Source organism: Ranitomeya imitator, chromosome 6 (genome assembly GCF_032444005.1).
Source record: "Ranitomeya imitator isolate aRanImi1 chromosome 6, aRanImi1.pri, whole genome shotgun sequence".
Classification (NCBI taxonomy): domain Eukaryota; kingdom Metazoa; phylum Chordata; class Amphibia; order Anura; family Dendrobatidae; genus Ranitomeya; species Ranitomeya imitator.
The window spans coordinates 28,688,031-28,750,728 of NC_091287.1; the positions used below are offsets into that span (position 1 = coordinate 28,688,031).

At 44.5% G+C, this 62,698-nt stretch overlaps 1 protein-coding gene across 2 annotated transcripts; it reads left to right on the forward strand.

Moving 5' to 3' along the window:
- The first annotated feature begins 10,162 nt into the window (after positions 1-10,162).
- LOC138643547 (protachykinin-1-like) lies at positions 10,163-44,008 on the forward strand. 2 transcript variants are annotated; one of them, XM_069732438.1, is made up of 6 exons: positions 10,163-10,709; positions 12,200-12,354; positions 26,024-26,123; positions 26,615-26,638; positions 31,365-31,418; positions 43,871-44,008. In XM_069732438.1, the coding sequence occupies exons 2-6, from the start codon at positions 12,244-12,246 to the stop codon at positions 43,918-43,920; spliced, it is 339 nt and encodes a 112-aa protein (XP_069588539.1). In that variant the 5' UTR covers positions 10,163-10,709; positions 12,200-12,243; the 3' UTR covers positions 43,921-44,008. The 2 variants fall into 2 exon arrangements, with proteins under 2 accessions (XP_069588539.1, XP_069588537.1); XM_069732436.1 differs by lacking the exons at positions 10,163-10,709; positions 12,200-12,354 and adding an exon at positions 19,585-19,743.
- Positions 44,009-62,698: the final 18,690 nt, after the last annotated feature.

Genomic DNA, 62,698 nt, shown 5'->3' on the forward strand with positions numbered 1-62,698 from the left:
CTAGGAGATTTGCCAACTCTTGCTACGGTCCAGGAAGTCTCTTTTTTTAAGGACCCTTCTGCACATTTTAAGTGTCCATTTATTACCCCTTGACTTGCTTATTTTTCTCCTGAAGCTGCATGTTATTGGAGCGCCACCGTGGGCCGTGGGGTACTCGGTACCGGGTCCTTCGGTTCTCAAATGGGATGTCACGGTGGCTGACCCGGTCTGTGGCCCTCGGGACGTCCGCTGTAAATGGGGGAAAGGTCTTTAAAGAGATAATGTTCGTGACGCCACCTGTGGTATTCGGTCGGGGTGACCGACGCTGCTTAGTGGTCCGCTGGGGTGATGTTATGGCAGCTAGATGGTATACCTTCTCACAGGTGAAATATGTCCCCAGGGTTTCCCAGTGTGTAGATGGTGGATGGTGAGAGGCGCAGTGAAGAACGAGGACACAAGGGTGCAGTCTCTTTACCTTTTTACTGAAGGCTTCAGCGTCCACAGTCCAGAGCACCGGATCACAGGGCAGGCAGAGTCCGGCCGGTCTGAAGGCAAATCCAGAGTCCCCTTATCCAGGTGGAAATCAGTAGCCTTCCTCTAGTGCTCGAATGCTGTAGTACCTTACTGCTGAGCCTCTCATAAGGTACTCACAACTATTGGTGGTGTTCTAGATGTTATGTCTTTCTCTCTGTCCCCCAGATGGATAGGAACAACCCCTATGACTGATGGCCTGAGGCTTTTTACAGGAACTCTAGCACGCCCCAGCACCTGTTGTGAATTCCGCTCTTGAGCTTAGGGACTGCAGTCAGTACAGGTACCACCTCCTTCAGAGCTCGTCCCATGTTGCTCCTAAACCACCAGTTCATAACAAGCCCCCACAAGTTGTCACCGTGCCTCTTGGGTATAGGTCAGGCAGGTAACATGGAATTCTTGGGTTGTTGCCTCCGATGTCCATGCCGCCAATTTAGTTCGTGCTTTTCACTTGGCTCGTCCTGATCGGCCTGGGGGCTCTGGTGAGGGTTCGGTGACCCCTCCTCAAGGGGGGGGTACTGTTGTGAATTCCGCTCTTGGGCTCCCTCCGGTGGTTGTAAGTGGCACTTTTGTGAGTTCTGCTCTTGGGCTCCCTCCGGTGGTTTTAAGTGGAATGGCTGCTCCTTGGATTTAGCAGTCTGCAGCTGCTTCCACTGATTGTCTTTCTGCTCGGCTATTTATACCTGGCTCTTCCTTCAGCTAGTGCCACTTTTCAATGGTTCCTGGTTGGATTCACATCTCTCTTGGATTTCCCTGATATCCTGACCAGTTCAGCAAAGATAAGTCCTTTCTTTGCTCTATTCTGTCCACATGTTGTGGACTTATTCGTTCTGTGCATTCTATGTTTTGTCCAGCTTGGATTAATTCAGTTAAGCTGGAAGCTCTGGGAAGCAGATTTACCCTTCACACCTTTAGTCAGGTGTGGAGATTTTTGTAAACTCTGTTTGGATTTTTGTAGTTTTTAATACTGACCGCACAGTATTCCGTCCTGCCCTATCTATCTATCTAGACTGGCCTCCTGTGCTTCATCCTGGTTTCATTCTACGTATGTCTTTTCCCTCTCCACTCACAGTCATTACTTGTGGGGGGCTATCTATCCTTTGGGGATTTTCTCTGAGGCAAGATAGTTTTCCTGTTTCTATCTTTAGGGGTAGTTAGTTCTCAGGCTGTGACGAGGTGCCTAGGGAGTGACAGGAGCATCCCACGGCTACTTCTAGTGTTGTGTTGAGCTTAGGGACTGCGGTCCGTACAGGTACCACCTCCTTCAGAGCTCGTCCCATGTTGCTCCTAAACCACCAGTTCATAACAGTACAAGCGGCCAAAAATGAATTAAATGCATCTCAAAAGAAGGAAAAAAAAATTCTGAGCCATTTTTTTTTCTGTGCTCTGTTTTGTCTTTTTTTTTCCTCTTGATCTCTGGGTGGTTCAGGATTTATGCTCTGGCATGGATGTTCAGGGTTTGTTTTCTCGTGTGGATCAACTTGCTGCAAGAGTACAGAGTATCCAAGATTATGTTGTCCAGACTCCGGCTTTGGAGCCTAAAATTCCTACTCCTGATTTGTTTTTTGGGGACAGATCCAAGTTTTTGAACTTTAAAAATAACTGCAAATTGTTTTTTGCTTTGAAACCCCGTTCTTCTGGTGATCCCATTCAGCAAGTTAAAATCATCATATCCTTGCTGCATGGTGACCCTCAGGACTGGGCATTCTCCCTTGAATCAGGGGATCCAGCATTGCTGAGTGTAGACGCATTTTTTCAAGCGCTCAGATTATTGTATGAAGTATACATACATATACAGTATATTGGACTTAGTATTATTGTCATCAATGTATATATATATACATATATATACATTGATGCTACACCATTGGCCAAGGATAAACCTCAGTACTGGATGCAGATGACCATGTACATGGCTCCAGCACATCAGGGAAGATTGCCGTTTTCTGGTGTTGCATAACCTGCATGATGTTGTTGTACTGGGTTTTCCATGGTTACGGGAACATAATCCGGTGCTGGATTGAAAAAATATGTCTGTGACTAGTTGGGGTTGTCAAGGGGTACATAGTGACGTTCCTTTGATGTCAATTTCCTCTTCCCCCTCTTCTGAGGTCCCTGAGTTTTTGTCGGATTTCCAGGATGTATTTGATGAGCCCAAGTCCAGTTCCCTTTCTCCACATAGGGACTGTGATTGTGCTATTAACTTGATTCCAGGTTGTAAGTTCCCTAAGGGCTGACTTTTCAATCTGTCTGTGCCAGAGCATGCCGCCATGCGGAGTTATGTTAAGGAATCTTTGGAGAAGGGGCATATTCGGCCATCTTCGTCACCATTGGGAGCGGGTTTCTTTTTTGTTGCTAAAAAGGATGGCTCCTTGAGACCCTGTATAGATTATCATCTTCTTAATAAGATCACGGTCAAATTCCAATACCCCTTGCCTTTGCTTTCTGATTTGTTTGCTCAGATTAAGGGGGCTAGTTGGTTTACTAAGATTGACCTTCGAGGGGCATATAATCTTGTTCGTATTAAACAGGGTGACAAATGGAAAACTGCATTTAATACGCCCGAAGGCCATTTTGAATACCTCGTGATGCCATTCGGGCTCTCTAATGCTCCATCTGTGTTCCAATCTTTCATGCATGATATTTTCCGCAATTATCTTGATAAGTTCTTGGTTGTATATTTGGATGATATTTTGATTTTTTCCGATGATTGGGAGTCTCAAGTGAAGCAGGTCAGGATGGTATTCCAGATCCTTCGTGATAATGCTTTATTTGTGAAGGGGTCTAAGTGCCTATTCGGAGTTCAGAAGGTCTCTTTTTTGGGTTTTATTTTTTCTCCCTCGTCTATGGAAATGGATCCTGTTAAGGTCCAAGCTATTCATGACTGGATTCAACCCACATCTGTGAAGAGCCTTCAAAAATTTTTGGGCTTTGCTAATTTCTATCGCCGTTTCATTGCCAACTTTTCCAGTGTGGTTAAACCCCTTACTGATTTGACGAAGAAAGGCACTGATGTGACGAATTGGTCCTCTGTGGCTGTTGAGGCCTTTCGGGAGCTTAAACGCCGATTTACTTCTGCCCCTGTGTTGCGTCAGCCGGATGTTTCTCTTCCTTTTCAGGTTGAGGTTGACGCTTCTGAGATTGGGGCAGGGGCCGTTTTGTCTCAGAGGGATTCTGATGGCTCTTTGATGAAACCGTGTGCTTTTTTTTCCAGAAAGTTTTTGCCTGCGGAACGCAATTATGATGTTGGCAATCGGGAGTTGTTGGCTATGAAGTGGGCGTTTGAGGAGTGGCGACATTGGCTTGAGGGAGCTAAGCACCGCGTTGTGGTCTTGACTGATCATAAGAATCTGATTTACCTCGAGTCGGCCAAGCGGCTGAATCCTAGACAGGCTCGATGGTGCCTCTTTTTCTCCCGTTTTGATTTTGTGGTCTCGTATCTTCCGGGATCTAAGAATGTTAAGGCTGATGCCCTCTCTATGAGTTTTTTGCCTGATTCTCCTGGAGTCCTTGAGCCGGTTGGCATTCTTAAGGAGGGGGTGATTCTTTCTGCCATCTCCCCTGATTTGCGGCGGGTGCTTCGGGAATTTCAGGCTGATAGGCCTGACCGCTGTCCAATGGGGAAGCTGTTTGTTCCTGTTAGATGGACAAGTAAGGTAATTTCTGAGGTTCATTGTTCAGTGTTGGCTGGTCATCCTGGGATTTTTGGTACCAGAGATTTGGTTGCTAGGTCCTTTTGGTGGCCTTCTTTGTCGAGGGATGTGCGTGCTTTTGTGCAGTCCTGTGGGGCTTGCGCCCGGGCCAAGCCTTGCTGTTCCCGCGCTAGTGGGTTGCTTTTGCCTTTGCCGGTCCCTGAGAGGCCCTAGACGCATATTTCCATGGATTTTATTTCGGATCTTCCTGTCTCCCAGAAGATTTCTGTTATCTGGGTTGTTTGTGACCGGTTCTCTAAAATGGTCCATCTGGTACCTTTGCTTAAGTTGCCTTCCTCCTCAGATTTGGTTCCATTGTTTTTTCAGCATGTGGTTCGTTTGCATGGCATTCCGGAGAATATTGTGTCTGACAGAGGTTCTCAGTTTGTCTCTAGGTTTTGGCGGGCCTTTTGTGCTAGGATGGGCATTGATTTGTCTTTTTCTTCGGCGTTTCATCCTCAGACTAATGGCCAAACTGAGCAAACTAATCAGACCTTGGAAACCTATTTGAGATGCTTTGTGTCTGCTGATCAGGATGATTGGGTGGCTTTCTTGCAGTTGGCCGAGTTTGCCCTTAATAATAGGGCTAGTTCGGCTACTTTGGTTTCACCTTTCTTTTGTAATTTTGGTTTTCATCCTCGTTTTTCTTCGGGGCAGGTTGAGCCTTCTGATTGTCCTGGTGTGGATTCTGTGGTGGACAGGTTGCAGCAGATTTGGACTCATGTGGTGGACAATTTGACGTTGTCTCAGGAAAAGGCTCAACGTTTTGCTAACCACCGTCGGTGTGTTGGTCCCCGGCTTCGTGTGGGGGATTTGGTTTGGTTGTCTTCTCGTCATGTTCCTATGAAGGTTTCTTCCCCTAAGTTTAAGCCTCGGTTTATTGGTCCTTATAAGATTTCTGAAATTATCAATCCGGTGTCTTTTCGTTTGGCTCTTCCAGCCTCTTTTGCCATTCATAATGTTTTCCATAGATCTTTGTTGCGGAGATATGTGGTGCCCGTTGTTCCCTCGGTTGATCCCCCTGCCCCGTTGTTGGTTGAGGGAGAGTTGTAATATGAGGTTGAGAAAATTTTGGATTCTCGTTTTTCGAGGCGGAGGCTTCAGTATCGTGTCAAATGGAGGGGTTATGGCCAGGAGGATAATTCTTGGGTTGTTGCCTCTGATGTCCATGCCGCCAATTTAGTTCGTGCTTTTCACTTGGCTCGTCCTGATCGGCCTGGGGGCTCTGGTGAGGGTTCGGTGACCCCTCCTCAAGGGGGGGGTACTGTTGTGAATTCCGCTCTTGGCTCCCTCCGGTGGTTGTAAGTGGCACTTTTGTGAGTTCTGCTCTTGGGCTCCCTCTGGTGGTTTTAAGTGGAATGGCTGCTCCTTGGATTTAGCAGTCTGCAGCTGCTTCCACTGATTGTCTTTCTGCTCGGCTATTTATACCTGGCTCTTCCTTCAGCTAGTGCCACTTTTCAATGGTTCCTGGTTGGATTCACATCTCTCTTGGATTTCCCTGATATCCTGACCAGTTCAGCAAAGATAAGTCCTTTCTTTGCTCTATTCTGTCCACATGTTGTGGACTTATTCGTTCTGTGCATTCTATGTTTTGTCCAGCTTGGATTAATTCAGTTAAGCTGGAAGCTCTGGGAAGCAGATTTACCCTTCACACCTTTAGTCAGGTGTGGAGATTTTTGTAAACTCTGTGTGGATTTTTGTAGTTTTTAATACTGACCGCACAGTATTCCGTCCTGTCCTATCTATCTAGCTAGACTGGCCTCCTGTGCTTCATCCTGTTTTCATTCTACGTATGTCTTTTCCCTCTCCACTCACAGTCATTACTTGTGGGGGGCTATCTATCCTTTGGGGATTTTCTCTGAGGCAAGATAGTTTTCCTGTTTCTATCTTTAGGGGTAGTTAGTTCTCAGGCTGTGACGAGGTGCCTAGGGAGTGACAGGAGCATCCCACGGCTACTTCTAGTGTTGTGTTGAGCTTAGGGACTGCAGTCAGTACAGGTACCACCTCCTTCAGAGCTCGTCCCATGTTGCTCCTAAACCACCAGTTCATAACAAGCCCCCACAAGTTGTCACCGTGCCTCTTGGGTATTGGTCAGGCAGGTAACATGGAATTATCTGTCCTGCCAGTCTCTGAAGTAAAGCGTAGAGATCCTTATTCCCTCGGTATTCTGGCTACCGGATTTCTGCGCCTCAGAAGGAAGCAGCTTGCTCCTGGCTGGTCTCCCTCTGATATTCCTCTCCTGTGCTCTGCTTTCCAGCACACTCTCTGCAATATGTTCGCTTTAGTGTCTTCTTCCAGGAGCTGCAGCACTTCAGGCTCCAGGACTCCGTCCTCCCCCTCTGTCTTCCTGACAGGACCTGAACTCTGAACTCCTTTTCCCTCCAGATCAGGATTTTTTTTTATAGGGGAGTTCACCTTAAACCGGTTTAGAGCTCCCCCTTCTGGTCTGGAGTGTGAAAATGTTACATGCATTATGTTACCTGACAAAGAGATCTCCTTTATTGCCTTCAGACGTAACATCACTCACCCTAGTGGAAAAATAACATTACTGTAACGACCAGGACCCTGGGGCGCTGCATTATATTAAGCAGTCTTCTCACTTCCCAAATATCTGCAAGAATCCTGCATATTATTTTCAATTAACAAAATGCAAAGTGAATGAACAAAAGTGAAATCTGTGTTTTCCCTCTACTGTGGCATCACTATGCTTTTTATATCTGTCCTGCGACGTTACTGTGTGTATTATCCCTGTACTGTGACATCATAGTGTTTATTATGCTTGTACTATGACATCACTGTGTTTATTATGACCCTCCTGTAAGATCACAGTTTTATTATCCCTGTACTATGATATCACTGTATTTATTACACTCGTACTATAACTTCATTGTATAGGATGGGTAGATAGATACACAGATACATAGATTACTAGATAGATAATACATAGATAGATGATAGGTAGATAATAGATAGATAGATAGATAGATAGATAGATAGATAGATAGATAGATAGATAGATAGATAATAGATAGATGATAGGTAGTAGATAATATAGAGATAATAGATAGATAGACAGACAGATAATAGATATATAGATAGATGATAGATAGATGCTAGATAGATAACAGAAGATAATAGATAGATAATAGATAGATAGATAATAGATAGATGGATGATAGATAGATAGATAGATAGATAGATAGATAGATAGATAGATAGATAGATAGATAGATAGATAGATAGATTCATATAAAGTGTGTTATGTCTTAATTGATCATAGCCAGTCTCAGGTGTACATCTTGATTGGAGACACGACTGACCCAATAATAATCACACTTGTTGTCTTATATATGTGATACTTCAGATTTTGTATCTACACTACAGACTAGAAAATTGGAAAAGGAAGGTATTTTAGCTTCATTTGATGCAGCTTCCTTACAGACTTCTATAGATAACGGAAAAGGAATTGAAGCGATAAGACGGAGATTGCTATCCACCAAATTCATGGATATTAATCAACAGTTTGTTATTAAGCTTTTAGATTTTTTTCCATCATAACTATTGTTTGGTGACGATTTTTAAATACAGCAATGTGGAACCACGATGGGGGCCAACATGGGGCCCACATATACAAACGTTATGGCCACAATGGAGGAGGACCTAGTCTATGTATCTCACCACGTCACTTGAAACATGTGATGACTTGATGGAGGTACATACTGTAGACAACATCTTCCTCCTTTTCACGGGCACACGGGCAGGGTTAAATAATTTACATATATATTTGAAACAGATCGATGCTACTATTAAATTTACACTAGTTATCTCTAACATAAATTTACAATTTCTGGATGTCCTTGTTGCGCAGGAAAATAAAAAACTAACAACTTCCCTGTACGTTAACCCTACGGACTGTAATGATTCTTTTTAGATATAAAAGACATGATCCAAAATGAATGATAGTTATCACCATATAGTCAATACTTAAGGATTAAAAAAATTGAAAGTGCTGAAAATAAATTACAAATTAATTTGGAAGTACTATCACATACTGGTGACTACAACGTACTAATGATTACTATGTACTGGGGACTACAACGTACTAGTGACTGCTATGTACTGGGGACTACAACGTAAGGGCACCACAATGGCAGTTTGCAATTTTAACTCAGCAACATCCACTGCTGCCTATTTCTGGAAAACACACAAGGAGTCAAAATCGTTACAACATCTGTAGATACATTTCCTAAGGGGTATAATTTCCAAAATGGGGTCACTTATGGGGGGATTCTGCTCTTCAAGCACTTAGGGGCTCTGTATATGGAGACCGCAAACTATACTAGCAAAATCTGAGCTCCAGGAGACAAATAGCGTTCCGTTCCTCCCGAGTCTCACCGTATAGCTAAGCAGTACTGTACAGCCACATATGGGCTTTGGGGTGAAGGAGTTAAAGTTTTTTTTTTTTTAAAGTATATAAATCTTTTGGAGCAACATTTTAATTCTTCTTTATTTTTTTCTTGCAGATCACTATTTCCACAACAAAAAGGATTTTTTTAAAATAGTTTTCTATTATGAATTATTTACTGGCCTTTATAGGGGTAACCTGCACCCACAAGCAATATCCATCAAAATATGGATAGATAGAAGATAGATAGATAGATAGATAGATAGATAGATAGATAGATAATAGATGATAGATAATATATAGATGATAGATAAATAGATGATAGATAATAGATAGATAATAGATAGATAATAGATAAATAGATAATAGATAGATAGATAGATAGATAGATAGATAGATAGATAGATAGATAGATAATAGAGAGATAGATAGATAGATAATAGATAATAGATAGATAGATAGATAATAGATAATAGATAGATAAAAGAAAGATAATAGATGATAGATAATAGATAGATAATAGATAGATGATAGATAGATAATAGATGATAGATAGATAGATAGATAATAGATAGACAGATAATAGATAGATAATAGATAGATAATAGATAGATGATAGATAATAGATATATCGATAGATAGATAATAGATAGATAGATAATAGACAGATAGATAGATAATAGACAGATAGATAATAGATAGATAGATAATAGATAGATAGATAGATAGATAGATAGATAGATAATAGATAGATAGATAGATAATAGATAGATAATAGATAGATAATAGATAGACAGATAATAGATAGATAATAGATAGATAGATGATAGATAGATAGATAGATAGATAGATAATAGATAGATAGATAGATAGATAATAGATAGATAATAGATAGACAGATAATAGATAGATAGATAATAGATAGACAGATAATAGATAGATAATAGATAGATAGATGATAGATAATAGATAGATAATAGATAGATAGATAGATAGATAATAGACAGATAGATAGATAATAGACAGATAGATAGATAATAGATAGATAATAGATAGATAGATAATAGATAGATAGATAAATAGATAGATAGATAGATAGATAGATAATAGATAGATAATAGATAGATAGATAATAGATAGATGATAGATAATAGATATATCGATAGATAGATAATAGATAGATAATAGACATTATGCATTTAGACATTAACCAGTTCTCTGGAATAAAAGCAACAACCAATGTAGAAACTTTCCTTCTCCTTTTATGTAAGAGACGTATCTTGGATACACAATGAGCCTCTTAAGCAGCCACTATATGAATTATCCTTTTGTGACCTCGGGAACATTATTTCGAGTGTTTATTGTTGCAGCATTAATATTATTCCTGGCTGCGCAGTCACAAATTAAATATGTATAGTCGCCTATCAGACTTCCTTGATGTGGCCTGCGGTGCCTGTACGGAGCGCGGCCAATTTCCTTTTCATCTGTCATTCTTCTAAAGGTAAACACATCATATCCTCCTCCCTTATATCCACATTCTTTTTTTAGTGGGGCACTATTACACCTATAAAATTGGTAATGCAGAAACACAAAACCTTTCCACCTCCCCAGGTAGATTTTTCCATGGAAACTTCCGCATCCCAATATATTGAATGTAGAACTGAACCACTGTGGCAGTGTTGACTTTCGAAGCTTTGATCCATGACCTCCACGGAGGACTTTAATAAGTCAATAGGACCAGGAGAAAATGGGGGCACTTCATGTATTATTGTTACAAATAAGTCATTCCGTCTCGACGTGATGTCCGTCCCTTCTTAATTGGATTTCTTGGCTGAGTTGTCCACTTTGGAAACACATACACATGGGGCAAATCAAAAAATCCTAAAAAAGGACAAGGATGGCGACAGAGAAGAGCTGATCAAATATTGAATGAAGGGAGAACACGGAAGCTTCTATTGTTCCGTGTTTCTGATTAAACCTTCTTGGGTTTATTGGCTTTAGGCAAATCAGCCTAATTTACAAATCTGGTCATATAAAAAGCGAGAAAGTCCCACCCGGAGTCATTCGCCCTCATTTCCTACACTGGAAGGCAGCCTTCCACGGTGAGTATAGAAGATCCAGACTGGTTTTATTTCGGTGGGGTTACAGAGGAACATACTGGGAGCTGTAATTTCACAAGAGCTATAAAGTTTCATTACCCCACATAGAAAGGACATGTACAAACTTTGTTTTTTTTATTTATTTTTTAGTATTTGCTATGGTTTTTTTTAGTCAATTCAGTTATTTTATTTTTTTTCTACATTTTTGAAAATTTTTTTTTGTATATGTATTTCATCCATTTAGGATTTTTAGGTTAGAATTAATCAAATATAGAATGTTTTATGTTCTTTACAACCATTAAAACGAACAACTATATAGTTTACCATTGAGTTTTTGTACAATTTTACCATTTTTTTTAAAGCATTTTTTTTCCATTCTGTTTAGTTATTACCAATCACAGAATCCAAACCTTTCCCCAAGAGATGATGAAAGTTGAGAAAGGTTATCCTGATTTTACAGGACAAGATCTGATCCTGGCACTAAAAGCACATTGGGGTCTTGGTCTTGACTTACTTTTCTTTATTTTTTTTTTATTCTTAGGAACACAAAAAAAAAATTAAAGAATTGCATTCTTTGGCAATTGTTTTTTTTTATTATTATTAGTTTTACTAACCTTTATTATTTACTGTAATCTGATATATGTTTGGATAACTAATTTTCAAAATTGTTAGCTCAAATGTGCAAAAACTAAGACAAAAATTTTTGAACTGCGCTTTAAAAGATTGGGTAGTGGAAGATTAAGAAGATTTGTAAAACTTTCAAAAGTATTTTTCTAATTATAGACATTATTCTTGGAAAAATATTAAGCAAAAATAGTTGCTCCTCCTGCAAACTCTAACTCAAAAGAGATGGTGAAATTTTATTTTTTATTTTTTTCATGCCTATGTCCCCTTATTTATTTTGGGATGGTCGGTCCTAAAATACTGTTAAGAGATTTTTATTACAAAATTGAAAAAAAGGCATTTTCCTTTACCAGAGTAGCTTTTGGGGTTGGCACCTTTTAGTGAAGACTGGTAACAATGTATTTGTCCATATAAATCTACGAATGTTCACTGATTTGATATATAACTTTTCTCTGAGTTGAAGAAGAGATGGGTGTCTGTTTGTAGAATCTAGACTAAGTTCACACGTCGCAGATTCTGCACTGAAAATCTGCCGAAATTTCAAGTACAATACAAGTCAATGGCTTTTTTCAAAATCCCAGTCAGACCATGCCAAAAAAAAAATCTGCTTGAAAGTGTAAACATGGTGCGGATATCAAATCTCAATATTATGTGGATTTTCATTGCGGTTTTCACCTTATTAAATAAATGGCACTGGGGGAAATCCTCAGCCAAATCCGTGTTTGTTATTTGTGGATTTCTATGCGGATATGTGGCCAAATCCACAGCGGAGATTTTATACAAAGTGTGAACTTAACCTTAACGTTCCAAACAATTGTTCAAATTTTTTTTTTTTTTAATTATAAAATGTTTCAAATGTATTTTCAAAGAGATATTCCCACCCGAAGGACGGAGAAGTTCCGGATTGTTAAAAATGAACATCGTTGTAGCGTGTATGGTGTTCTTCTTGGCAGCCGCACAAGCATGGCCTGAAGAAAGGGACTGGACAGAAGGGAATTACTGGCCCTCCCAAGATCTAACCCGGGTAAGACTCTCATTCCATATGGAAGAATCATAGTACGTATAGACTACAGAATAGTGTACTGTGTATTGGAGTAATAGCTTATCATTTATATCATGATAATATTTTTGGAAATAAAATCTATGATGAACGAGTGAAAATCCTATAATATAAACCCTATATTGGATCTTATCGGGGATGGGAAGGTTGATAAGGCATCGATAAGAGCTATAGTCATCCTTGATCCCGTAGATGATAGATAATTGTTGTCTCGTCCATACAATTATGTCTCAGACATCCGCAGATGTTGAGAAATTTTATTTTTAATTGAAATGGATTTATTCACAATTGTGTACCCCAACATAACGACTGTAGATAATGGGGATGTCTGTTTGGACTCCTGTAAGGGTAGACATGCTTTTCCACAAGATGACTTCCAACAATGGTTTGCCTATGTCACCATAAGACCCCGGGCAGCCACCAATAGTCACCTCATTGCACGTTGCCCTCTAGATGATGCACTATTATGACTCCTCTTGGTCATTGCTTGGTTTGTTTTTGTGATTATCTGTACCATGAATAGATCTAGATGGCCAACTACAACAAAAAAAACGAGCTTGAAGGTTTTAAAACATTTCAGTCAAGACAATTTAGGATCTCCTTTGCCCTTGTTTCCAATCCTGTGGCGTGTGTTCCCCAAAGAGTACATATGATGTCCCCATGGGTTAATCATGCTAGGTTCGTGATGTATATTTAGCAATCATCACTTTATAAAATCATATACTTGGAGGCACTTTGATTTGATTTGTTTGAGTAAAGGTTAATGTTGAGAAGCTCTTTCCTACACAATCTTAAGACACCCCGTTCATTTTTTTTTAACTCAACCATTATTATCTTCTAATATGTCTGTGGAGAATCTACAGATGGATCTAGAACCCAAATACTGATCCAGACCTTGGGCCTGACTAAGTGGCCAACTGTTCTTTACTAGCACCTTTGATGGTGGGGATAGGCTTGGGCCACAGGATAGCCACCAGGAGCTACCCTACGGCAGTGTCCAGACCTGCAGCAGCTAACCCACCGGTCAGAACAAGTATACAATGTACAGGAGATGCGAGACAGATGCGTAGTCAGACGATCCGGGGGTCAGGGCAGGCAACACAGGTTCAGGATACGTAGTCGAGGTCAAGAGCAGAGAGATCAGGCAGGATGAAAAGACAAGTCGGGTCAGAAACAGGAGGGATAAACAACAAAACATTTTGACTGGAACTAGATGCTAACAGCAAACAGGAACCTAAGATCAGGTAAAGCTGGGAGGGTGACACTGCCTGATATAGCACTTTGTGGTTAATGATGGGCTGGGCACTACAAACCCTTCTGGACACAGCATAGATAAATTTCTGCAAGATCTGGGCACGCTCCCCAATAGCCATAAGGAGACATCAGGGATATGTAGCCAACTTGGAAGTGCTGCATGAGGAGTCAGCACTGCGGCCTGACATGAGGATAAGCAGAATGATGAAGGCAGTAAGTAGTACGGCGCCAGAATGCGTGCGAGTTACCTCCGTGATAGTACTACCCCACCTTACTGTTACACTGTGTCGGTCTTCAGTAAGGAGGAGGGGGCTCAAATCTCCTCTGGAACTGTGACCCTAACTATCACTGTCCTGGGAGTACTTTTGAAGGTAGAGAGGCTCGAGTCTCCCTTTTTACTATGCTCCTGTTAAACCCTGGTCTGTCCCCTCCCCCACCCCATGAGGCATTGGTTAGAAACGGAAGGTAGACAAGACACAAAGACAAAACAGGGATAGCAGAATTCCTGTATCATACAAAAGCACTAACCAATAATAGGGGGAGATAGGGACAGAGAGGAATAAACTAAAATGGGAACAGGGACCAGGAGAGAAACACACACGCACTACAGCAGTCCACAGATCACCACAATTACAACTCTACTCCAACCACTTAGCTTTAACACACAGTACAAGAAGACAAATCAAATCTTTCACCAGCAGGGTCTAGAAGGTCTGATTAGTTTTTATAGGAAGAGGTAATGATAAGATCAGAAGCAGCTGAAATGAAGCTACATGTTTCTGACCAGCATACAAAGGGTCATTGACCTCATTAGCACCAGAAGAATCTAAATCCATTTAACACGAGACACAAATCTGTAAATAGCCAACCCTACCTATTCACACTTGTGAAGGAAGGCAAGCAAGATAAACACTTAGAGCATAAAAAAATTACTTTTATTAAGGGAATATAAATTATAACAAAAAGATTGTTTAAAAACAATAGCAATGGTGCCTCACAATGTAGGGGAGAACCGAACAAAAAATACCCATGGAGGCTAACAAGATAATAAAGCCCGTGCATGTACTGTAGAAAGGTACAAGTAACAATAATTACCAAAAGACGGCCCGCTGAAAACTCGCAGCTTAATAATACTAGTTATATACAAATACCAGTAAAGGGATAGAACCTGTTAACAAGTCTCTCAATTAGCTTGTCCACCTGGGGGAATTGGACAGAGGTCAAATTTTGACACCTCATTTAAATTTCTGAAGTCATTACAGAATCGTAATGACCCATCTGGCTTTAGTATTAGCACAATGGGACTAGCCCACTCACTCCAGGACTCCTCGATGACTCCCAACTGAAGCATTTGTTTCACTTCGGCCACTATGGCTTGCCTGTGGGCATCTGGCACCCGGTACGATTTCATACATACAATTACCCGGGGCCCGGTCAAAATATCGTACTGGATCACCGAGGTCTGCCCTGGCAGCTATGAGAATACATCTGTATTGTGTTGCACCAGAACCCGAGCCTCCCGACGCTGAGATTTGGTGAGAACGTAATTTATTTTAACCTCACCCCCTTCTGTCTCCTTGGCTGGTGCCAGAGGGTTCCCCATAAATCACTTCTCCTACCTTCCCCCGTATATCATATGGCCCTTGCCACTTGGCCATGAGCTTACTCTATGTGGTGGGAATAGTACCAACACCCGGTCCCCTTCTTTAAAGGTCCTGACCATGGCTCTTTTATTATACGTGTGGCTCTGCACGGCCTAGGCATCCATTAGATCTCTTGACTATGGGCCTGATGGCCGCAATCCGGTCCTGCATACTTGCCATGTGCTCGATCACACTCCAATGCGGAGTTGGCTCCTGTTCTCACGTCTCCTTGGCTACATCCATCAACCCCCTCAGATGCCTGCCATACAATAGCTCAAACGGAGAAAAACCTGTGGACGCCTGTGGTACCTCATGGATAGCGAACATTAGATAGGGCAAAAACATGTCCCAATCCCTCCCGTTCCTTGGAGACCACCTTTTTAGGCATGGATTAATTGAATCTCTCTACTAAGCCGTCGGTTTGTGGGTGGTACACCAACATGTGTAGCTGTTTAATCCGGAGCAGCTTATATAGCTCCTTGGTCACTTTAGACATAAAAGGAGTCCTCTAATCTGTGAGGCTCTCCTTTGGCAGCCCAAGGTGACAAAACATGGCAAATAGTTCACGGGCTATTAGTTTTGCCCAGGTGTGGGGGAGAGGTATCACCTCTGGGTACCGCGTGGCATAGGACACTATGACCAAAATATGTTGATGGCCACGGGCGGATTTCACTATAGGCCCTACCAGATCCATTGCTATCCGTCAAATGGTACCTCTATGATAGGCAAAGAAACCTATGGACTACGGTAGTTCGCGGTGAGTGAGGTTAGTTGGCACTCTGGGCAAGTGACACAGTACCTCTGGACTTCCGCGTAGTCCTCAGGCCAAAAGAAACGCTGTAGTATGCTTTTCTGTGTCTTTTTGGCCTCCAAGTGCCCTCCCAGCATGTAGGTGTGAGCCATTTCAAGTACCACGTGACAGTGGGATTGGTGCGCAACCAGTTGTTCCACCACCTCATCCTGGATTTTATCCACCCTGTATAATAAATCCTGGTGGATAGCCATGAGGGGAAAAACTACCTCGGCACCTGGTTGCTGAGCCACTCCATTTATCTCTATCACCCTTTCTCGTGCCCGGGTCAAAGTGGGATCCTGAGCTGTCCCGAACTTACCAGGGGACAGTTCCAGCTCAGGGATTGGTGGGGTCTCCTCGACCTCTCCTGCCAATACCTCTAGGAGAAACCTATCGGGGTTACACTCTGTCCCTAGGTTGGGGACCCCTACGGCAGGTATCCCTGACTCGGGATCTTCGGATTCCACGTCCGAAAAAACATTTAGCTTGGGAGGGTTAACCCTGGTCTCCCACAGGGACTAGAATAGGGGCAAGTCTCTTCCCAGCACAGTCCCATATGGAAGGGCCTTCTCCACTCCCACCACATGTTTCATCTCTCCACACGGTGTGGGAAAAGTAACCTCCGAGGTCAGGTACTCTTGGAGTTCCCCATATATACACACCACCCTCACTTTCTGTCCCTTGGAGTTGTCCCTGGCAACAAGGGATCCATGTACCAGAGTCACTAAGCTTCCCGAGTCCAAGAGAGCCTCCATTTGGTACCTGTTGACGAGTACCTGGCACAGTTGGGGTTTGCCGCCGGCAGTGCCTGTAATTGTGGTGCAGACTGGCTGGGCATATGGGTCGCCCCCAGACACAGGGCCACGCGTTTCGGTACCGGGCCTCTCTGGTTCGGTTCTGAGGCTGTCACGGTGGCTAGACCCGGTCCGCGACCCTGCTAAGGGGCATCCAATAAAGGTGATAGTACAGTCTGTCAGGGGTTCGTGACGCCACCTGTGGTGTTCAGTCAGGGTGACCGACGCTGCTATGGGGTCCACTGGGGTGATGGAATGGCAGCTTGATGGTATACCTTCCCACAGGTGAAGTATGTCCCCAGGGCTTCCCAGTAAGGTTGATGGTGATGGTGTGAGGTGCAGGCAATAACGAGGACACAAGGTTGCAGTCTCTTTACCTCTTTACTGAAGGCTTCAAGATCCTCAATACAGAGTACGTTTAACAAGGCTCTCAGAGACCGGCCGGTCCGATGGGCACATCCAGAGTTTCCTTCACAGATGGAAATCGTTGCCTACCACTAGCGCCTGTGTGTTGTAGTCCTATCCTGCTGAGCATTCGGAATAGTCCTCACAACTGCTGTTCTCGTTCGTTCGTTCTCTACAGCTCTCTCTCTCTCATTCTTTGGTTCCAGACGTTACTAGTTTCTAACGTCCCCCAGGTATGTTATGGCTAGGACGCCACCCGTATGACGGGAAGGCTTGGAGGTCTTCCGGGACCCTAGAGACGCCCCTCTCCCAATGTTGCCCCCTATGTCTTCGTAGGTGTAGAAGGCAGACAGCCAACCTATGATTAACTGTCCAGCGGAATTTGAAGTAAGGCCTGAAGTCAGTTACTCCTACGGTGATCCGGCCACCGACTACGCGCCTCAGTAAGATGTTGCCTTTCTCTCTCGGCACGACTCTTACTGGCTCTCCTTTGTGCTGATCTCGTTTACACTGTTCCACAATATCCTTCCCTTCGTGTCTCTTTCTTAGGATACCGCCGCAAGGTGTGCAGGCGCGGTTCCGTTACGTTCTGTTCTGTTCTGTTCGCTAGGCACCTGCCAGGTTCCCATGCCTGACAGGGACCCCCCTGTGTCTTCTCCCCGCAACACCCCCTGCCACGGGATGTTGCCTGGTTCCAACCCAGTCAGCTTCTCACTAACTTCCTCCCCAGCCCCTGGTTTTACCAGTGTGAGGAGTGGCCCAATAAATAAAGCCTTTTTCTCCACCTAGTGGCCGGAGTGTGAAGTGTAATGTGTTCTGGTGATGCCTGGTCAGGAGAACTCCTTAGTGCCATCAGACGTACCGCTGCTCCCCTTAGCGGCAGAGCGCCATACTGCAACGACCAGGTCTCTGGGGCGCTGCACATACATAGATGTACGGTGAGTATACCTGCAGTCCTTGGGTTCAGCTGTCAGGGGGCAGTTGGAAGCCATATGTCCGGGCCCTTGGCACCAACACTTGATAGCTGCGGCATGACTGGATCTTCAGGCCGATTTAGGGGAAACGGGTCTGCTGTCACTCTCACTTTGGGATACCCCCTCAGTATGGGCTCTGTTCTGATTGGCCCCAGTAGAGGGTCATGGACTTTTTTGCAGGCTGCTGGGCTGTCGGTACCCGCCGTGACAGCCGAAATGGAGCAGTATACTTCTCAATCAGTCTCACCACCTAGTCCAGAGTGCCTGTGTCCCCTTGCCCCACCCAACGCTGTATGGCTACTGACAGAGCCCTCACCAGCCAGTTGACCACCACCCTCTCTACCATCTGGAAAGGGGTTAAGGTCTCAAGATGGAGCCATTTTTTACCAGCTGCAGCAGTCATATACCTGAGACCTGGTGGAACGAGACTCTGCAAAGGACCACTGGTAAACCCACTGAGTAAGCACATATGTATTAACTCCAAGTAGGGCAAGGATCTCACCTCCCAGCTTCTCGTAGTCCAGGGCATTGTCCCGACTGAGGTTCAGGTAGGCCTTCTGGGCATCTCCTGTCAGGAAGGAGACCAACACTTCAGCCCACTGGGTCATCAGCAGGCTCTCCTGCTATGCTGTGCATTCAAACACGGTGAGGAAAGCCTCCAAATCATCCTCAGGACTCATCTTCCTCAGCGCTAACCAGACTTTGCACCGGGCCTCCACATGGAACGTGGTTGCTGGTGTGGAAGTCTCTTGCAGAGCCGTGATCTGTTGCAGGATCAGCTCATTCACTTTCTGCTGCTGCTGGTGATTGTGCTGCTGCAATTGGAGCTGCTCCTGCTGCCGTTGCTCTTGTAATTGCCGCTGCTCCTGCTGCTTTTGCTCTTGTTGCCGCCTGCTCTGCTGCCGTTGCTTTTGTTGTTGCCGTTGAAACTGCAGCTCCTGCTGCTGCATGAGGGCCAACTGCTTGAGTATTTCCTCTACCTTTTCATCAGGCATGAGCTGTAGCGTTACAGGCTTGATTACTGACATGCAGCATACTTTGGGCAATGCCTCAGTTCACACTGCCCGTATTCTCCAACCATATTCAGACCTCCTAACTGTCCCGGATCCAGCGGGACAGTCCTGAATTTGAGACTCTGTCCCGCAGTCCCAGCCGGGATCTTACTTTTCTCGCACTGCACTGAAGTTGTACCAGCCTCAGGAGAAACTACAAAAGCAGCGCACGCACGGACAGGTCACATGACTGTCAGAACTTGTCTAATCGGTAACCTGAACCCTGCCCCCGCTAGTGATGTCACTCACCTATTTCCGATGCATCCGGAAGCTGCAGGAGCTCGGAGTCACTGATGAGGAGTCTTCATGCTCCTCACACGGTGCCGGGTCTGCCCGTCCTGTGGCGTCTGTCTCTGTTACCGGGGGTGCTGTGTAGTTACCGGAGCCACTCCTGACACGCTCTCTCCTGAAATGAAGAAGCTTACAACCAGGAGTGAGGTGTGTGGGCATGTCTGGGGCCATGTGGTGTAAACATCAGTGTTGTTTTACCAAAGATTACCAGCACAGCATGCAGTGTCAGTAGTCTGTGGTAAAACTACCACTCCCAGCATGCAGTGTCAGTAATCTTTGGTAAAACTACTACTCCCAGCATGCAGTGTCAGTAATCTGTGGTAAAACTACCACTCCCAGCATGCAGTGTCAGTAATCTGTGGTAAAACTACTACTCCCAGCATGCAGTGTCAGTAATCTGTGATAAATCTACTACTCCCAGCATGCAGTGTCAGTAATCTGTGGTAAAACTACTACTCCCAGCATGCAGTGTCAGTAATCTGTGGTAAAACTACAACTCCCAGCATGCAGTGTCAGTAATCTGTGGTAAAACTACCACTCCCAGCATGCAGTGTCAGTAATCTGTGGTAAAACTACCACTCCCAGCATGCAGTGTCAGTAATCTGTGGTAAAACTACTACTCCCAGCATGCAGTGTCAGTAATCTGTGATAAATCTACTACTCCCAGCATGCAGTGTCAGTAATCTTTGGTAAAACTACTACTCCCAGCATGCAGTGTCAGTAATCTGTGGTAAAACTACCACTCCCAGCATGCAGTGTCAGTAATCTGTGGTAAAACTACTACTCCCAGCATGCAGTGTCAGTAATCTGTGATAAATCTACTACTCCCAGCATGCAGTGTCAGTAATCTGTGGTAAAACTACTACTCCCAGCATGCAGTGTCAGTAATCTGTGGTAAAACTACAACTCCCAGCATGCAGTGTCAGTAATCTGTGGTAAAACTACCACTCCCAGCATGCAGTGTCAGTAATCTGTGGTAAAACTACCACTCCCAGCATGCAGTGTCAGTAATCTGTGGTAAAACTACTACTCCCAGCATGCAGTGTCAGTAATCTGTGATAAATCTACTACTCCCAGCATGCAGTGTCAGTAATCTGTGGTAAAACTACTACTCCCAGCATGCAGTGTCAGTAATCTGTGGTAAAACTACTACTCCCAGCATGCAGTGTCAGTAATCTGTGGTAAAACTACAACTCCCAGCATGCAGTGTCAGTAATCTGTGGTAAAACTACCACTCCCAGCATGCAGTGTCAGTAATCTGTGGTAAAACTACCACTCCCAGCATGCAGTGTCAGTAATCTGTGGTAAAACTACCACTCCCAGCATGCAGTGTCAGTAATCTGTGGTAAAACTACCACTCCCAGCATGCAGTGTCAGTAATCTGTGGTAAAACTACTACTCCCAGCATGCAGTGTCAGTAATCTGTGATAAATCTACTACTCCCAGCATGCAGTGTCAGTAATCTGTGGTAAAACTACAACTCCCAGCATGCAGTGTCAGTAATCTGTGGTAAAACTACCACTCCCAGCATGCAGTGTCAGTAATCTGTGGTAAAACTACCACTCCCAGCATGCAGTGTCAGTGAAAGTGTGAATGGATACCCGACGATAGGCTTAATGAGGTTTTGATTACCATGCAGAATGGTTTTTTTTTCGAGAATATGCAATTGACAGAAATTATCAAGGGAGCAGGACGGCGCAGGAGAAACTGGATGATAAATCCATTAGGCTAAAATTATACTGATGTTTATTTCATTTCATAGTCCGCTTTAGTTACGATGAATCTGTGTGAAATGAGCTCATTCTGTTATGCATGGGAAAATATTACAATAGTCAAAAAAATGGAAACGTTCAATGTCACGGAGGCATCTGAGGTGGAGATATTCTCAGAAGTGGCTGTAAAGTGTAAGTAAATGCTTCCTGACGGATGAGAAAGGAAGGTGCAGTAAATAAGTGTCGCTGATAATCTGCTGATAGATCCGGTTGTACAGCTCAAAATCTACTAAATACAGATAATTACTTGCACAGCAAAAAATTCATCAAGGGGATGTAGATGGGAAAATACAGAGTGTGTGTGACCAAATGGGATGTAATGGGCTCGGTGATCATGAGCACCAGAAAAAGTGGAAACGATCACTCAGTGATTATGAGCACCAGGGAAAGTGGAAACGATCACTCAGTGATTATGAGCACCAGAAAAAGTGGAAACGATCACTCAGTGATTATGAGCACCAGGAAAAGTGGAAACGATCACTCAGTGATTATGAGCACCAGGGAAAGTGGAAACGATCACTCGGTGATTATGAGCACCAGGGAAAGTGGAAACGATCACTCAGTGATTATGAGCACCAGGGAACGTGGAAACGATCACTCGGTGATTATGAGCACCAGGGAAAGTGGAAACGATCACTCGGTGATTATGAGCACCAGGGAAAGTGGAAACGATCACTCAGTGATTATGAGCACCAGGGAACGTGGAAACGATCACTCGGTGATTATGAGCACCAGGGAAAGTGGAAACGATCACTCGGTGATTATGAGCACCAGGGAACGTGGAAACGATCACTCAGTGATTATGAGCACCAGGGAAAGTGGAAACGATCAGTCAGTGATTATGAGCACCAGGCAACGTGGAAACGATCACTCAGTGATTATGAGCACCAGGGAAAGTGGAAACGATCACTCAGTGATTATGAGCACCAGGGAAAGTGGAAACGATCACTCGGTGATTATGAGCACCAGGGAAAGTGGAAACGATCACTCGGTGATTATGAGCACCAGGGAAAGTGGAAACGATCACTCAGTGATTATGAGCACCAGGGAACGTGGAAACGATCACTCGGTGATTATGAGCACCAGGGAAAGTGGAAACGATCACTCGGTGATTATGAGCACCAGGGAACGTGGAAACGATCACTCAGTGATTATGAGCACCAGGGAAAGTGGAAACGATCAGTCAGTGATTATGAGCACCAGGCAACGTGGAAACGATCACTCAGTGATTATGAGCACCAGGGAAAGTGGAAACGATCACTCAGTGATTATGAGCACCAGGGAAAGTGGAAACGATCATTCGGTGATTATGAGCACCAGGGAAAGTGGAAATGATCACTCGGTGATTATGAGCACCAGGCAACGTGGAAACGATCACTCAGTGATTATGAGCACCAGGGAAAGTGGAAACAATCAGTCAGTGATTATGAGCACCAGGGAACGTGGAAATGATCACTCGGTGATTATGAGCACCAGGGAAAGTGGAAACGATCACTCAGTAATCATGAGCACCAGGGAAAGTGGAAACGATCACTCAGTAATCATGAGCACCAGGGGAAGTGGAAGCGATCACTCAGTGATTATGAGCACCAGGGAAAGTGGAAACGATCACTCGGTGATTATGAGCACCAGGGAAAGTGGAAACGATCACTCAGTGATTATGAGCACCAGGGAACGTGGAAACGATCACTCGGTGATTATGAGCACCAGGGAAAGTGGAAACGATCACTCGGTGATTATGAGCACCAGGGAACGTGGAAACGATCACTCAGTGATTATGAGCCCCAGGGAAAGTGGAAACGATCAGTCAGTGATTATGAGCACCAGGCAACGTGGAAACGATCACTCAGTGATTATGAGCACCAGGGAAAGTGGAAACGATCACTCAGTGATTATGAGCACCAGGGAAAGTGGAAACGATCATTCGGTGATTATGAGCACCAGGGAAAGTGGAAATGATCACTCGGTGATTATGAGCACCAGGCAACGTGGAAACGATCACTCAGTGATTATGAGCACCAGGGAAAGTGGAAACGATCAGTCAGTGATTATGAGCACCAGGGAACGTGGAAATGATCACTCGGTGATTATGAGCACCAGGGAAAGTGGAAACGATCACTCAGTAATCATGAGCACCAGGGGAAGTGGAAGCGATCACTCAGTGATTATGAGCACCAGGGAAAGTGGAAGCGATCACTCAGTGATTATGAGCACCAGGGAAAGTGGAAACGATCATTCGGTGATTATGAGCACCAGGGAAAGTGGAAACGATCATTCGGTGATTATGAGCACCAGGGAAAGTGGAAACGATCATTCGGTGATTATGAGCACCAGGGAAAGTGGAAACGATCACTCAGTGATTATGAGCACCAGGCAACGTGGAAACGATCACTCAGTGATTATGAGCACCAGGGAAAGTGGAAACGATCACTCAGTGATTATGAGCACCAGGGAAAGTGGAAACCATCAGTCAGTGATTATGAGCACCAGGGAAAGTGGAAACGATCACTCAGTGATTATGAGCACCAGGGAAAGTGGAAACGATCATTCGGTGATTATGAGCACCAGGGAACGTGGAAACGATCACTCAGTTATTATGAGCACCAGGCAATGTGGAAATGATCACTCAGTGATTATGAGCACCAGGGAAAGTGGAAACGATCACTCAGTGATTATGAGCACCAGGGAACGTGGAAATGATCACTCAGTGATTATGAGCACCAGTGGAGGTGATCACTTAGCACTTCTAAGTGTCAATGAGATTGCTGATAATTGCTCAGTGATTATGAGCACCAGAAAAAAATGAGGGGAATATCTGTGATTTAGAGCTGCAAGAAGAGTGCTACTGTTCAGTGATTACAAGCACCAGGCAAAGTGGACGTGTTCACTCCAAAAAAATGAGCATAATGGAAAGCGAATGTGAACTCTTTGTTGATTTTAGAAGTAGGAAACTATCATGAATGCTCAGTAAATATGAACATCTGGGTTACTAAGGGTGATGGCTTAGTGATTATGGACACCAGTCTGTGTATGTGCAATCATTGCTCATTAATTATAAGCACTAGAGAAAGAAAGTGTGATCTCCAGGAGTGTGATCTTCAGGAGTGTGATCTCCAGGGCCGACCTTGTGGTGGCTTAGTGATTATAAGCAACAGAAATAGGTGAGAGATGATGTCCAGTAATTGAGAGCACCAAGATCAGTGACTTTTAGCATCAAGGGCAGTTAGAATAATAAAGAAATGATTATAACCACCAGCGAGAACAGGGTGAATGCTCAGTGAATAAGAGCACCACGAAAAGTGAGTGATTATGAAAGTCACGAAACTTAGGTAAATGTTCAGTAATTATGAGCAAGAGGGAAACTAATTAGAATAATGTATAGATTAAAAGCACCAGGCAAACTGAGAGCGCTGGCTTAGTGATTATGAGCACCACTGATGTGTGTGGCGATTGTTCAGTGATGGTAATGACTTAGAGAAAGTAACAATGATTTCCAGCAGGGACCTTTGGTGTTACTGGTCTGTGATCCGATGATGACTTGCCACCCGGATTCCTGTGTAACAATGACCATCAAACACCAGATGGCTCAGTGAGTATAAGTAACCAGGGAAAGTGATAGGGGTTTCTCAGGGGTAATTAGCATAAGGGATACTGAAAGTGGTGAATTATTGATCTGAATTCTGGGCGCATAAAAAATTAGGAAAGGAATACTTGAGTAAATGGGGGCTAAGCTGCAGTTCCAGACACATCCTATGGACGAGAGTGGCGCTGTTTGAGAAAAAAATACAACTTTTTTTTTTTTCGAATCTATCATGGACCCTTTAAATTTCCTGTAACTCCTGTATAAAGTACAATCCAGATTTGTGGGTTTTTTTATTGTTTTTTTTTTTTGCCAGTCGTGGGATTTGCATTAAGGAGCCTAAATGCACCTGACACGGTAAAAGGATGGAAATTCGTCAGATTCACAATGGCGGTGATAAATGAGCAGCGCTGCGGTGACAGGTGCAGAATGAGAGATCACAGCGACTGATTCTTGTCACCGAGCATCAGCAGAGCTGAATGTTCTCTAAAGCCTTTTGTTTTAGATACATTGTCTTCATTCTCTATTACTGTGATACATTTCTTTACATTAATGTATCCACTCTGGAACCACTTTAACTATTTATCACTATTTTTTGTTTTTTTCAAGATCTCTGTTTGCTTTCAGTGAACGGAAACATTCTTGATAGCGGCTTCTTAGGGTGACACAATTTACAATTCGGGGACTCTATGGAGCAGGGTGGAAATTAAAGTGAAACATTGATAAACATAAATATTTACAGATAAGAAAACACATTGTATCAAAGTGTAAAAACAAGAGAGAGATTTGTGATGCAGAGACGATTGTCTGCAGCGGTATTTCCCAATCACCGACAGTCACCGGAGATCTGGAAAATGGCGGCGAATTGAAACACAAAGTAGATGAAATAGTTGTTGAATTGGCGCAGGTAGGATCTAATAGGTGCTGGACTGCCGGATATTCTGGATTACCCGATGTTTGATGAGTTTATATATTAAATAAAAGTTTTCAAAGTGAATTTATTGCTAGAGATATCATGGCCGACACCCGACTAATGATACATACGTGATGTAGATAATCATCTGTATCCCTCTAGGAAGATCTGGAGGAACCTGCATATGACAGATATCCTATGAGAATTGCAAGAAAGTTCCGGCCGGATCAATTTTATGGAATAATGGGAAAAAGAAATAGTGGTGAGTGTAATAAACTACGGTATAGCAGGAGTAGAGTGTACCGTGATGCTATTCATGTATTATAAATAATCCTGCATCGCACACTATATTTATGCACCATTTTTCTCTACTGGATTCTTTCATATGCCACAAATGGAGTTTTTCCTAGTGCTGAACCTTCCATACTGGCAGAACAGGTGGCTGCTTGTCACTCATTTGAGAAGGTCCCTTGTATTATGCTATGTCTGAAGCTACCCACAGCCACCACCAGAGGGAGCTCCTGTACACAGACAGACAGATCCCATTGAGAGCCTTACTAGCTGTAAAAAGTCATATGCAATGAGCTCCCCCTAGTGGTGGCCATGGGTAGGCAGAATCTTATAATTTATCAAGTCAAACACATCAAAGTTACCCAGCACAGATATATTATGAGACCAAGCAGCAAATGAAAAAAATGTATATATCCTGGTATGGAATGTAACCAAATAATACATGTATATGTTTTATTGTAGAATCTAAAAGAGCATCACCGAAAAGTAAGTAATGGTAATGTGATGTCATGTCTGTAGGAAAACTGACTATTTAGGAAGGTGAAATATGGCTCTGTGCGGAAAGAAAAGAAAGCGAGAGAGAGAGAGCAAGAGAAAGAGTAAGAGAGAGACAGAGAGCGCAAGAGAGAGTGAGAGTGAGAGAGATAGAGAGAGAGGGAGCGAGAGAGAGTGAGAGAGATAGAGAGAGGGAGAGAGAGTGAGAGAGATAGAGAGAGGGAGCGAGAGAGAGCGATAGAGAGAGCAAGAGGGAGCGAGAAGGAGTGAGAGAGAGCGCAAGAGAAAGCGAGAGAGTGAGAGAGTGCAAGAGAGAGTGAGAGTGGGAGAGAGCGAGAGACAGTGTAAGAGAGAGACAGAGAGCGCAAGAGAGAGTGAGAGTGAGAGAGATAGAGAGAGAGGGAGCGAGAGAGAGTGAGAGAGATAGAGAGAGGGAGCGAGAGTGAGAGAGATAGAGAGAGGGAGCGAGAGAGAGCGATAGAGAGAGCAAGAGGGAGCAAGAAGGAGTGAGAGAGAGCGCAAGAGAAAGCGAGAGAGTGAGAGTGAGAGAGTGAGAGAAAGTGCAGGAGGGAGTGAGAGTGGGAGAGAGCGAGAGAGAGTGTAAGAGAGAGAGCGTGAGAGAGAGATAGTGAGAGACTGAGAGAGATAGAGAAAGGGAGCGAGAGAGAGTGAGAGAGATAGAGATTGAGAGAGATAGAGGGAGCGAGAGAGAGCGATAGAGAGCGATAAAGAGTGAGAGAGATAGAGAAAGGGAGCGAGAGAGAGTGAGAGAGATAGAGAGTGAGAGAGATGGAGAGAGGGAGCGAGAGAGAGTGAGAGAGATAGAGAGAGAGAGTGAGAGAGATAGAGAAAGGGAGCGAGAGAGAGTGAGAGAGATAGAGAGAGGGAGCGAGAGAGAGTGAGTGAGAGAAAGCGATAGAGAGAGCGAGAGGGAGCGAGAAGGAGTGAGAGAGCGCAAGAGAAAGCGAGAGAGTGAAAGAGAGTGCAAGAGAGAGTGAGAGAGAGCAAGAGAAAGTGCAAGAGAGAGAGAGAGTGAGAGAGAGTGAGAGAGAGTGAAAGAGAGAGAGAGTAAGAGAGAGACAGAGAGCGCAAGAGAGAGTGAGAGTGAGAGAGATAGAGAGAGGGAGCGAGAGAGAGTGAGAGAGATAGAGAGAGGGAGCGAGAGTGAGAGAGATAGAGAGAGGGAGCGAGAGAGAGCGATAGAGAGAGCAAGAGGGAGCAAGAAGGAGTGAGAGAGAGCGCAAGAGAAAGCGAGAGAGTGAGAGTGAGAGAGTAAGAGAGAGTGAGAGAGTGAGAGAGAGTGCAGGAGAGAGTGAGAGAGAGTGTACCCCAACACTGGACACGTCCCTATCCCCCGACTAAAGAGCCTGATATGTCATGGACTCCTATACCCCACCCTGGAAACATCCCCTATCCTCTAAAAGGAATTTGATATTCCTTGGACCTCTATATCCCCCCCCCTCCCCCACCCCCGTATTTTTACCATATGCTTTGGCAATGCTAACATGTACTTAGTCCTGCCAATAAAGCTCATTTGAATTGAATTGAATTGAGTGAGAGTGGGAGAGAGCGAGAGAGAGTGTAAGAGAGAGAGTGTGAGAGCGATAGTGAGAGAGTGAGAGAGATAGAGAAAGGGAGCGAGAGAGAGTGAGAGAGATAGAGGGAGCGAGAGAGAGTGATAGAGAGCGATAAAGAGTGAGAGAGATAGAGAAAGGGAGCGAGAGAAAGTGAGAGAGATAGAGATAGAGAGTGAGAGAGATGGAGAGAGGGAGCGAGAGAGAGTGAGAGAGATAGAGAGAGAGAGTGAGAGAGATAGAGAAAGGGAGCGAGAGAGAGTGAGAGATAGAGATTGAGAGAGATAGAGAGAGGGAGCGAGAGAGAGTGAGTGAGAGAGAGCGAGAGGGAGCGAGAAGGAGTGAGAGAGCGCAAGAGAAAGCGAGAGAGTGAGAGAGTGAGAGAGAGTGCAAGAGAGAGTGAGAGAGAGCAAGAGAAAGTGCAAGAGAGAGTGAGAGTGAGAGAGAGTGAGAGAGAGTGCAAGAGAGAGAGTGAGAGAGAGTGCAAGAGAGAGAGAGAGTGCAAGAGAGAGAGCGCAAGAGAGAGAGAGCGTGAGAGAGAGTGCGAAAGAGTGAGAGAGATGCACTGGGTGAACATGGGAAGGATTTCTCTCCCGGGGTCTCATGAATCAGGGTTCTTCCCACTAACACAACAGAGGTGAATCGGACCGAGGAGAACAAATCTGATCATAATAATTTCACTGCAACATTAATTATAGATTTGGGACAAGGAAGTTTAAGCCAAACAGAGATTATGTTCAGCAAATGTTTAGCGACGTTAAGAAGTGCGAGAGGCAGGACAGCTGTTCACAGCGCAGCAGAGATATCAGGCAGGAAATGGCAGCTGGCACCGCACCAACTGGACGGGTCACATCACGCAGCAACGCCAATATAGCTGTAATATAGGAAAGAATAAAATGGACATTATGTAACATGTACCAGTCCTGAACTACATCCTGTACTATACTCCAGTGAGTGCAGCTCTGGGGTATAATACAGGATGTAACTCAGGATCAGTAATGTAATGTATGTACACAGTGACTGCACCAGCAGAATAGTGAGTGCAGCTCTGGAGTATAATACAGGATGTAACTCAGGATCAGTAATGTAATGTGTGTACACAGTGACTGCACCTGCAGAATAGTGAGTGCAGCTCTGGGGTATAATACAGGATGTAACTCAGGATCAGTAATGTATGTACACAGTGACTGCACCAGCAGAATAGTGAGTGCAGCTCTGGGGTATAATACAGGATGTAACTCAGGATCAGTAATGTAATGTATGTACACAGTGACTGCACCAGCAGAATAGTGAGTGCAGCTCTGGAGTATAATACAGGATGTAACTCAGGATCAGTAATGTAATGTATGTACACAGTGACTGCACCAGCAGAATAGTGAGTGCAGCTCTGGGGTATAATACAGGATGTAACTCAGGATCAGTAATGTATGTACACAGTGACTGCACCAGCAGAATAGTGAGTGCAGCTCTGGGGTATAATACAGGATGTAACTCAGGATCAGTAATGTAATGTATGTACACAGTGACTGCACCAGCAGAATAGTGAGTGCAGCTCTGGGGTATAATACAGGATGTAACTCAGGATCAGTAATGTACTGTATGTACACAGTGACTGCACCAGCAGAATAGTGAGTGCAGCTCTGGGGTATAATACAGGATGTAACTCAGGATCACTAATGTAATGTATGTACACAGTGACTGCACCAGCAGAATAGTGAGTACAGCTCTGGAGTATAATACAGGATGTAACTCAGGATCAGTAATGTAATGTATGTACACAGTGACTGCACCAGCAGAATAGTGAGTGCAGCTCTGGGGTATAATACAGGATGTAACTCAGGATCAGTAATGTAATGTATGTACACAGTGACTGCACCAGCAGAATAGTGAGTGCAGCTCTGGAGTATAATACAGGATGTAACTCAGGATCAGTAATGTAATGTATGTACACAGTGACTGCACCAGCAGAATAGTGAGTGCAGCTCTGGGGTATAATACAGGATGTAACTCAGGATCAGTAATGTATGTACACAGTGACTGCACCAGCAGAATAGTGAGTGCAGCTCTGGGGTATAATACAGGATGTAACTCAGGATCAGTAATGTAATGTATGTACACAGTGACTGCACCAGCAGAATAGTGAGTGCAGCTCTGGGGTATAATACAGGATGTAACTCAGGATCAGTAATGTACTGTATGTACACAGTGACTGCACCAGCAGAATAGTGAGTGCAGCTCTGGGGTATAATACAGGATGTAACTCAGGATCACTAATGTAATGTATGTACACAGTGACTGCACCAGCAGAATAGTGAGTACAGCTCTGGAGTATAATACAGGATGTAACTCAGGATCAGTAATGTATGTACACAGTGACTGCACCAGCAGAATAGTGAGTGCAGCTCTGGGGTATAATACAGGATGTAACTCAGGATCAGTAATGTAATGTATGTACACAGTGACTGCACCAGCAGAATAGTGAGTGCAGCTCTGGGGTATAATACAGGATGTAACTCAGGATCAGTAATGTACTGTATGTACACAGTGACTGCACCAGCAGAATAGTGAGTGCAGCTCTGGGGTATAATACAGTATGTAACTCAGGATCACTAATGTAATGTATGTACACAGTGACTGCACCAGCAGAATAGTGAGTACAGCTCTGGAGTATAATACAGGATGTAACTCAGGATCAGTAATGTAATGTATGTACACAGTGACTGCACCAGCAGAATAGTGAGTGCAGCTCTGGGGTATAATACAGGATGTAACTCAGGATCAGTACAGGATCAGGAATGTATGTAATTTTTTTTATGTAGCTTCTGCTCTTTTTGTCTTTTCTGCTGCTTAAGACATAATATAAGACCATCCAGATTTTAGAGCTTAAGTAAAAGTAGCATTTTCCTGATGAATGTGATTATTGATTGGTTTCCATTGATTCACAAATAAGCCGCTACATTAGATAATACATATTATAGTTCCCTCTCTGTACATAGCGTTGGTTATTTCTGCACTTTAAAATTCAGGTCAGGAAAATCGAAGCAAAGAAAATATTGTCCTCGGTGACTTCTATAAATAATCTGCCTTGTAAATATATGTTTTTCTCTTGCCGCATAATAATTCACCGATGTTTTGTACCTCAGTACAGAAAGCAGATTCCTTTATCGGCCTGATGGGCAAGAGATCATTAAGTTCTGGTAAGTGTGGAGCTGAATATACCCAAATAAACACATAGATGTAGCAGAGCTGAACTTGTCATTTCACAGTTTTGTGTGGACAGTGTGATTACCTATTACCCTATAGAAAACTAATAACTTATTGGACCTGATGACAAACTCAGCTCTGTCCCACGAGTGTTAATGGAAGCTAGTGATCTGTAGATGTATGGATCTACATTAAATTCAACTTTCTCAATTTTTAACTGGTCAGCCTGGAAAAAAAATTGTCAAATGAGTTCATTAATTAAAGGAAGACAATCTTTCGACTTTGCTGTTGTAGGACTGAAGTTTAGTTTCATCTTTTGTATGAGAAAGTACAGAGCAAGATAACATTTTGAAAATTGCTTGATATATTTAGTGTTGTTCCTTTGCAATCTAGAGCACATGGTTCACTGATAACATTGTATCTTAAGGTACCGTCACACTAGACGATATCGCTAGCGATCCGTGACGTTGCAGCGTCCTCGCTAGCGATATCGTCCAGTGTGACAGGCAGCAGCGATCAGGCCCCTGCTGTGATATCGCTGGTCAGGGAAGAAAGTCCAGAACTTTATTTGGTCGCTGGACTCCCCGCAGACATCGCTGGATCGGCGTGTGTGACACCGATTCAGCGATGTCTTCACTGGTAACCAGGGTAAACATCGGGTAACTAAGCGCAGGGCCGCGCTTAGTAACCCGATGTTTACCCTGGTTACCATCCTAAAAGTAAAAAAAAACAAACGCTACATACTTACCTACAGCCGTCTGTCCTCCAGCACTGTGCTCTGCTCTCCTCCTGTACTGGCTGTGAGCGTCGGTCAGCCGGAAAGCAGAGCGGTGACGTCACCGCTCTGCTTTCCGGCCGCTGTGCTCACAGCCAGTACAGGAGGAGTGCAGAGCACAGCGCTGGAGGACAGACGGCTGTAGGTAAGTATGTAGTGTTTGTTTTTTTTTACTTTTAGGATGGTAACCAGGGTAAACATCGGGTTACTAAGCGCGGCCCTGCGCTTAGTTACCCGATGTTTACCCTGGTTACCAGCATCGTTGGTCGCTGGAGAGCTGTCTGTGTGACAGCTCTCCAGCGACCAAACAGCGACGCTGCAGCGATCCGGATCGTTGTCGGTATCGCTGCAGCGTCGCTAAGTGTGACGGTACCTTTAGTGTAGTCAGATCCCCCATTAACTTGTCCCAGTGGTTTGTTCCACAATAATGCAGTAAGGCAGGATCGGATCATTACATCTAGGTAATGGGGGATTTGACTACACAGTGAAGTTAGTTATCTGAGAGCTCATTTCACTCCATTATTCTTCCTATTATAAAAAGCCACTACATAAAGTATAATACCAAAAGTTTTCCTTAACCTGCTGTATATAATTATCTGTTCTTCTGTGATAAGTAATTCTGTTGTTTAACCCCTTAGGACAAATTGATTTAACTGTCCATTCACACTGAGGTTCGCAAGAGCAGAAGGGGCTGAGGATCTGAGCTCTCCCCACATGCAGTAAATGCTAGCTGCGTTACACAGCCGGCAAAGGTCTCTGACAGCAGTGGCCAGTGCTGAGCTCAGATTGCTGCTGTTAACCATTTAGTTGCTACTGCCAATCACTTCCATGACATGATTAAAGGGCACCAATAGGTTTCCATTGCAGCAGATGCCATCTGAAGGCTCCTGTCACTGCCATCTTGGTCGTCCTGTGAAGCTCAGCCATGGGATAAGCTCCACGGGCCACCATGATTATTCCTATATACTGCAATACTACCGTATTGCAATGTATAGAACTAGCAATCAAAGAATCACAGGTTTAAATAATCAAAAATTAAGCAGAATATAAAATAAAGCTCTTGAAAATATATTTTTTTTAAGTTACCAAAATAGAAATGTGTGAATCTCCTCTTTTACCCAGTTAAAAGTAAATAAATAAAGATAAAAGAAACATATTAATGAAAAAAAAAATTAAAATACCAAAATTGAAGGTTTTTTTTTTTTTTTACTACTGCATCTCAATCACGTTCTGTATCCTGCCTCTTTTTTTTTACACCCACTCTTATTGGGACTTATTTGGGCAGCACGGTGGCGCAGTGGTTAGCACAGCAGCCTTGCAGCGCTGGGGTCCTGGGTTCTAATCCCACCCAGGACAACATCTGCAAAGAGTTTGTATGTTCTCTCCGTGTTTGCGTGGGTTTCCTCCGGGCACTCCGGTTTCCTCCCACATTCCAAAGACATACTGATAGGGATTCTAGATTGTGAGCCCCATCGGGGACAGTGATGATAATGTGTGCAAACTGTAAAGCGCTGCGGAATATGTTAGCGCTATATAAAAAATAAAAAGAAAAAAAAGACTATTGTGTTCATAATTGGCTGGAGTTGCTGGGACCATAAATGATCCAGAAATAAGCCAGACCTGGTCCCAAACAAATCACCAATTTCACCAATAACATCTAAGTTAAAAAAAAACAACCTTAAATTCTGCTCTAAGGATTGATTTCCTTTTGTCATAGACTTGGCAGAGAATGGAGAGAGGAGGTACCATTGTCCGCCACATCATAGATGTCTGCACACTTACCTTTCCGTTAAAGGACTCCTTTTCTAATTTTTGCATTATCAGGACATGCTGGTAAAACTCTCAACAGGCCGCAATTTCCATCACGACCACTGAGTGGCCACAAATAGAGACATAGAGTGGAAACATCTCCCAGCAGAGTATCACAAACATTATACTTGTTTTTTAAAGCTGACCATCCTGCTCCACTAATCTCAGGAAATGTCGAGCCAAGCTGTTTGATTGTTCCATCACCAGGTCATTCTGACCCGTAGCCAGGCTCTGCTTCATCGGGGCAAGGGATTATTTTTCTGACTTCATAGTGTATCTTATTACCCTGGATAAGGCAAAGCGATATGCCACCTAATGGCACTCGGAACCTGTTGGTACTCAGAACGTGGCACATGCCTCCTATTGACACTTAGAATTTGGCACATGTCTCCTGTTATCACTCAGAACATGGCGCATGCCTCCTGTTATCACTCAGAATGTGGCACATGTCTCCTGTTGGCACTCAGAATGTGGCACATGCCTCCTGTTATCACTCAGAACGTGGCACTTGCCTCCTGTTGGCACTCAGAATGTGGCACATGCCTCCTGTTATCACTCAGAAAGTGGCACATGCCTCCTGTTGGCACTCAGAATGTGGCACATGTCTCCTGTTGGCACTTGGAACATGGCGCATGCCTCCTGTTATCACTCAGAATGGAATGTGGCACATGTCTCCTGTTGGCACTTGGAACATGGCGCATGCCTCCTATTGGCACTCAGAACGTGGCGCATGCCTCCTGTTGGCACTCAGAATGTGGCACATGCCTCCTGTTCACACTCAGAATGTGGCACTTGCCTCCTGTTATCACTCAGAATGTGGCACATACCTACTGTTGGCACCCAGAATGTGGCACATGCCTCCTGTTCACACTCAGAATGTGGCACATGCCTCCTGTTGGAACCCAGAATGTGGCACATGCCTCCTGTTGGCACTCAGAAAGTGGCACATGCCTCCTGTTCACACTCAGAATGTGGCACGTCTCCTGTTGGCACTTGGAACATGGCGCATGCCTCCTGTGAAGGTGGCACATGTCTCCTGTTGGCACTTGGAACATGGCGCATGCCTCCTATTGGCACTCAGAACGTGGCACATGCCTCCTGTTGGCACTCAGAACGTGGCACATGCCTCCTGTTGGCACTCAGAATGTGGCACATGCCTCCTGTTCACACTCAGAATGTGGCACATACCTACTGCTGGCACCCAGAATGTGGCACATGCCTCCTGTTCACACTTAGAATGTGGCACATGCCTCCTGTTGGCACCCAGAATGTGGTACATGCCTCCTGTTGGCACTCAGAATGTGGCACATGTCTCCTGTTGGCACTTGGAACATGGCGCATGCCTCCTATTGGCACTCAGAACGTGGCACTTGCCTCCTGTTATCACTCAGAATGTGGCACATACCTACTGTTGGCACTCAGAACGTGGCACATGCCTCCTGTTGGCACTCAGAATGTGGCACTTGCCTCCTGTTATCACTCAGAATGTGGCACATACCTACTGTTGGCACTCAGAACGTGGCACATGCCTCCTGTTCACACTCAGAATGTGGCACATGCTTCCTGTTGGCACCCAGAATGTGGCACATGCCTCCTGTTGGCACTCAGAACGTGGCACATGCCTCCTGTTCACACTCAGAATGTGGCACATGCCTCATGTTGGCACCCAGAATGTGGCACATGCCTCATGTTGGCACCCAGAATGTGGCACATGCCTCCCGTTCACACTCAGAATGTGGCACATGCCTCCTGTTGGCACTTGGAACATGGCCCATGCCTCCTGTTGGTATTCAGAACGTGGCACATGCCTACTATTGACACTCAGAATGTGGCATATGCCTCCTATTGGCACTCAGAATGTGGCATATGCCTCCTATTGGCACTCAGAACGTGGCACATGCCCCCTATTATCACTCAGAATGTGGCTCTTGCCTCCTGTTGGCACTCAGAATGTGGCACATGTCTCCTGTTGGCACTCAGAACGTGGCACATGCCTCCTGTTGGCACTCAGAATGTGGCACATGCCTCCTATTACCACTCAGAACGTGGCACATGCCTCCTATTGGCACTTGGAACATGGCGCATGCCTCCTGTTATCACTCAGAATGTGGCACATGCCTCCTGTTCACACTCAGAATGTGGCACATGCCACCTGTTGGCACCCAGAATGTGGCACATGCCTCCTGTTGGCACTCAGAAAGTGGCACATGCCTCCTGTTCACACTCAGAATGTGGCACGTCTCCTGTTGGCACTTGGAACATGGCGCATGCCTCCTGTTATCACTCAGAAGGTGGCACATGTTTCCTGTTGGCACTTGGAACATGGCGCATGCATCCTATTGGCACTCAGAACGTGGCACATGCCTCCTGTTGGCACTCAGAACGTGGCACATGCCTCCTGTTGGCACTCAGAATGTGGCACATGCCTCCTGTTCACACTCAGAATGTGACACATACCTACTGTTGGCACCCAGAATGTGGCACATGCCTCCTGTTCACACTTAGAATGTGGCACATGCCTCCTGTTGGCACCCAGAATGTGGTACATGCCTCCTGTTGGCACTCAGAATGTGGCACGTCTCCTGTTGGCACTTGGAACATGGCGCATGCCTCCTATTGGCACTCAGAACGTGGCGCATGCCTCCTGTTGGCACTCAGAATGTGGCACATGCCTCCTGTTCACACTCAGAATGTGGCACTTGCCTCCTGTTATCACTCAGAATGTGGCACATATCTACTGTTGGCACCCAGAATGTGGCACATGCCTCCTGTTCACACTCAGAATGTGGCACATGCCTCCTTTTGGCACCCAGAATGTGGCACATGCCTCCTGTTGGCACCCAGAATGTGGTACATGCCTCCTGTTCACACTTAGAATGTGGCACATGCCTCCTGTTGGCACCCAGAATGTGGTACATGCCTCCTGTTGGCACTCAGAATGTGGCACGTCTCCTGTTGGCACTTGGAACATGGCGCATGCCTCCTGTTATCACTCAGAATGTGGCACGTCTCCTGTTGGCACTTGGAACATGGCGCATGCCTCCTATTGGCACTCAGAACGTGGCGCATGCCTCCTGTTGGCACTCAGAATGTGGCACATGCCTCCTGTTCACACTCAGAATGTGGCACTTGCCTCCTGTTATCACTCAGAATGTGGCACATATCTACTGTTGGCACCCAGAATGTGGCACATGCCTCCTGTTCACACTCAGAATGTGGCACATGCCTCCTTTTGGCACCCAGAATGTGGCACATGCCTCCTGTTGGCACTCAGAAAGTGGCACATGCCTCCTGTTCACACTCAGAATGTGGCACGTCTCCTGTTGGCACTTGGAACATGGCGCATGCCTCCTGTTATCACTCAGAAGGTGGCACATGTTTCCTGTTGGCACTTGGAACATGGCGCATGCCTCCTATTGGCACTCAGAACGTGGCACATGCCTCCTGTTGGCACTCAGAACGTGGCACATGCCTCCTGTTGGCACTCAGAATGTGGCACATGCCTCCTGTTCACACTCAGAATGTGACACATACCTACTGTTGGCACCCAGAATGTGGCACATGCCTCCTGTTCACACTTAGAATGTGGCACATGCCTCCTGTTGGCACCCAGAATGTGGTACATGCCTCCTGTTGGCACTCAGAATGTGGCACGTCTCCTGTTGGCACTTGGAACATGGCGCATGCCTCCTGTTATCACTCAGAATGTGGCACGTCTCCTGTTGGCACTTGGAACATGGCGCATGCCTCCTATTGGCACTCAGAACGTGGCACATGCCTCCTGTTGGCACTCAGAATGTGGCACTTGCCTCCTGTTATCACTCAGAATGTGGCACATACCTACTGTTGGCACTCAGAACGTGGCACATGCCTCCTGTTGGCACTCAGAATGTGGCACTTGCCTCCTGTTATCACTCAGAATGTGGCACATACCTACTGTTGGCACTCAGAACGTGGCACATGCCTCCTGTTTACACTCAGAATGTGGCACATGCTTCCTGTTGGCACCCAGAATGTGGCACATGCCTCCTGTTGGCACTCAGAAAGTGGCACATGCCTCCTGTTGGCACCCAGAATGTGGCACATGCCTCATGTTGGCACCCAGAATGTGGCACATGCCTCCCGTTCACACTCAGAATGTGGCACATGCCTCCTGTTGGCACTTTGAACATGGCCCATGCCTCCTGTTGGTATTCAGAACGTGGCACATGCCTACTATTGACACTCAGAATGTGGCATATGCCTCCTATTGGCACTCAGAATGTGACATATGCCTCCTATTGGCACTCAGAACGTGGCACATGCCTCCTGTTATCACTCAGAATGTGGCTCTTGCCTCCTGTTGGCACTCAGAATGTGGCTCTTGCCTCCTGTTGACACTCAGAATGTGGCTCTTGCCTCCTGTTGGCACTCAGAATGTGGCTCTTGCCTCCTGTTGGCACTCAGAACGTGGCACATGCCTCCTGTTGGCACTCAGAATGTGGCTCTTGCCTCCTGTTGGCACTCAGAATGTGGCTCTTGCCTCCTGTTGACACTCAGAATGTGGCTCTTGCCTCCTGTTGGCACTCAGAATGTGGCTCTTGCCTCCTGTTGGCACTCAGAATGTGGCTCTTGCCTCCTGTTGGCACTCAGAACGTGGCACATGCCTCCTGTTGGCACTCAGAATGTGGCTCTTGCCTCCTGTTGGCACTCAGAATGTGGCTCTTGCCTCCTGTTGACACTCAGAATGTGGCTCTTGCCTCCTGTTGGCACTCAGAATGTGGCTCTTGCCTCCTGTTGGCACTCAGAATGTGGCTCTTGCCTCCTGTTGGCACTCAGAACGTGGCACATGCCTCCTGTTGGCACTCAGAATGTGGCTCTTGCCTCCTGTTGGCACTCAGAATGTGGCTCTTGCCTCCTGTTATCACTCAGAATGTGGCTCTTGCCTCCTATTGGCACTCAGAACGTGGCACATGCCTCCTATTATCACTCAGAACGTGGCACATGCCTCTTGTTTCCCTCTTCCCCAGCTATTCACCCTTTATTATGCACCCACAGTTTCCAGCCGCTCCTTTCCGTACAGCACCGCACCCTCGGTGTGCCCTTTTTCCTTCCCCCACGCTTGTTTCTGACAATCAGCTCCTCTCCAGTATAATTCTCAGCAATCAATATTTCCTTCACCCCGTCCTAAATAATGGCCAGATAAGATATTTCTGACCCGTCCCCTCCTCATGGCTGATTATGCCGGGATTCCCAGCGGTGGATGTGCTGCAGGTAGACGTCGCTCGCAGGTCATCCTGCCTTCACCCCTATAATGACATTCCCTCCGGGGGATCATTAGTTAGCGCTGTGCCTTATGCCGGCTCTCAGAGCGATGTCCAATCTTTACAGTGTTGCAGATGGAGCAGGTACATAACCTCTGAGTGAGGATAATTAGATTTCCTCCTATTTTTACAGTCAGTAGATTTTTTTTCTGCACAATGAATCAGTGATGGACAGTAATGATTATCTAATGACAGCAGGGAAACAACGCACCCAACAATATTTACCGCCAGCACATAACTTAAGGCAGTTTTGGTCTGAGCGAGGATCCTCCAAGCGAAACAACGGCGCTTTTTTTTTTTTGCAATGGTTCCCTATGGTGGGCGGATGCCTATACCCAAAAGTTGTCAGTGGGGGTCTGGGCGCTAAGACCCCAGCCGATTGCTACATGAATGGGTAGAGTTGCTGAGCCGGACACTGCGCCCCTGAGCTGCGCTGCTTCGTAGCCGAGCGCCCCTGCCCCTTTTTTTCAGCGATTTGTGGGGGGGTCTCAGCACCCGGACCCCACTGATCAAAACTTTTGACATGTATTTGAAAATGATCATTACTAGAGATGAGCGAGTCTCCCAAAATTAATTTTTGGCCGATTCGATTTAGTAGGAATAAAATTGGATCTGAATCGAATAAAACAATCATTATGTCCGGACCCCAAAGCATGATAAATGGAGGACCGGGAAGGGGTTAAAAAATAATAAAATATTATATGATACCCCCCAGTCGTAGGTGCTGCAGCTCCGCTCGCTTCAGATCAGTTTTTGGTCTGGATCCTCAGGCGACCCCCCCCCCCACGGACACACCAATGACGTGCATCACCCCCCCCCCCACGGTCACACCAATGACGTGCATCACCCCCCCACGGTCACACCAATGACGTGCATCACCCCCCCCCCACGGTCACACCAATGACGTGCATCACCCCCCCACGGTCACACCAATGACGTGCATCACCCCCCCCCCACGGTCACACCAATGACGTGCATCACCCCCCCCACGGTCACACCAATGACGTGCATCACCCCCCCCCACGGTCACACCAATGACGTGCATCACCCCCCCACGGTCACACCAATGACGTGCATCACCCCCCCCCCCACGGTCACACCAATGACGTGCATCACCCCCCCCCCACGGTCACACCAATGACGTGCATCACCCCCCCACGGTCACACCAATGACGTGCGTCACCCCCCCCCACGGTCACACCAATGACGTGCATCACCCCCCCCACGGTCACACCAATGACGTGCGTCACCACCCCCACGGTCACACCAATGACGTGCATCACCCCCCCACGGTCACACCAATGACGTGCATCACCCCCCCCCACGGTCACACCAATGACGTGCATCACCCCCCCACGGTCACACCAATGATGTGCATCACCCCCCCACGGTCACACCAATGACATGCATCACCCACCCCACGGTCACACCAATGACGTGCATCACCCCCCCCATGGTCACACCAATGACGTGCATCACCCCCCCACGGTCACACCAATGACGTGCATCACCCCCCCCCCACGGTCACACCAATGACGTGCATCACCCCCCCTACGGTCACACCAATGACGTGCATCACCCCCCCTACGGTCACACCAATGACGTGCATCACCCCCCCACGGTCACACCAATGACGTGCATCACCCCCCCACTGTCAATTAAGGCAAGACCATGAGGAGTCTCGTCAGCACCGGAGGATCCAGACCAAAGAGCGACACCTTGTAATGTAGCCATCTTCACATAATGTACCCGTCCAACTATGAAGCGGAATATCTTGGCATTGCCCGTGCCGCCTGGGTGTCATTGCCTATGTCGCCCTCTGTAGAGCCCACGTGAACAGGCTTTACCAGGCAGGGAAATCATTCAATTACCCCACGGCGGAGTCCGCACCTGTTCTTACTTCCAGACGCAGAAAAAAAATAATTTTCCAAAACAACACTAAAAATAAAGTCATATAAAATTCTAGATCCGCCCTCCCCTCCCCCGTCATACAGTAACAGGTGCATTGTGGAGCCATTCAAAGAGGACGACAAACCCGAAGGGAAAGTGACTCAGACGTAATGAATCCTATTACTGTAATGAATCCTGCAAATGCAAAACACAACGAAATCTCCGGGATATGGAAACGAAGCGTCATCATCATCCTGTAATGAAAAGTTTTGTAACTTTTTATCAGACTTTATTAAATCATTAACAATTTTCAAGATTTCTGCAGCAGCCAGTGAAAAATTACTTGTTTGTAGTTTGTCAGAGACCGGAAACATCAATAGACCTAGTCGGTTTTTATTTTATTTTTTTTTGCAATGGAGGATTCACTAGATCGATCTATCTATCTATTATCTATCTATCTATCTATCTATCTATCTATCTATCTATCTATCTATCTATCTATCTATTATCTATCTATCTATCTATCATCTATCTATTATCTATCTATCTATCTATCATCTATCTATCTATCTATCTATCTTCTATCTATTATCTATCTATCTTCTATCTATCTATCATCTATTATCTATCTATTATCTACTGTCAGCATTTGATATTCACTGATAAGAAGAAATCTTTAAAATTTGCTGTCCAGCTCACCCCAAACCATCTCGATTGGGTTCAGGTCTGGTGACTGTGGAGGCCAGGTCATCTGGCGTAGCTCCCCATCACTCTCCTTCTTGGTCAAATAGCCCTTACACAGCCTGGAGGTGTGTTTGGGGTCATTGTACTGTTGAAAAATAAATGATGGTCCAACTAAACGCAAACCGGATGGAATAGCATGCCGCTGCAAGATGCTGTGGTAGCCATGCTGGTTCAGTATGCCTTCAATTTTGATTAAATCCCCAACAGTGTCACCAGCAAAGCACCCCCACACCATCACACCTCCTCCTCCATGCTTCACGGTCGGAACCAGGCATGTAGAGTCCATCCGTTCACCTTTTCTGCGTCGCACAAAGACACGGTGGTTGGAACCAAAGATCTCAAATTTGGACTCATCAGACCAAAGCACAGATTTCCACTGGTCTAATGTCCATTCCTTGTGTTCTTTAGCTCAAACAAGTCTCTTCTGCTTGTTGCCTGTCCTTAGTAGTGGATTCCTAGCAGCTATTTTACCATGAAGGCCTGCTGCACAAAGTCTCCTCTTAACAGTTGTTGTAGAGATGTGTCTGCTGCTAGAACTCTGTGTGGCGTTAACCTGGTCTCTAATCTGAGCTGCTGTTAACCTGCGATTTCTGAGGCTGGTGACTCGGATAAACTTATCCTCAGAAGCAGAGGTGACTCTTGGTCTTCCTTTCCTGGAGTGGTTCTCATGTGAGACAGTTTCTTTGTAGCGCTTGATGGTTTTTGCCACTGCACTTGGGGACACTTTCAAAGTTTTCCCAATTTTTCGGACTGACTGACCTTCCTTTCTTAAAGTAATGATGGCCACTCGTTTTTCTTTACTTAGCTGCTTTTTTCTTGCCACAATACAAATTCTAACAGTCTATTCAGTAGGACTATCAGCTGTGTATCCACCACACTTCTGCACAACACAACTGATGGTCCCAACCCCATTTATAAGGCAAGAAATCCCACCTATTAAACCTGACAGGGCACACCTGTGAAATGAAAACAATTCCCAGTGACTACCTCTTGAAGCTCATCAAGAGAATGCCAAGAGTGTGCAAAGCAGTCATCAAAGCAAAAGGTGGCCACTTTGAAGAACCTAGAATATAAGACATATTTTCAGTTGTTTCACACTTTTTTGTTAAGTATATAATTCCACATGTGTTAATTCATAGTTTTGATGCCTTCAGTGTGAATATACAATTTTCATAGTCATGAAAATACAGAAAAATCTTTAAATGAGAAGGTGTGTCCAAACTTTTCCTCTGTACTGTATGTGCATCCATAAGGTGCTTTTTTGCATAAATGCGGTATGGAGGCACATAGGGAGTATAGAGGTACATATGCCCATATGGTGTAAGAGGGGAATGAAGGTAGATTGGAGGCCACAGGGATTATAGAGGTACACAGGGGTATGTGGCACTCCATTTTAGATATATTTGTCTATGGTAGAATAGCAGCTTATATTAGTCTTGTCTCATAAACCAGATATATCGCTTATCTGCAGGATGAATGATATCTGTATGATAATGCGCTGTGACGTCCACAGATCACAGGGGTCCCAAAGTCATCGGAGTGAATGGACCAGTAGTGATCATTAGTGACTCCTGCCCCATTCAGTTCCTATAGTGGTGATGGTCTCACACGCTCAATATCTCTTCATTTATCCAGGGGACTGTGGACTTTCACTCTTGGGGTCGATGGGATCATAGCAGCACTCGTACCCAGTGATCATATATTTATCATCTGCCCTGTGGATATATGACAAGTTTCGTCACGACAGGGGCCACTCTTTTACTAATATGGCAGCCATACACGGCCAGGGTTGCTGTATGTTCGTGTAACTCCCGGTTATTACCTATATTGCATTTGTGTAAACCCCGAGATTCCATCAAATTGGAGCAGCCCCCCCAAAAGGTTAAACATTGCCTTTAATCTTCATCAATACTTTCTTTTTCAGAATCAGAAGACCGAAATACTGAGTACGAGTCCGTCAGAAGACGTAAATGATCAGCGCCTGCCATCATGTGCGACAGACGTGTACAATGGACAGTGGTGTCCAGATCGGGAAATTAGCAGAACCCGCGTCCAATAAAGTATTTATTCTCTACACCCGGCACTGAGTCGTTCTTACATCGAAATCGATATATTGTAAGGGTTTGTTATACCGGACCCAACAAGGAGGTCCCAGGAGCATCGGAAGTATTTAATGTAATAGCTATGGGATTATCAGGTGTCAGTGAGATTTATGGGCGACCTCGGGAAGTCGGGACTGTTGGGAATTATAATGACTTTTTACTGAGTTCTGAGAATATACAGGAACAAGCTCAATGAAGGAATCAATAATTGAATTATCCCTTATCCCCAAAATAGGTGATGTCACGAGATTGTATGAAATATAATATAATTTTGGAGTTTGCCTGTCGGACCCATGCTGCGGGCTAAAAAAAGCCCTCCCTTCCCTCTGTGTTTCTGAATGTATTTGTAGAAGAGGGTTTTATTGCTCTGGCCATAAATTCCAAGCTTGGAGCAACTTACTTCCCCCCTCCCTTCTGTCCAGCTATAACTGGTATAGAAGCTCTCCAAAATCCAGGAGGATCTTTGTTCTAATATGATAAGATATTGGACCAACGACTTGGGCTAGGAGAATATTAAATACATATTGCTAACGTCCATCGGCGGATCGGTCCGCCACTGTAAGCAGGAGCTTCTAACTCCATCAGTTACAAAGTATGGATTTCTCTGGAACTGTGCGTCACAACGTGATGATCCCTGGGGCTCAACTGCTGGGACCCTCAACGATCCCGAGAAGTGGTGCACATGCTTTACCTCTGCACCATTCATTGTCCATAGGACTGTCAGGTGACTTGATGGTTCAACGATGTGTAGGAAGATTGATCTTGAGCAAGCCTAGATGGGTCCACCAAGGTCTTCTCTGCCATTACCTTAATATTATCAAGTCATCAGGTTTCTGGTCTTCCTCTTCGCCTGGTACCTTCTATTTTTCCGTCCATGATGTCCTATTGCTATACAGTGCCTAAATAATACTTCCACCATATGTACACTATAAAGTGTCTGATACTGTTAGTGGCGCAAAATGACCGACTTTGAAAAGACTACCAAACATTACATCACAATAATTTGTCGGGAGGTGTTTAAGCTACACTGTATGTGGCTGCCCAGTCGATGTGATGTAAACCGCAGCCTTTTGAGGGTTTAGCCATAATATCGTGATAAAATATTGAACTTGTATCATTAGAAATTCAATCAAGGGTAAAACCAGACACAACTGTAAGTCGTAATTTTGCCATTCTTTTCCTTGATATTTTTCTGTCTCTTTTTTTTCTGCCATTATTTATTTTCTTTCATTATTTGTGCTTCTGTCAAAATTAGAATATAAAACAAAAAGTTAATCAAAAAGCCATAATCATCAACATTAACAGAAATAAACACTTGGAATAGATCACTCTGTGTGTAATGACTCTATATAATATATGAGATTCACGTTTTGTATTGAATAACTGTAATAAATTAACTTTTTGGTGATTTTCTAATTTTGTGAGAAGCACCTGTATGTGTCACGAAGCCGAGCTCTATTGGCCATTTACTATGCGAGTGACTAAACTGGGAAAACGTCGTCGGTTCATCTGCCGTCTTATGGAGCAATAATGTATCGTGATACTGTATTATAGTAAGATGGTCTGAATGGCAAGCATAGCTCTGCCACATGTGAAGAATCACACGGACGTAAGTCTCGGACGGGGATCACAATGTAATGCTCGGACTGGCTGTCGGTTCTCCCCACCCGAATGTGACAGCTGCATAGAAGTACATGCTGCCATGCTCGGGCCGGGAGAGCTGCCGGCCAGTCCGAGCATTGTGTTGCGGTCCCTGTCCAAGTTGTACGGCCGTCTGACTCTTCCCTAAGAGTTGAGCCAAATAATTTGCAGGACGTAGGTCCAGTGGCCATGCCAGTTAATGGCAGCAGGAGCGGAGTCCTGCGAACCTCCTCGTTCCTGCAAACATGTCCGGTGCCTCCTATGAGTTGCAGGCAGTTTTGGCCAAGGATATCCAGGGAGTCTGGGAGGTCTCCTCTTGTTTGGGAGTCACTCAGACATTGGAAAGTCTTTTATCCGAAGTATGAGCAGATCCTGACGCGTTTTCATCTACATCAGGGTAGGAAGGGCCCATTGGGGAACCAAACGATCTTCCAAAGAGCCTACGTTCTGAAATGATTCTAGAGCCCATGGAAACAAGATTACCCTTAAAGGCTTTTCCCTACTTAATCCTCTGTACACGAGATAACTGATTGCTGGTGGTCTGACAGTTGGGACCCCCACAATCCTTAAAACAAGGCTTTGAAAGAACCCGTTAGAATGAAGCTTTGGTCGAACAATCACACCAGGTTTCATCCATTGTCTATGGGGTTGCTTGAGAAAAGCGAGGACAGCGGACAGGCGTCTCCGACAGTCCCATAGACAATGAATTGTTGGACCCACAATGATCAGCAAGCTATGTCCTACCCCCGTGTGGATGGATGATAACTTATGAAGTTCCGAATAACCCTTTAAAGTCTATTTCCCAGAAAACATCATCTCGAAGGGACATTAGAGCAGATTTTATTTGCTGTTGTCATTTATCCCAATTAAAACGCCTAAGATTTCGATGTTAATCGCTTCCAGTCATAGGGAAGCCAAAAGGATAATGCTCCCGATCATGTCCGTGGTCACTGAAGTCCGAGCTTGGGCAACACTGCGAACAACCTATTATTCTACAGAGACGGAAAATAATATATTTTACATTTAATATCAGAAAATGAAATGTTTCCTGCAGTATTTCTAGATGTTTTCGGCGAGGTATTTGTTCCACAAGATTACGGGTATTATCTCAAATATTGGGGCAGATGTCAAGGGATCCGGAGATTTTGAAGGAAAATTACAAAAGGCGTCTATATTTATTTTTCCTTGCGGTGTTGGCTCAGAATAAAACAGCAGCTACTTTCTCTGTTATCAGCAGTCGTCATACTGTGCATACCGCATGAGCTCCTGAGTCTGTCTCATAGGGAGTGAAATTGGGGAGAAGGGTATTTATTACAGTCAGGCCTTGTCCTCCAGCCGTATTCTTATTCTATAAAGTCGTCTTATTATTACAAATATAATGAAAATAAAAGACACAACTTCATCTGAGAGCAGCATAATGTAGGGGCAAAGACCCTGATTCCAGTGATGTGTCACTTAGTTTACTGGGTGCAGCAGTTGTGACACAATCAGAGTTTTTAGATGTAGCAGAGCTGAGAAAGCTAACCCCGCCCACATCACAGCTTTCTGCGACCATTGTCTACTGACAGTAACTGTTGTGAATTCTGTTGTCGGGCTCCCTCCTGTGGTCATGAATGGTACTTCGGCTGGTTCTGTCCATGGACTTCCTCTGGTGGCTGTGGGTGTTTCTGAGTTTCCTTCCACAGCTGACGAGGCTAAGTCGTTAGTGGGCTGCTCTATTTAACTCCACTTAGATCTTTGCCCCATGCCACCTGTCAATGTTGTACTATTGGTCTAGTTCGCTCCTGGATCGTTCTGGTTACCTGTTATTTCCAGCAGAAGCTAAGTTCCTCTTTGCTATTTTCTTGTTTGCTATTTTTTCTGTCCAGCTTGCTATTGTGATTTTTGTCTTGATTGCTGGAAGCTCTGGGACGCAGAGGGGCGCATCCGCACCGTGAGTCGGTGCGGAAGGTTTTTTTTCTCTGCACTCTCTGCGTGGCTTTTTGTAGGTTTTTGTGCTGACCGCAAAGTTGCCTTTCCTATCCTCTGTCTGTTCAGTAAGTCGGGCCTCTCTTTGCTATATCTATTTCATCTCTGTGTTTGTGATTTCATCTTACTCACAGTCAATATATGTGGGGGCTGCCTTTTTCTTTGGGGAATTTCTCTGAGGCAAGGTAGGCTTTATTTTCCTATCTTTAGGGCTAGCTAGTTTCTTAGGCTGTGTTGAGTTGCATAGGGAGCGTTAGGAGCAATCCACGGCTATTTCTAGTGTGTGTGATAGGATTAGGGATTGCGGTCAGCAGAGTTTCCACTTCCCAGAGCTTGTCCTGTATTTTTGTAGCTATCAGGTCTTTCCGGGTGCTCTTGACCATCAGGTCCAATCTTGTCCTAACCACCAGGTCATAACAAGTAACCCGCTTATCAGAAGAGGGGCGTGGTCGGACCAGTGCTCATTTGTGCTTCAGTCCAGGCAGTGATAATCTCCTGGTAATAAAACATTAATTGTATGGAAACGACTGCATACAGCCTAATGAGTGACACATCCCTAATACAGATCTGGCTGAGGAGCCATTAAAAGGGTCATCCACAGATTATTCTTATGTGATTTGGACCCTATAGCACTAGATGGCGTTTCTTCCACCATTTCCGACTTGTATTCATAAAACCAGTAGCCTGGACTGCGTATAGGGGGCTCTATAGCAAAATCTATAATGGGATCACATTATAGGGGTGGGTTATTCCAGCCAGGCTGTAAGGACCTTGTGTTTGCATCGGGCTCCATGCCAATCCCCAAATTACATTGTTACTATGAATGAGTCCTGTACTGAATATAATAGCCCAGCAGCTAATAGGATGGGACCCCCAGGGCAGGACCCCGCTTTCCGGGATCTCCACATTCTGCTCCTGTATGTAACATGGGGTATAAGGCTACATTTCTATTTATTTTTCACACATTATTTTTATATATGTTATATAACAGAACAGTATAGCAGTGCTGGGGTTGTTATTTGGAGCTTTGACTTTGGGATTGGACATATTTTATGGTCAGTTGTCAGAATAGAAAATCCTTGTTTGTTTAAGGAGTTAATTAAGAAACCCCTGAGCTGACAGCTACTCGATGGCCCTAATGAATAACCCATTGTGCCGCAGTGTAGAATGTAATTCATCACTGGCTCTAAATGAATCAGTCTGACAGATGGAAATCACAGAGGGAAGACGGTCACCGCATGAGCAAGAAGTAGTGGTGCAGCTTCCTGGTCAGGGGGCCGCTACTGGGACCCCTATAAGGAGCCAGCTACTTCCTTACTTCCTATATTCCCCCTTCCGGACTGGTAATTCCGCCGTCTCTGGATATCACTTGGTTCATTCTATAGGGGGGTCACAATTACATTTTAGGAAGAAAGAAAGTCATACTGTTATACCAACATACCACACAGTGTCCAAACAACAGTGCCGTAAAGTCATAGGTCCTCCTGAATTCATCAACGTTTTCAGGACACAATTCGGGCCTAAAAGCTCTAAAAAAGCACAAAATTTAGACGCAACGCCAAAATTTTGCAACTTTTGGTGTTTTCACACCAGTTTCTCCCAGCATTAACCAAATTGGCAGAGCTTGGATGGGGGCATGAGATTTCAGGCGCGGCGCATGGAGGCACCCAAATTCATGAATGAGGAGTGTCTGACTCCAACAAGCTGCCGTTCTTGCCAGTCTAGATGAATCAGGCCCACGGTATGATACTACAACTGTAGAGAAAAAAAAAAAAAAAAAAGATGTGGGTCACGTATCCAAAACTCAAAACGCAAAAATTGACTAAAGTGAACATGAGGTTCTTAGTTAACATTTGGACCAGACTGTATGAAGCCATGTCATGGTGAACCTCTTAATGGGTCCATGACCTTAAAGGTGAAACCCAGATATCTCATGGCTGTAGGTCACTGCACCCCACAGACGCGGCACCACACCGACAAGGGCTGCAACACTAACACCAAGTGAAAGGAGCTAAGAAACAATCACCTTCCACATGATTTTAGGCAAAACACTGAGAGCAAAATACGGGGAACCCCTCTTGTAGTCTCCAGCTATTTTAAAGACAGATGGGCCAAACTTTTATCTCTCCATCTGCACCAATTATCTATTTATTGCTGCTTATTTTTAACCTAATAATGGCTTTTCCATAGATTAATTTTTTTTATGGATTTTCTCATGTGACATGTATGTAACATACCTCTACTATTCAGACTCCGTAACTAAGGTGTGAATATGGGACTCTGGACAGGCCATTTTTATGGATGTTTCTATGTACCGGTACTCACACGAAGAGATTTCATCAGAGAGCTTGAATCGACTGCAGAGGCTTGTATGAAGATTCCAGAAGAAGGTTTATTTTCAAGCTGAATTCTTGTAGCTGTGCACAATTACAGTAGATAAAAAGACATTTCTGAACCAAAGTTGTACAGATATGAACTTTAGACGAAGATGGCTGAGCTACACTGAACACAGGAGGAAGAAGGAAGATGGGAGGTTTCACTGACATCAGAGCTGAGCTACAGGGGGAGAGACAGAACCGACTTATAAAAGGGGGAAACCTAATAGCATAGCAATGTAACAACAACAATACAATCAAAATACAATACTCTTGATAATAATTCCCAAGTCATCTACATTTTACAGTTGGGTTGAACGCAACTTGATTGCAAGTACATGTCACACCATACCTGGTTTTAAGTCCTGGATGTATTTTGTGTTTCTTTCATTTTGGAGATTCCTCAACCCCATTGAATTACATGGTCGTCAGGATTATTTGTATACAATAGGACCCCTTGCTCAAAGTGGTCCAGGTAGTTGAGATATAAGGAGCTGTTCGCTGGCCTACCACTGATGCCTGGTCCATGTAGACCATCCAGATTTTCTACTAGTGATTTCGATGGAGAACCCTTTTAATAACCAGCATATATGGGAATTTAGAACTGTGAGAATAAAATCTCCATTTCTCAACGACTTGTGTATTGGAAGCTTAGCTAGAACGACCTTATTAATCATTCAGTAGGAGCAAAATCACCAGAAACAAAGGATGAAAAGCAAAAACATGTCCTTGCTTAATGAAGCTGAACAATTCGAGCAGCCAAAACCAATAAGTAACGAAAGCACACAAAACCGAGAACAAACACAAAGAAAAAAAATCTAACATTTATTGACTGCAGGGTGTAACGGGTTGGTTCTTCTTTCACTTCTTCTAATGCCTTAAGGGCTAAAATAAAATGGGGTACAGAGGTAAAAGTTGAACTCGGGCCCTGAGGCCCTAAAGACCTACAACACCAGATACGTAACTTTAGAGTTCGGAGGGCCCTTAAGAATCATTTATTTCCCTGTGAAAAAAAGGTTCCGTTGCCCATAGCAACCAGCAACATTCCAATTTTTTAAATCAGTCATCTGCTTGGTTGCTATGGGAACGATAGAACGCATTTTATGCCTGATGCCTTAGGCCGGGTGCCCAGGATCCGGGACTAGCAGCACTTTGGACGTAGCGCATGATCAAATGCATCCAATGCGCTGCCGTCTATTAAACGCAGATACATCCATATGTATTCACTGAAACCATGCAAATTCACCGTATTCAATACATTTCTATTGATGTAATTTCTCTTGTGGAGACTAGTATCTCCACAAGAGAAAATGACATGATGCGGTCTGGAAAGACGCGCCGCATGTCAGTGTCCGCATGTGATCCACATAGTGGACATGGGATTTCTAGAAATCCCATCTACTATGCTGTAACATCTGGATGCTGCTGGTTGGATGCTGCATAAGTGCGTAGTGTCCAACCCGTAGTAGTTCCTGACCGTGGGCACATATCCTTAGATTTTTTTTTATAGATTTCATGGTGACGCCCAGGGACAATTCATATAGTAAGGGGTGTAGCCTCCATATTTTTCAGACAAGATTACTCAAAGACAAGAGTTTTTTGGAGAAGTGCGACTTGTGACTGATTCACAAAATGGGTAAAGTTCTCATATATTGGTGATCAATGCTTGCATATAAAGTCATATTTGAATGCCTTCTGCAAAGAACGCTAATTGTCTACTCAAGGTCGGGATATTTAATCTCCCAGGAATGTACGGTGCCACCCACCAAATGCAAAAGGATGCTCCGTTGGGTGCAATTTACTTAAACACGCCCCCTTAAAATATGATTATGGAACGCCCGCCAGGGCAGTGGGGTACTCGGTACTGGGTCCGATACTTAAGGGGACCTGTCACGGCGGCGAACCGGTCCTTGGCCCTGGGCGCCCATGTAAAAGGAAGATTGATTAAAGTTTATGTTCCTGACGTCACCTGTGGTATTCGGTCAGTGGGGACCAACGCTGCTTAAAGGGGTCCTCTGGGGTGATGGTATGGCAGCTAGATGGTATAACTTTCCACAGGTGAAGTAGGTCCCCAGGGCTTCCCAGTGTGTAGTTGGAGATGGTGAGTGGTGCAGTGAAGGACAAGAGCAGAGGTTTGCAGTCTTTTACCTGGTTTACTGAAGCTTCAGGAAAACCGCAGTCCGGGGCAACAGAACACAGGTACAGGCAGGGTCCGGCCGGCTTGGAAGCGAATCCAGAGTCCCCTTCACCAGGTGGAGATGAACGCCTTCCTCAAAGCGCGGTGGTGTTGTAGTTCTTTACTGCCTATGGCTTCTGATAAGGTCCTCACAGTTCTTCTCTGTCCCCCATATAGGTTATGTTGAGTCCTTTTCCGTCCCTGGCTTCCTGGATGTAGGGATCCAAGTAAATGACACGCAGCACAAAGGTTGTGTGGTCATAAACAGGGGTAGCCCCGGAGCACGCCTGCCTCACTGGGTGCTGTCCCTTCTTTATATAGTAAAAAAGTTAGGCATTTACAGACATGCGCACATATTTCACAATCTCTTACAAAACAAGTCTATACTAGTGAAATGTTACAATATCTGGTATGTGGGTGAAGGACTATGATAACAAGAAGGAATGCGCGCGTGATTACTTCCATAAAAGGAAATGTCAAGTTTGCTGTTTAGAAGCAGATTTCTCAGGAGGAAGACAAGATGGATTCTTTGGTTCAGTCTGGTCTCCTCAATTTCCCCCTTTGACATATTCTTTTATAATCTATCATAAATTCTTGCATGAAGTCTGTGCATTCTCTTCTTTATACGGCAGTATACTAAAACATTACAAATTCAAGCATAAAAAAAAAATGACAAGGATTAATATGACGATCGGATAACATATAAAAAACTTTATATTCTCGTATCAATTACACAAAATTTATTTGTGCATACCGAGATACCCTTGAGTACAACCGTGAATAATACATATATAATTACAATAACCATAACTGTATGTATTAGGCTTTGCATAATCCCGGTAACCCACCCACCGATCCCTCTGAACCAATTGGCCGGGTTAAGAAAAGAAAAGGTATCTGACCACCAGCTATCCTTATTTTGGTCATTGTCTTTGTCATACTGATCCCTGAGTCGTTGTACGTCTTTTAATTTAAATATCATACTCATAGTACTATTAGGGTCTATATAATGACAGCAGGTGGGTCCGATGATTTGACACATACCCCCTTGTGAGGCAGTTAGGTAATCCAATACCAGGGTATGTTGGTTAGTGACTATTATAAGCTGATTCTGTACAGCTATACTGGTATTTAATATGTCCAATATGTCCCAAATCTGATCATCTAGATAATCCGTGGCTCTAACTAATTTATCCCACATTTGTGTTAACATAGGATAAATAAAAATGGTACTAGCAATTTTGTTGGGAATTCCCATTTGTACTATATGTGGCCTCCCCGAGGGACGTGGTGAGTTATCTGCAGCTCTTTTATACAGTGTGTGCTTGGGCACGGCTTGCATATTCACTTGTTTATTTGAAATTATGAAAGTAGCTGGGGTTAGGCGTCCTAATGTACAAGTACCCTTTATACCTACGGGAAGCCATTTATATGCTCCTTCTCCGCATATCCAAAATGTACCCTCAGGCAGATCCCACAAAGCTGAGTGCTGCAATACCAATCTGTGAGCCAAATCCACAAAACTAGATACATTCTGAAGCATACACCAAGAGGGTTTTTGTCCCAAGGGGCTACAGTACCCGGCTGCGGGATTCCCACATACATGCATTCCGTTGACATACTCATTGGATTTATTACAAACCAGGTTCCCCAGCTTACTTGTACAACTGTCTGCATCACCTTGGGGGAACAACTCAGAATGTTCCCATTTTCTATTATGTATGTATCTTTCCAATACTGTAGGTTTGAAAGCATCAGAGGAAGGGGTGGTTGTACTGAAACTGAGCTGTAGATTTTCTGTGGGGACCTGTCCTAACTCAGTTAATCCAGTCTTATTCCTAGGTACCCAGGCCCCACCCTTATAGGCCAAATATTGTAGATGTGTACTACTCCCTGAGAGATTACCCTGCCACCAAGGAAATTCTACCCATCCCACAATTGGTATAGCGATTGTAGTATTCCATAGTCTAGTGTTGCCAGATTGGTTGTTGGCTAGGTTGTCTGAACAATTAGGCCAAGCGAATATCTCTTCAGCTGACACGGGAACTGCTAGAAAAGGTATACTTGTGGCTGATACCGGCGAATGGGTACAGATCCAACAATCTGTCAGGGGTTGCGTATTATTTAACAAGTCATGCACTAATTTTCTATGATGTTGCACGAATCTATTGTTAAAAGGGGCTAGAGAATTCAGTCTTTCCCATGCCTCCGTTGAGGTTAACATTATTAACATCAATATCATGAGTCTTATACTGCCTTTTTGCAATGGCTTGCATGTATCCATGATGCCTTTCCTTCAAGCTTGACTGATGTAGGTGTTGTCAATAGGACTTGGAAGGGTCCGTCAAATCTTGGTTCAAGAGCCTTTCTGGTGTGTCTTTTTACATAGACTTGATCACCTGGTTCCAACTTGTGACTTCCTTCAGTGTTGTCAGGATCTGGAAGAGAAGCAAAAACTTGTGCATGCACCTTAGTTAATTGTTTCTGAAGATTTTGCACATAAGAAGTCAATGACTCAATATTTAACACAAGTTGCTGTGGAAAATAACATCCTAAATTGGCAGTCCTGCCAAACAAAATTTCATATGGAGACAGTTTAGTCTTACCCCTTGGGGTATTGCGTATTGAGTAAAGGGCCAGTGGAAGGCATTCTGTCCAAGGCTTTCCTGTTTCAGCCATGGCTTTCTGTATTTTTAATTTTAAAGTTCCATTCATGCGTTCCACCTTACCAGAACTTTGAGGATGATACGGAGTGTGTAACTGACTTTCAACACCCAACATTTTCAGTACATTTTGAAATATTTCTCCAGTGAAATGAGTACCCCTATCTGACTCGATCACTTCAGGGAGACCATAACGGGGCACCAGTTCGGCAACTAGCTTTACAGCAGTGTTTTTAGCTGAAGCCTTCCGAACTGGATAGGCCTCTGGCCACCCCGAGAACATGTCCACACACACCAACACATACTCATACCCATTACTCTTTGGCTTGTCTCAGTCTATCTTCAGTATTTTCCGTGGGATTTACAGTATGGACCTGTTGTAAGGGTTTGACTGCTGCTGCTTTGGCTGCTTTATCAGCCCTATCATTTCCCCTAGATTCCCTAGTGTCGAGTCTCACATGTGCAGCTACCTTGATTACTGCTACTTCTTTTGTTTCTTGTGCAGCCTCTAAGATCTGTTTGATCAGAGAAGCATGTTTTACAGGTTGTCCTGACGCTGTCATGTAACCTCTAGCTCTCCAGATTACTCCAAAATCAAACACAATACCATGTGCATACCTAGAATCAGTGTATATATTAGCTGTCTGGTTCTCAGCTATTTTAAGAGCTTCAATCAATGCTGTTAGTTCTGCTTCTTGTGCAGACTGTTTCGGTGGATGCGGTTCTGCTTTGAGAGTTTCAGATTCTGACACAACTGCATACCCTGTATGGAAGTTACCTGTGTCATCTGCAAACCTACTACCATCTATAAACAGCTCTAAATCTGGATTTTGAAGTGGTGTTTCGGATACATTGGGTAAGCCTACCGTTTCTTGTAAAATGAGCTCTGTACAATCATGTGTGTCTGTAGGGAAAAAATTTGCGTATGGATCAGTGTCCTTATTCCCCCCTTCAGACTCGAGAGGTAGCAGTGTAGCTATATTGAGAGTCTGAAGCCTTGCAAATGTGATAGTAGAGGGGAGCAACAAAGAACACTGCAGCCGCAAATGTCTGGCCATGGAAATGTGTTTTGGTTGGACCTGGTTTAATATCCCATAAACATCATGTGTAGTTTGAACTGTGAGTGGATACTCTAGAACAATTTCTGATGCTTTGTCCAACAATAGTGAGACAGCAACAACTACACGTACACAGGTTGGCGCTGCTCTAGCTACGGGATCTAACCTTGCTGAAAGATATGCAATTGGTCTTTGTTTCCCTGCATGCTTCTGGGTAAGAACTCCTGTAGCATGGGAATCAACTTCTGCAGCCATAAGCTGAAATGGTTTGGTGTAGTCTGGTAGCCCTAACGCTGGAGCTGAAACAAGGGCATCTTTTAATTGTTGGAACGAAATCTGACCTTCTTTTGTCAACATGTAAGGTTCACTTTTTACACAGTCATACAGTGGTTGCATTAGTTGACTGGCATGTATAATCCATTGTCTACAATGAGACACTATTCCTAAAAATGCTCGTAGCTGTTTATGATTTCTAGGCTCATTCATCTGTCTTATTGCTTCAGTTCTTTGTGGTGTAAGATGCTTTTTACCTTGAGAAATGCAATGACCTAGAAAGACCACTTTGGTCTGACAAACTTGTAGCTTTTGTCTATTCACTTTACACCCTTCTTTTTCTAGAAAACATAGTAAACTCACAGTGGACCTTTCTGCAGTTTCTAGATCTGGGCAGCAAAGTAGTAGGTCATCCACATACTGCAAAATTACAACCTGTGGTTTGGGTTCAAACCTCTGAAGGACTGTTTGTAGGGCATTTGAATAAAGAGTAGGGGAGTGTATCATTCCCTGTGGAAGGCGTGTCCACGCCAACTGTTTGCCCTTAAATGTAAATGCAAACAAATGCCAACTATCTTGGTGTAAAGGAACCGAGAAAAATGCATTTGAAAGATCTATTACAGTAAACACTTGAGAACTGGCTGGTATCTGTGATAGTAACGTATGAGGATTGGGTACAACTGGGGTGATTGGATCTAGAACTTTGTTTATTTCTCTTAGATCATGTACCATACGATATTTGGGCATAGAACCTTTATCAAGAGTTCTCTTCTTGACTGGATACAGAGGAGTGTTAGCAGGTGATTGTATCTCTACCAAAACTCCTTTCTCTCTATATCCCTCTATCTGTTTTGTAATCGCTAGTTCCTGCTGGGCACTCACAGGGTATTGTCTGAGCTGTGGGAGAACAGTTCCTGGTTGCACAGATAGTTTTACAGGAGAGATATGCAATAATCCCACATCAGTGTCACCCTGTGCCCACAGTGTTTCTGGGACCGTTGAGAGGTCTAGATCTGTGGTGTACTCTTTTTCTTCAGTATAATCCTCAAAAGCCTGAATTCTGACATATTGTTCTAATGTTTCTGCATCATCAGGGATAGTCAGCATAACTGTGCCATCTTCCCTAAAATTGATGTTAGCTTCTAATTTCTTTAGGACATCAGTTCCCAACAAACATGTTGGGGCACCTCTGGCATACAAAAATCTGGATGCAAAACATTTAGGTCCTAATGAGACCTCTAGGGGCACAGTATATGGCAGTGTTCGAATTACCCCATCATAACCCTCAGCCAAAGTTGTTTGCTGTGAAACATCTTCTGGGTTCGGAAGAAAATCTTGATTCAAAATTGAGGAAGTTGCACCTGTATCTATCAAAAATGGAATCTCTCTTCCCCCCACATTCACCTGTATTATAGGTCTTCTAGCTGGTAGGGAAGTTTGTAACACATTGAGTCAATCTGAGTCTGGTATGGGACCATCCACTATGGATGTCTGTTGGGTGTCTGAGGGCTTATTCTTTGGTACAAATTTTCCTGATTTTATGTCTGCCTGCTTCTTTCTACATTCTCTCTGGAAATGTCCTGGTTTCTTGCAGTAATGACAGGGAAAATTATGTCTTGCCCTTCCACCTGTTGTGTTTGCTTGCACTATTCTGACAGGTTTTTTCTTTTCTCTTAAATCCATGGCAATGCCCATACATCTTTGTTTCACTATCTGTGGTTGTTCTAGAGTTCTCCAATCTGGCGTAGCTGACTTGAATCTTTCCTTAATGCCTGGTTCAAGTCCCTCAATCAATTGTTTAGTATAGAGCCGGAGGACTCCAGGATCAGCAATATTTAATCCCTCATCCCTAAAGCTATCTTCCAGCTCCCGGGAATACTCATCTATGGATTGACCTGCTTTCTGCATAACTATGCCTGTGGATCCTCTCTCCCTCTGTTTTCCTTGCATGAACTGATTTAGAGCCTCTACAAACCGGTTTCCTGACTCTATCACAAAAGGTGCTCTTACATTTTCTCCTGCTGGTCTTTGAGCCTGTGTTGCTACAATCAGCTCCTGAAACATTCCCGATGGCATTTTTAGCCTACATAATTCCATTCCATCCATCCATGAACCATTATGTGTGCGAATTATTTGCTCTATATAACTAGCAAATCTATTTGGGTATCGAGTTGGATCTGGTGCATTCATAAGAAGAGACATACCCTCAGCTGGTGTCCATGGAAAATACTGCTGTGTTTCAATTTGCCTAGTAATTCTTTGATTAGGATTCTCGGGATCAGCTTCTCTCACTCCCTTTGTTATTATCCTAACAGGTGCTAATAACTGATGGCCTTTAGGGGCCCCACAGGCGGAACACTCAGTTCTCCAATCCGGATTCTGCTGGCCACAATTTTGGCATACCCATCCTTCCACCCCGCTTAACCCAGGATATAAATTTGGTATGGGTTTCCCTCCCTCTGTACCTCCTGATGGTACAAATGGTTGAACATTCGGATCTAGATAAGGAGGAGGAACTGAATGAGTCGTAGCACAACATTTTCTCGTACCCATACTCCATTTGGAAGTGTCTGGATCATACTTCCAATTCTCCTCTTTAGCTGTTTTTGAGACCTTTATCATACAGTGTATGATTTCTTCCCACCCATTATCCCTGATAATTCCACCTCGTTCTTTACTCAATCTTTCCCATTCAGTGCTAAACATAAGTGCTTCTGAAATTCCCAATTTTTCTCTTACCCTTCTGATCTGCCTTCTGACTGTCTTTCCACATCTTTCCTGTATGATATCTTTTGCTTCTACTTGTCCTAAGACGGTTTTTGTCTGTTTATTTCCCATTTTTCTTTTCAATAATAGCTACACTTATCCTAGGTGACGTTTGGACAACCACCTCTCTGGAGTGATGTCTCGTTGCCTTCTTCCTAGGGAGCTAAAATATTGAAGGGCTGATCTGCTCCGTTCTTTCTAATATGCAGAATAAACTTGATTCCTACAATGCACGCAAACAGGATCAGCAACACCAAACAGATCACCAAACTTTCCGTCTCTGTTATCATACTTGTCCCAGGCTCATGGACCCGTGTCCTGGGCTCATTCTATCAAACTCTTATCCAGAAATGAAGAAACAAGTTCTTAAAGAGAGTCAAGCATGGGCGGAGGTCTCCCCGAAAGGACGCAACCACATGACCCAGTTAGGCTGACTTCACTAATAAGACTTGTCCTAACAATTTCGGCTTATTGTTTTACGTACTTTTATCCTTCTTTCATAACATGCCACAACCTTCACACTGTTCACACACTGCCAGGGACAGGACTCATAAATCTATACAATATGGTAACCCGAGTTTTATAGGTATCTACTCACTACTAGACTAACCCAGCGTGACACGGCTCGTAGAGATCTTTCGGATAATACAGGGCAGATAAAAGAGAACTAATAATGTCTCTTACCTGGCCAGGTTTTTCAGTTCATTTGCCGTTCATTATCCCAGATCTCCGTTGTCCGTATCCGAAGGTGAATCTCGAGCAGATACTCTCGCCTCGGGTCCCTGTTCGGGCGCCAAGAAATGTTGAGTCCTTTTCCGTCCCTGGCTTCCTGGATGTAGGGATCCAAGTAAATGACACGCAGCACAAAGGTTGTGTGGTCATAAACAGGGGTAGCCCCGAAGCACGCCTGCCTCACTGGGTGCTGTCCCTTCTTTATATAGTAAAAAAGTTAGGCATTTACAGACATGCGCACATATTTCACAATCTCTTACAAAACAAGTCTATACTAGTGAAATGTTACAATATCTGGTATGTGGGTGAAGGACTATGATAACAAGAAGGAATGCGCGCGTGATTACTTCCATAAAAGGAAATGTCAAGTTTGCTGTTTAGAAGCAGATTTCTCAGGAGGAAGACAAGATGGATTCTTTGGTTCAGTCTGGTCTCCACAGTTAGGACACAAACCCGTATGACAGGTGACTCGAGCCATTTTATAGGGTCTCTATCATGACCCGGGCTCTATGTGTCACTGTGCCTCCTGGGTGTAAGGTGGACAGGTAACTTGCAGTTCAGCTGTCCTGCCGGTTTCAGCTATGGCCCTTAGAGTCCAACACGGCCTTGGTCTTCCGGCTACTGGAATCTGCGCTAGCCAGGGAAGTAGCCAAATTACTGCTCTGTTCCCCTGGTGTCACTCTCCTGTGCCTTTTCTCTCCTGCACACTTTCCACAAGTTGTTCTTTTCCTTTCTGTTCTTTCTCCAGGGGCTGTAGCAACTCTGGCTACAGGGCCCCTTCAGACCTTCTGACACTTTATGTCTGTCTGCACTCTCGTCTGTCTGTCTCAGACTGCTCCCTCCTCCACTGTCTGCTTCAGACCGCTCACTAACTACCCCTCCAGCCAGAACATAAGGAAGTTCCCCTTTATCCGGGTTCAGAGCTCCCCCTTCTGGCCTGGAGTATGAACGTGTTGTATGTAAGTGATTACCTGGTGAAAGTTATCCTTCATCACTTCCAAGCGTGACATCACTCTCCCCGTGAAGAAAGCAATGCCACTGTGACGATCAGGACCCTGGGGAGTCACACTTACTAGGACTGTTGACAGTTATGCACTAGGGACACTATTGTTGGCACTAATGAGGAAATTAAAGCACTTGGCGCCTGGGTGCTGGGGTTTGGCACCAATTATGGGGACACTCCGACTATCATTAGTTTTAAAACCTTAAAAAAAATGTTGTGATATACTTTGAACGCTCAAAAAAATAAAGATTATGACAGGAAAATGCAGCTACAGATGTATTTTAACCCCTTCCTGACATGCGGCGTACTAGTACTGCTCTGCGGGAACTGAGTTCCCGCAAACCACAGTACTAGTACGGCGGCACGATCGCGCGGCCTCACGCGTGCAGGTGTCAGCTGTATATGACAGCTGACACCCCGCAGCAATGCCCATGATCGGCGCTAGCGCTGATCGTAGGCATTTAACCCCTCTGATGCTGCTGTCAGTAGTGACAGTGACATAGAGGGGCATTGCGCAGGGACGGGGGCTGCCTGCGCTCTCCCACCGGAACAACGCGAAGTGATCGCGTTGTTCCGGTGTCCTGGAAGGAGTCCCTGGATCCAAAATGGCCGCGGGGCTCCTTCCAGGTCCTCAGGTGAGGTGGCTAGCCGGAGCCTGCTCAGAGCAGGCGCTGGAAAGCCTCCTGCACTGCCTGTCAGATCGCTGATCTGACACAGTGCTATGCAAAGTGTCAGATCAGCGATCTGATCTAATATAGTGATGTCTCACCCTGGGACAATGTTAGAAAGTTAAAAAAAAAAAGTATAAAAAAAAAAAAAAAAAAAAAAAATCCCCAAATTAGGAAAAAAAAAAAAAAAAAAAAATATATATATATATATTTCTCAATAAATCCATTTATTTATGCAAATTAAAAAAAAAACAGTAAAAGTACACATATTTAGTATCGCCGCGTCCGTAACGACCCGCTCTATAAAACTATCCCACTAATTAACCCCTTCAGTGAACACCGCAAAAATAAAAAAGGAGGCAAAAAACACTTTATTATCATGCCGGCGGACAAAAAGTGGAATAACACGCGATCAAAAAGACGGATATAAATAAACATGGTACCGCTGAACACGTCATCTTGTCCCGCAAAAAAAAAAAGCTGCCATACAGCATCATCAGCAAAAAAATAAAAAAGTTATAGCTCTCAGACTAAAGCGATGCAAAAACAATTATTTTTTATATAAAATTGTTTTTATTGTGTAAAAGCGCCAAAACATTAAAAATAGATATAAATGAGGTATCGCTGTAATCGTACTGACCTGAAGAATAAAGCTGCTTTATCAATTTTACCATACGTGGAACGGTATAAACGCCCCCCCTAAAAGAAATTCAGGAATTGCTGGTTTTTGTTCATTCTGCCTCCCAAAAATCAGAATAAAAAGCGATCAAAAAATATCACGTGCCCGAAAATGTTACTAATAAAAACGTCAACTCGTCCCGCAAAAAACAAGACCTCACATGACTCTGTGGACCAAAATTTGGATACATTATAGCTCTCAAAATGTGGTGATGCAAAAACTATTTTTTGCAATAAAAAGCATGTTTTAGTGTGTGACGACTGCCAATCATAAAAAGTCACCAATAAAAACGCTATAAAAGTAAATCAAACCCCCCTTCATCACCCCCTTAGTTAGGGAAAAATAATAAAATTTAAAAAAAAATGTATTTATTTCCATTTTCCTATTAAGGTTAGGTTTAGGGCTAGGGTTAGGGTTGGGGCTAGGGTAACTAAAGGGATCATATCAGCAAGGCCTGACAATTCTCTTCTGTGCAATTCTACAAACGCCTTTAACATTATTGAAGAGCAATGCCACGAGGTTTTGATTTTTATTGCTCCAGTAATAAGTTCATACTTTGTATTTTAAACAATATTAGGATTTCGGTTGTTAAGGTGGCATATACTATAAGCATACTTGACAACTTTTTTGGACTGTCCAGGTGGCTTC

Excerpts from the sequence above, each read along its gene's own strand:
- LOC138643547 (XM_069732436.1), top strand. The coding sequence starts at position 19,612 with ATGCTCCTCACACGGTGCCGGGTCTGCCCGTCCTGTGGCGTCTGTCTC. Across the intron at positions 19,744-26,023 it reads AGCTTACAACCAGGAGTGAG|GAAGATCTGGAGGAACCTGC; the intron begins GTGTGTGGGCAT and ends GTATCCCTCTAG. Across the intron at positions 26,124-26,614 it reads AATGGGAAAAAGAAATAGTG|AATCTAAAAGAGCATCACCG; the intron begins GTGAGTGTAATA and ends GTTTTATTGTAG.